This window comes from Vicia villosa, unplaced genomic scaffold, assembly GCF_029867415.1.
Source record: "Vicia villosa cultivar HV-30 ecotype Madison, WI unplaced genomic scaffold, Vvil1.0 ctg.000449F_1_1, whole genome shotgun sequence".
In the NCBI taxonomy this organism is placed as follows: Eukaryota; Viridiplantae; Streptophyta; class Magnoliopsida; order Fabales; family Fabaceae; genus Vicia; species Vicia villosa.
In genome coordinates, this window is record NW_026705213.1 from 944,994 (window position 1) to 1,017,082 (window position 72,089).

The 72,089-nt window shown below is 37.5% G+C and overlaps 2 protein-coding genes across 5 annotated transcripts; one reads left to right on the forward strand and one right to left on the reverse strand.

Annotated features, from left to right (window-relative positions):
* The first annotated feature begins 21,219 nt into the window (after positions 1–21,219).
* On the forward strand, positions 21,220–25,024 carry LOC131628372 (uncharacterized). Of its 4 annotated transcripts, none has more exons than XM_058899206.1 (3): positions 21,220–21,350; positions 21,448–21,524; positions 22,652–25,024. In XM_058899206.1, the coding sequence occupies exons 1-3, from the start codon at positions 21,275–21,277 to the stop codon at positions 22,889–22,891; spliced, it is 393 nt and encodes a 130-aa protein (XP_058755189.1). In that variant the 5' UTR covers positions 21,220–21,274; the 3' UTR covers positions 22,892–25,024. The 4 variants fall into 4 exon arrangements, with proteins under 4 accessions (XP_058755189.1, XP_058755188.1, XP_058755187.1 ...); XM_058899205.1 differs by having other exon boundaries at positions 21,448–21,551; positions 22,652–25,015; XM_058899204.1 differs by having other exon boundaries at positions 22,373–24,860.
* An 805-nt stretch (positions 25,025–25,829) lies between these two features.
* LOC131628386 (uncharacterized) lies at positions 25,830–26,459 on the reverse strand. Its single transcript, XM_058899218.1, has one exon. The coding sequence runs from the start codon at positions 26,457–26,459 to the stop codon at positions 25,830–25,832; it is 630 nt and encodes a 209-aa protein (XP_058755201.1).
* Positions 26,460–72,089: the final 45,630 nt, after the last annotated feature.

Consider the following 72,089-nt stretch of genomic DNA (forward strand, 5'->3'; position numbering starts at 1 on the left):
GCGTCGCTACTAGTCCAACAGATAGCAACACCTCTTCTAGGATGGTCTCCTATGCCCGTTCCTAGTGACCTTAAGTCATCACTTCCATGACCGGAAGCAACGACTTGGGTGAAGGATAGAAAAACACTTAGAAAGGGGGGGTTTGAATAAGTGTGACTTTAAAAACTTGTAAGATAAAAACAATGAACACAATTATTTTTATCCTGGTTCGTTGTTAACGAAACTACTCCAGTCCATCCTTTAGAGTGATTTACCTCAACTGAGGATTTAATCCACTAATCCAACTGATTACAATGGTTTTCCACTTAGATAACTTCTAAGTCTTCTAAAGTATACAAATCACAACTTGATCACACTAGGAATTCTCCACTTAGAAAACTTCTAAGTATTCTAGAGTCTACTGATCACAACTTGATCACTCTAGGAACCTTTTACAAACAATGTAAAATAATGTTTACAAGAGTAAGACTGCTTCTAATAAAGCTATAATCACAACAATGATATTTCACTTAAGTTCTAAGCTTAACACTCACTAAATATTACAAGAGTTCGTGAGATTTGATTTTGACAGCGTTTTAGTATAATGCGCAAGTATTCTCTTTGCTGCTTCTGATCAGAACTTTTATATATATTCGTTGAGAGAAGATGACTGTTGGGTTGCATTTAATGCTTTGCGTGAATAGTACAACGCTGCATTTAATGTTTCACACTTTTGTCAACTACCTCGAGCCATGCTTTTGCTGCTTTTACTGACTTTGCCTTTTGTAGCTTATAACGTTCCTTTGTCAGTCAGAGATTAGACTTAATAGCCTGTCATCTTGTATTTGCTTACGGACTCAGATTTGTAGATAACAACGTTTGAATTTCAGAGTTAACAGCTTGGTGTAGAGCATCTTCTTGTCTTCTGACTTTGAAGAGCTTGAGCGTGATACCATTCAGAACTTCAGTGCTTCTGCTTCTGACTTCATGTTCTTCTGATGCTTCATAGTTCATGTTCTGATTCTGCTTGACCATCTTCTAATGTCTTGCCAGAGCATGTTCTGATGTAGCCATCCAGAACCTTCTGAGTCAGTGCTTCTGAGCGCTGCTTTATGCATACTTTTTATATATTTCCTGAAATGGAAAATGAAAAGGATTAGAGTACCACATTGTCTTATACAAAATTCATATATAATGTTATCATCAAAACATATAATATTGATCAGAACAAATCTTGTTCTAACACTGGGGGGCTCCTGTTCTGGCCTAGCCCAATTGTTCCAATTGGCCCAATCCACTCTTTGGCACAAACCAGCTCAATAAGCGTTGGCCTAACTCACAGAGCCGATAGGAAAGACATCTCCCCCTTTGACCGAGCACGATTAAGGATTAGCCGAGCACGCCGGGATTCTGTCTCTAGCAACGGCTAGTATCCCGTGCACGACTAGTCAAGACGAAATCAACGGTCTCCTATATTTTGGGCCGAAAATTATACCCAGGCCCACGAATATAGGAGATCCAATCCACCTCAAAGAGAACACAATAAATAACCCTCTACCTCTAGAGGGCAAGGTAATCTAAACTTTGCCTAAAATCTCATACTTTTCTGTTGTACCTTATTGTTCTCTTACTTACTTTGGCATTGGAGTGCCTTGCAGGTACAAACCCCTTTTTCTCAACCATCATCGAAGATCAAGCCTACCGTTGCTGGCCATCTATTCTGCTCAACGCGAACAATAGGCTTATCAGATGTGCATTTTTTGTTGTAAATTTCTGAATCCATAATAAAGTTTATAGGTCACTTTAGTATTGTTTCATAAGGTAACGACCCTTGGTGAAACAATTCTTTTTCCAAAAGTTACAATGCTTGGCCTACTGCAACATTTACCAAGAGTTGCATATTTTCATTCCGCCACACTTCATGTAGTGTTGCCTATTTCTACTTCAAACTACAAACTGCCTACTGCAACACTTCACAAAGTGTTGCCTATTTTCATATATTCAAAATACAAACTTCACATAGATATTTTCTTGTTATTTTAGAAGATACCCATGGTGTTTAAATATTAATAATTTTCAAGAAACATTTGGTCGGCATCATAGTTGTGGTGTATATTTATCATTGTATCATTAAATATCTGAATGCAAAGAAAGATAACAATCATTGATTCATAAAAATGGGTAGAGATTCAAGTGGGATATCACCTACCAAGACTTCCAATGGAGTTTCAAGTCATGACATGTTATTTATAAATGAAGAGTTATAATATAAGAAATTTCTTTTCCCTTCTGTATCGATAAACCTTGGCACATTGACATTGCCAACTATTTGATTAGTGAATTTGTTGCCCCTGAATATAATTCTCAACAAAAGAAAATGAGTAATGCTATTCATACACCAAAATCCTACAACAATACTTACATCCAACACTATTCACCGTATTTATATGGTGAATAGTGTTTTTTTAAATAAAATAATATTTTTTTGAACAGTGAACACGAACATGCACGTGAATAGTAAACAGTGACAAAGTTGGTTAATGAAATATAAAAAATTGGTTAATGAAGTGATCAAGTTGTTTAATAAACGTCAAAATGTTAAAAACAATTTAGTAAAACAAAGTTGGTTAATGAAAAGTGAAAGGTTGGTTAATAAAGTATTGAAGTTAGTTAATAAACGCTCAGATGTTCAAAATAATTTTTAGTAGTAAAATGAAGTTGGTTAATGAAGTGTAAAATGTTGGTTAATGATGTTATAAAGTTGGTTAATAAACACTCAGATATTTATAATAACTTGTAGCAATAAAACAAAGTTGGTTAATAAAATGTAAACAGTTAGTTAACGAAGTTATAAAATTGATTAATGACACAATTTTATGTCAGTATATCTTATTTAAAATAAATTAAAAAAATTATTTATTATTATAAAAAACATTATCCACCGTATAAATACGGTGAATAATGTTTGGTGTAAATATTGATGTAGAATTTTGGTGTATGAATATCATTACTCATTAAAAAAAAAGTTCCCAACAATTACTAAGAAAATATGTAGAAGAGACACATTTCTACTCTTCATCTTATGGAAGACACTTAGGTGGAACAAGAACTATTTATGAGAATTTTCAATTACATTATATCTTGGATATCATTTGAAAGATGATCACTTGTTTATTGAAAACTTGTGATTGATGACAATGGGATGAAAATCTTTAAACGACATAAGAAATTCCCATAACAAACTGTAGGAACCTGCCCTAAAAATAAAGGTTTTAAAGTCGCCACCTATTCTTCCAGGGCGAATAGGAAACCCTACGCAGTTAAGAGATTCGGGTAAGATTATTATAATCAGGTCAAGGGAAGGTGTGAGGCACCCATAACCCTTTCCTAAGGGTTGCATTGTAAAGTAAAGGTTTATGGCAAAATCATTGAGGTTAATAGCTAAAGGAGTGAAGAGGGCGAAAAGTGAGATTTTGAATTAATTGAAATTTTAGGGAAGGGGACTCGCCTTGTTGCCAAGTGCCTACGTATCTCCTTAGGAAGAATCAGAGTCAACGTAGTTCGGGGAAGGGTTGTACGCCTTAGAATTGATTATGAAATTGTTTGAAGGCATTTTGAATTACCTATCGTAGTTTTAGAAATTTGTAATTCGAAGATGAAAAGAGTGTTTTAATTATAGCGTACAACCCTAGTTTGATATGTTTCCGTCAGGTGCGATGATCAATAGATTTGATCACTATAGTTAGCGGATTTGATAAAAGATTGCTGGCCATTCTGATCAATAGATTCGATCGTCACGAACAACAAATAAAGTGTATTTTAGTTTCTTCAAATAATTAAATTATTGGTTTCATCATTATATCTCATAATCAATAGGTTTGATTATTACAAGATAACGAAATGCATTACTATATTTTATTACTTTATTCCTCGCCAATGCGATCATTAGATATGATCGGATCGAAGAGAAAATTAATCAAGAGTCCATTGAATTAGAATTAATATTAACAAATCAATTAATTAGTTTTATTAGATTTATTTCTCCCCGATGCGCCCATTAGATATAGTCGAATCTAGGAGAAAATTAAGAAAATCAATTAAACAATTAATTAGAAATAAAATAAATTAATTAGTTTTGTTTTTATTATTCATGGGGGGTGTGTTTTTCAATTAAATAGTAAAAACTGGGAGTGTGATTAGCACATTGGCCAGCCCAATTTATTTGAATCTGTGTGATTTAGTGTGTGCGCGCTTGTGGTGTTATAGTGGGGCATCAAGATGCTGATCGTTTGATTTTATGGTATAATGACTATAGGGTTGTGATTCAAGGTTGACCAAGAGATACAATGGGGAATACACACCGAATCATGTTCGCATGTGAGACCATGTGGCCATCAGGAGGCCACATGGCGTAGATCCAACGGCCATGGAAAGGAGTAAATCACGCATCTCAGACAAGTCACTCCCATTTTTCCGTTTTCATTTTCTCTCTACCCTCGTTTCTCTCTCTACTCTCTCCATGCTTATGAACACAAACCCAGGAAACTACCTTCACCGGCCACCATCGACCACCGCATAAATCCCAGGTTACCGGTTGATATTCAACCAAAACCTTCAAACATTCAATGCATTCAACCCAGAAACACACATGAACATGAACCCTAACCCCATACGTATGAACCCTAACCCTATCAAACCCAGATTCAAACAATAAACCCCCAAATCTAACACGCAAATCAAAGATTCAAACCAAAAACAACACACAAACATGCAATCACAAGAACTCTAAGCTAAGTGATGAATCCGGTTACCTTTTGTCTTGTATTCTGGAACGTGTATGCTCCCTCCTCTGACCCCTCTCCTTCTCTGTGCGTTTTTTACAGGTATCGAAGATGAAGACGAAGATGAACTCGCTCGGTGTTCGTGGCCGAAGTCTCAGCTTCTCCAGAAAAAATCCCAAAAGCCCCCCTTCTAATTTTCTTCTTTTTCTTTTATAACCTAGGGTTCGGTTCTGTTTAGGGAATATTAGATTCAATTAGGTTATTAGTTATTAGATGAATCTTAGACTTGATTTGCTTTAGGTTTTAATGTGATTTCGATTTTGTTGTAATTGATTTTATTTGTTTGTAATATTGTTTTGATTCAATAAAAATTGTTTGATTTTATTTACGAATTGATTTAAGATTCAGTTTTGTTTTGCTGAAGATTCGATTCAATGGGCCTGGGTTGAAGAAGCTTGTTTAGGGTTTGTGTTGTTGGGGAGCTGCGCAGCTAGGGTTTTCTGCGTGAGGTGGAAGATGAATGAACAGGACCCGGGTCGGTCCTGACCCGGTCCACTCCCTAACCCTGTTTGGCCCAAGATCCTGATACCCATCAGTCCTATAACTGGTCCGTTACCCATTTAGCACATTAACCTTACTTAATTAATTAATAAAATTAATAATAAACCTAATTAACAATAATATTCAAAATAATAATAGTTCTAATAGTACTTATTGGCACCAATTAATAATTATATTAGTACTAATACTAAAAATGATAATAATAATTAACAATAATACTTATTTAATATTAATTATCATAATACTAATATTAATATTAATAGTAAGAATTGATAATACTAAACACTAATAACTAATAGTTAGTAACAATGAAATTAATAATAATAATATCATTTGGTAAAAATGAAAAATGATAATAAAAATGATTAAATGATGAGAATAAAAAAAACCCTTAGAGGGAAATAGATGGGCCCTAAATATTTGGGCCTACGTATTTGCTAATTACACATCTTTATTTAATTAAAGATGATATAAGAGGTCACGTTTAACAATAGATATGTTAAACCCCATAGCACTTAATTTCAACATCTTTAATAAATAAAAAGAGGTGAATCGTACCGGGTAAATTTTGGGGTATGACAGCTGCCCCTATTTAATTACCTTGGATTGAATGGCGTGAGAGTATGCAGGTCTCACGCTTTTCGGATCGAAGAGTTATTAAATAATGGAAGACCCCTAAATTTACTTTGTGCTCGAGTGTGAGAGAAGAGAATTGTCCTGTTAAAGCCTGAGACTTAGATAGCTAGGACTTGCAGTTAGTTGTGTAACCAACTTGCTATAGTGCTAGCAAGCTTTCGCAGTTTGTGAAACCTCCACTTACTATAGTTCTAGTAAGTTCTCGTAGTTTGTGTAACCCAAAAGGATCAATTGCTATAGTTCTAGCAAGCTCACCTGCACTAATAGGATCACTCGTCATAGTTCTGACAAGCTAACATGCACCAATAAGAGTTACTTGCCCTGGTTCGGACAAATTTACCTGCACCAATAGGATCACTTGCCCTGGTTCGGACAAGTTTACCTGCACTAATAGGAATCACTTGCCTTGGTTCGGACAAGTTTACCTGCACCAGTAGGAGTCACTTTCCCTAGTTCGGACAAGTTTACCTGCACCAATAGGAGTCGCTTGCCCTAGTTCGGACAAGTTTACCTGCACCAATAGGAGTCACTTGCTCTGGTTCGGGCAAATTTACCTGTATAGAAGATTGTTTTGTAAATGCGTATGCATCATGCGTATGCGTATGACCCCGTTGTTTGTATAATGTTGATGTATGAAGTTTACACATGTACATGTTGCGTGTATGCAAATGAGTATGTGTGTATAATAACTCCTAACGTCTTATCTCCTTATCACCCATTGACTTTGTTTAACCCCTTTTGAAATGTTCGCGAATCCTAGTTCGGATTGTATTTGAATGATCCATTGATAGTATCCTTTTTAAAAGAGTTGTGGTAAATCAGAATGAATCGCAGCGTAAGGCGTGTACTGCCCTCCAGAGATTTTGTAGTTTTATCCTATTGCTTTTGTATTGAAAGTTTGTAAGTCTCCCATATTAAATCCAAGTTAAGGTTTATGAAAATAATTTATCCTTTGCAAATGGCATTGAAATGACGAGAAAGCATAGTATGAAAGAAAAGAAAACTTTTATTGATATTTCCTTGAATTGGCGAATGTACAAAAATGCGAGAAAAGGAAATGACAAATAGAAATGATATTAATACTGTCGTTGCTCCTTTGTTATCGAGGGCCCCAGTAATCCTTTGACCTTAGAAGTAGATGATTGCACGACTCCTTATCCTTCGTAATTTGCCTTCGGCTTATAGCCTGTAATCCTGCCTTTGCTAGGCATAATACTTCTTGACCGCATTAGAATTGATTGGGTGCGGTAACTGATCCCCATCCATTGTAGTAAGAACCAGTGCTCCTCCTGAGAGTACCGTTTTTACAACGTATGGGCCTTCGTAGTTAGGTGTCCACTTTCCACGGGCGTCAAGTCGAGGTAGTAGAATTTTCTTGAGGACGACATCACCTTCTTTGTAAGTTTGAGGACGGACCTTTTTATCGAATGCCCTTTTCATCCTTTTCTGATAGAGTTGCCCGTGACACAAAGCTGTCAGTCGCTTTTCTTCAACGAGATTAAGCTGATCAAAACGAGTTTTTACCCATTCCGATTCTTCTAACTTTGTGTCAGCCAGGACTCTTAATGAAGGAATCTCCACTTCTATAGGGAGGACTGCTTCCATACCGTAAACCAAAGAGAATGGTGTTGCTCCTGTGGACGTGCGTACCGAGGTTCTGTAACCGTGTAGGGTAAAGGGAATAATTTCATGCCAATCCTTGTATGTTTTCACCATCTTTTGTATTATCTTTTTGATGTTCTTATTCGCAGCTTCGACGGTGCCATTCATCTTGGGCCTGTATGGTGAAGAATTGTGGTGTTCAATCTTGAACTCCTCGCACAGCTCCCTCATCATGTTGTTTTTTAGATTCGACCCATTGTCAGTGATAATCCTGTTCGGAACCCCATACTGGCATATGATGTTATGCTTAATAAACCGGGTGACCACTTGTCTTGTCACGTTGGTGTAAGAAGCTGCTTCAACCCATTTGGTGAAGTAATCTATGGCCACCAATATGAATTGGTGTCCGTTAGAGGCTTTCGGTTCGATCATCCCTATCATGTCAATCCCCCACATTGCAAATGGCCATGGTGAACTCAGTATGTTCAACGGATTCGGTGGCATACGTATTTTGTCGGCGTAGATTTGGCACTTGTGACATGTCCTTGCGTATTGGAAACAGTCAGCCTCCATTGTCAACCAGTAATACCCTGCTCGTAGTATTTTTCTCGTTATCGAATGTCCATTTGCATGGGTTCTGAAAGTTCCTTCGTGTACTTCTTTGATGATCTCCTTAGCCTCATTTTTGCCCACACACCTTAATAGCACCGAGTCATAATTCCGTTTGTATAGGATATTCTCGCTCAAGAAGAATTTGGCTGCCAACCTCCTTAGTTTCTTTTTGTCAATCGTAGAGGCATTCTCTGGGTATTCTTGTTTCTCCTAGTACCTTTTGATATCGTGGTACCATGGTTTGTCGTCAGACGGCTCCTCGATTGTGAGACAATAGGCATGCTCATCAAAGTGTCTAACCGTTATCCGTGGTTCGTGGTTTGGCCAAGTCACTTTGAACATAGAGGAAAGTGTTGCTAGTGCATCAGCCATTTGATTTTCTTCCCTTGGGATATGAATGAAAGTGATTGTCTCAAACTCAGCCATTAGTTCCAGTACGAGGTCCCGATATGGGATAAGCTTTGCATCCCAAGTATCCCATTCTTTATTGACTTGGTGGATTACTAGTGCTGAATCTCCATACACCTCAAGTAGTTTAATCCTCAGATCGATCGCAGCTTCTTACCCCAATATACATGCTTCGTATTCTACAATGTTGTTGGTACAGTCAAAGCATAGTCTCGCCATGAAAGGTAAGTGACGGTTGTCAGGAGATGTCAAGACTGCCCCTATACCATGTCCTAGTGCATTTGAGGCACCATCAAACATAAGTGTCCATATTGCCCCTGGTTCAGGTCCTTCGTCGGGTCCTGGTATTTCGTAGTCCCTTACCACCATAATATCCTCATCAGGAAAGTCAAACTTCATAGATTGGTATTCTTCGAGGGGTTGGTGAACAAGATGTTCTTCCAGTACACTCCCTTTTATCGCCTTTTGAGTGACGAATTGTATGTCGTATTCTGACAGTAACATTTGCCACCTTACGATTCTACCTGTGAGAGCCTGCTTTTCGAACACATATTTCAAAGGATCCATCCTCGATATCAACCATGTGGAATGGTTCAGCATATATTGCCGTAGACGTTTGGAGGCCCATGCTAGGGCATAACATGTCTTTTCCAATGGCGAATAACGGGATTTACTATCCGTGAATTTCTTGCTAAGATAGTAAATAGCGCGTTCCTTCCTGCCTGTTTCGTCCTGTTGCCCTAGTACGCATCCCATAGACCTCTCGAGGACTGTGAGGTACATGATTAGTGGCTTTCCTGGTACGGGAGGTATGAGTATTGGTGGTTCTTGTAAGTAGTTCTTTATAGTTTCGAAGGCTACTTGACAATCGTCATTCCACCTGATTGGCTGATCTTTCCTCAGCAGCTTGAATATAGGTTCACACGTGGCCGTTAATTGTGAGATAAACCTTGAGATGTAATTCAACCGACCCAAGAATCCACGAACCTCTTTTTCTGTCCTCGGAACAGGCATTTCTTGTACAGCCTTCACCTTGTCGGGATCTACCTCTATGCCTCGCTGGCTCACAATGAATCCCAATAGTTTTCCTAACCTTACACAAAATGTACATTTGTTTGGGTTTAACCTTAGCTTGAACTTCAAGCGTTCGAACAATTTTTGCAGGTGTGTAATATGCTCTTCTTTCGTATCGGACTTAGCAATCATATCATTCACGTATACTTCGACCTCCTTGTGAATCATGTCATGGAATAGTGTGACCATGGCTCTTTGATATGTTGCCCCTGCATTTCGCAATCCAAAAGGCATCACCTTGTAGCAGAAAGTAACCTAGGATGTCATGAAGGTTGTATTCTCCATGTCTTCGGGAGCCATTTTGATTTGATTATACCCGGAGAACCCATCCATGAAGGAGAACACCGAAGCTTGCGCCGTATTGTCTACCAGTACATCTATATGGGGTAGAGGGAAGTCGTCTTTTGGACTTGCTTTGTGTAGGTCCTCCACGCACATGCGTACCTTCCCGTCTTTCTTAGGAACTAGCACTATGTTGGCAATCCATGGCGGATAATCAACTACGGCAAGAAACCCTGCGTCGAATTGTTTGAGTACCTCCTCTCGGAATTTTTTATCCATGTTCGGTCGAACCCTTCTGCGCTTATGTCTGACCGGTGCACACCCTTCTTTGAGCGGTAATCTATGCACGACGATATCCGTATCCAACCCCGGCATGTCACGGTATGACCAAGCAAATATTTCTGCATACTCGTGGCGGAGCTTGATTAGCGTTGCTTTTACTTCCTCGTTCAGTGTTTCCCCAATTTTGATTTCCTTGGGTTCTTTGTCTGTACCCAAATTTATGATTTCAATGGCCTCCTGAGGAGGGAGCATGCTTTTGGATTCCTTGTCCATTAACCTTGACAACTCTTCTGGAAGTTCATCGTTTTCCTCATCCCCTTCCTCAGACTGATTAGCGAGAGCCTCGAGTTTATATTGAGTTTCAGCAGTATTATTATCGATAGTGTTAGAAGGTGATCTGCACATGTTTTATGTTTTGTTTTTAGTATGCAGATATGGATGTGCTTTTTTTTTATGCAAGAAATTTATTTGTCATTTTAGAAAGAAATAAATGCAAGAAGAGACAATGTTTTTAATACCAAATGCAAACGACAATTTTATTAATAAACCTTAACTTTGAAAGTAAATGGGGCCCTTACAAACCAACTCTATGCTTCGGGCGAGGCATGAGCGTTATTGTTTTTATTGAAAGAGAAATAAAGCAACAACAGCAAATTACTTCGAAATGAAAATTATCTCCGGTATCTCCGGGCTTGTCTAGTTTTGGAGCTGCTCCCCTGATCTGACCCTTCGGATGAAGTTGTACGTTCCCTCGTTAGAGTCCATGCTGGATATCATGGCCACATGTTCATACCCGCCTGTCACGAAAGTCTCCATAATCGGGGGGAATTGTTGTTCCTCCTTCACAGTGCTTGTGATCTTTGACGGTTGATATCCCAGCCCTAAGCGATCCTTCTTCTCTAGGATTTCTGGTACTTTTCCCCCGCCTTCCACATTCAAGTCTTGTAGATCTCTCCACGATGTTACCGCCCTTCGTATCTTTTCCACAGGTAGTGTAACAGCAGTTGCAATCTCTAGCGCTTGGAATGCAGTCTCTAGTGCCCCTTCTCCAACTTCGATGTATTTGTATGAATCCAGGTTGCTGACAAATATATCCTCTTCTCCATTGATGGTCACTATACAATTCTCATCCATAATATTTATCTTCTAATGGAGGCTGGAGGTGACTTCCCCCGTTGCGTGAATCCAAGGACGCCCCAGCAGGCAAGTGTAAGCTGGTTCAATTTCCATTACTTGGAAATTGATGTAGAAGGTGTGAGGACCGACTACAACAGGGAGGTCTACTTCTCCAAACACCGGACTTTGTGATCCATCGAAAGCTTTGACCACCAGACGGCTTGGTCTAACCATAAGACCTTCCAAAGCTATTTTATTGAGAGTAGCTTTGGGCATCACATTTAGTGAAGAACCTGTATCAATCAGAACCCTAGATAGATGAGCTTTCCCACATTGTATGGAGATATATAAGGCTTTGTTGTGCGCCTTTCCTTGTGGAGGTAACTCGTGATCGCTGAACCCAAGATATGCCCCAGCAGTGAGATTAGCCACCATCCCATCGAACTGATTGACAGTGATGTCTTTAGTTACATGGGTGGCATTCAGAATCTTCATCAAGGCGTCTCGATGCCTCTCGGAGTGCACCAATAGGGATAGGAGTGATATTTTGGATGGTGTCTTGATTAAAGTTAGAAACTCCTCAGCATCCTTATTAGTAGCTTCTTTATCCTTAGGGTCAGCCTCATTACTTGGTCCCACAGCAACTTGATCACTAGTTTGTGTCAAGTTTCCATTTGGCTTTGGTTGCACCTGTGCAGTTTTGAATATGCGACCACTACGAGTTATGCCCCCAGGCCCAACAATGCTTGACACAGCAGTATTGGTACCAGGATTGTACTCCCAGGACACTGCTTTCATTTTGTCCAAAGGATATGGAGCTCTGATCGGGATGATCCTAGTGTGCTCTTGTGTAGGTATCCGCAATGGTGATTTAGAACAGGGGATGATTAATGGCTTCCTTGCTCCTTGACTGGGTATCATCAATGGCTCATTCCTATCCACCATAGCCACGTATTCCTCCTCAGAATGTTCCTTCAGTTGAATCAACCCTTGATCCACGAGCCTCTGCAAAGTGTCTTTAAAAGCTTCGTTGTGTTCTAAGATGAACCCCTTTATAAGTAGATACCTCTTAAGTGCATCTATGGGGGAGCTTCTTTGTTGAACCAACTCTTGCTTAGTAACGAACTCAATTGCATTGACTGCGCCATCATGGTGAGGCATAGGATTTATTTTCACATTAGGTTTGTCAAAGGAAATTGCCCCTGACTCTATCAGATCCTGAACTATATGTTTGAAAGGCCAACATTTCTCCAATGTGTGTCCGGGAGAATTAGCATGGTATTTGCACCTTTCGTTGGCGTTGTATTTGGGTGTAACATTGCCTGGAGGTGGAGGTGCCAATGGTTTGATTTCTACCAAGGACTCGCTTATCAAATACCTCAGTATCTCGCTTTTGGAAGTAGGCAAAGGATCAAATCTTCTTTGAGGGCCTTGGAACCTGTTTTGTTGTGGTGGAAATGACATAGGAGGTCTAGATTCTTGATGCACCACTGCATTGGTCACCCCTTCCTTCTTTTTCGCAAAAATTAGGGTGGGCCTTTTTGAGTGATAAGAACCAGATGATGCTCCTTGTATCTTTCCGCTCTTGATCCCATTTTCGATCCTTTCACCAATAACCACCAGATATGAGAATCCTGAGGATACACTTCCGACCATTTAGTCCTTTCAAGGTGCCCATGAACATGTCTACCAGCTCTTTTTCCATCAAGGGTGGTTGGACGCGAGAAGCCATTTCTCTCCACCTTTGGGCATACTCCTTGAATGATTCATCCTTCTTCTGCGACAGATTTTGTAGTTGCATCCGGTTGGGTTCCATATCAAGATTGTACTTGTATTGCTTCAAGAATATGTTAGCAAGGTCATTCCAGCTTTGGATATAGGATTTCTCCAATTGCATGTACCAGTCAACAGACGCTCCGCTTAAACTATCTTGGAAGAAGTGTATCATCAGCTTTTGATCATGGGCATAAGCAGCCATTTTCCGGACATACATGCGCAAGTGGTTCCTTGGGCATGTGAGTCCTTTGTACTTCTCAAAGTTGGGAACCTTGAATTTGTATGGAATAGTCAGATCTGGGACTAAACTCATTTCGAAGGTATCCACATCGAAGACATCATATCCTTCTACAACCTTTAGCCTTTCCTCTAGTGCCTTGATTTGTCCGCTATCCTTAGAATCCTCCCCGGAGTTAGGGGAAGTCAGCTTGTGTTGAGGCGCTTGGTTTGTGTCATCCGTGTCCCCATACTGTAACTCCAAGTAGTCATCATCCTTAAGAGGATTATTGACAGGGATCCGAACTGTGCGGGATACCCCCTCTTTCTGTGTAGTAGGGATAAATCCTTCCTGAGAAGCCTCTCCTTCCTCATGGGTTTTGATGACCCTCTTAGAGGAGCGGGCATTAGCTTTGTGAGGGTCACTACCCCGAACATACCCCAGCAACGGGTTACCATCATCCGGTATTTCCTCATATTGATCCTGAACTTCCTTAGCCTTCTCCTGTTTATCCATGAGATCCTTCATAAAACTCAGCATTTGAGTCATCCCTCCCTTGATTTCTTCCACAGTGCCTTTCAACTGAGTCACTTCTTCGCGAAGGGCGGCTTGATTCTGCTCTATGTTCTATTGCTTTCTTCTTTTGAGACCTTGTCTGGTACGGCGGTATGGTTGCAATGGCGTGACTGGAGATAAAGACAGTTTTCCTTCTTTTAATGTCTTGAAAAAAAAATAAATATGGTATGCATGCTATGAATGTTATGTTTATGATATGTTCATGTCTTATCCACATTATCATTATAATATATATATATATATATATATATATATATATATATATATATATATATATATATATTTCTTTTCTTCTTTTTTTTTAGTAAAAACCTTTTTATTATTTTTTTTTTAAATAATCCTTTTTTGGTGAATAATTACGAGAAAAATGAATAATGCGGAAGTAAACATGCTTTATTAATTCAAAGTACTTGAAAGAAAATACAACTTGACTTGTTCATATTGCAAAAGGAAATAACCAACAAAAAATAAACTTCCAAATTTAAAGTTAAAAACTATAAATGCCTAAGAATGCCTCTTAATATCCGCCTTGAACTTGTCCACCATATCTCTACAAAGCTCCATAAATTCCTTCACTACCTCGGGAAGAATGATGGGAGATGATTCCGTTCTTTCCAAACTCTTCGGAATATCTTGGATTAAGTCGTTGCACAAGAAGACTAGCTTGTCATAATTATCACGACATTGTTCATAATCCTTAAGCATTTTAGGAACCATGCTCACATGCTCACTTGCCGTAGAGACAATTGTGTATTGCCTTCTCCAATAATCCTTTTCATCCCTTGTCTCTTCGAATAGCTCTCTTTGTTTTACAAATACTTGCCTAAGTGCGGCCAAAGCTATAAGTGCTCTATTGTGCTCATCGGTGCGCTGTAAAAGTGCTTCTTCCATGGTCAATCTCCTTGTGCACTCATCTTGTCCAGAATTGCGTACTTCTTGAAGGTCATACTTGAGATTCCTTATTTCCACCTCTTAATCCTTAGTGCTATCAGTTAATTCAAAGACTACAGCTTCTAGATTTTTCTCGGATTCCTCTTTGTCACGGGAGGCCTTTTCATAACGCCTTCTCCACCTTGCAATTTCCACGCCCGCTTGTTCTAACCTTTCATTATATGCAATTAGATCGAAGTTAGCACGTAGGACTCCTTCAGTTGCACACTTTCTTTTACTCCTTTGTCTATCATTCTCTTCCTTTGCGGCTTAAAGCTCTTGGTTTTTCTCTTTAAGGTCGAAGCGTAGTTGGCTCTTTTCGTTGGAAAGTCGATGTATGTCAAGTTCTAATTTTTCCTTTTCCTTTCAGGACGCCTCTAGGGCAGCCTTGATTCCTTCTATCTCTTTGATGGATAGAGAAGCAAGATTAGGAGAATCGGGCTTGTATGCGGGATCCACAACAAAGGGAAGTAAAATCTTTCCAACTCTTTCTTGAACCCATCTAGTGTAAGGTTCCTTAGCAATGACATTCTTCGGCCCAAAGTTCTTTGTTTGAACATGCTTCCAAGCTTGAATTATTTTCTTTAATGTCCTAGGATCACCTTTTCCATTGTCATGCAAAATCAATTCCTCCACTTGTTGTTTGGAAGGATCACAATCCATAGAATGACCCAATTGGCGCAATGCTAACACGGGGTTATAATTAATACAACCTAAAGTTTCCATTAAAGGCACATTGTTGAATTCTCCATATTTGTAAATAATTCTATCGGAGTTTAATTTCCTTGCAAACCAGAAGATAGAATCCGCTTTGAGAGCCCTTAGTTTCTGAGACCATTCATGCCTAGTCAAATCTTTGATCAAATAACTAGCTTTGTAAATATGAGAAGTCAACCAAGAATACAATAAATGAACACAACAAAATAGCATTCCCCTTTTCTTTTCATATCGATCATGGATGGTATAATAAATATTAGCAAGAATAGTAGGAGTTGGATCCTCATCTGAAACCCTGAAGGATGTAAAAACATGAATCGCGGCATGATCAACATACTCCGCCTTCTTAGGCAATAAAATAACACCACAAATTAAGAGAGCCAGAAAATGTCCATAAATGTCCCATTGTTTCTTTTCAGCATAAGACATAGCTTGAGATTCTAAATAAGTTCTCCTAATCCCATGTACATTACCATCAGTCTTGTAATTAGATTCTAAATCCGCAACGGGCACTTCTAAGGCTTTGGCCAAATCAGAAATTTCAACCTTCTTTCCAGCACCTGTATAAAATTCCTTTTTAGTCCTTGAAAACCCTAGCATAGTATCCATCTCTTCCAAGGTAGGAGCCAACTGAAAATCCTGAAATGTGAAACACCTAAGCGGAGGATCATAGAACTGGACCAAAGCGGTGATAGCTTCCTCTTGAACCTTAACCTTGAGCAAATCCAGAATGTCATCATAGCGACCCACAAACCTGTTCAAAGCATTTGATGGCATTTTATCCCTGATTATCCTTAGCTTCTTGATACCAGGCACTCAGACAGTGAGGTGGACGATAGGATTCTTAGCATTCATTTTCCTGAATATTCACCAAAAGAATTATTTTTTATTATCCTTTTTTTTATCATTTTTTTTACCTGTGGATAAGACATGATAAAAATATGCATATGATGTATGATGCATGCAAATAATTATACACATAAAAAACACAAAATATAATAATAATAATAATAAACAAACATATATTTACCACATAATCACATAAGCCCTAGGTTCATAGGTTCGACGTAACAGCTCAGGGAGCCTACCCTTCCCATGGGTATGTTCTAGAAGGTCTCATGGGGTCGTTCATAGCCACCGAGACTTTTTGTCTCTTTCGATTTTAGAACAGCTCATTTATCCATGAGGTTCGAATTTTAGGGGTAGGTTCCTAGAGAGATCACCTAAATACCAAGTCCAGCCCTCAACAAGGTCAAGCCTAGTATCAGACCTTTCCGGATATTTAACCCACTCTCAGTGGAATTATAATAAGACTCGTAGGCGATGTAGTTCCCCTGTGGTCTTAAATATAATTCCCACGCTTAGGTTTAACAACAGTTTCATATATCCCTGCAGTGCAAATAATATAAAAATTAAACATTTAATGCAAATATGACAATTAAACATTTAACGCAAATAAAAAATAAATGAATAAAACAAAATTAAATATTTACAACAAACAAACCACAAACCCTAAACCAAACCCTAAAATGGAAAATTAGCCAAACCCTAAAAATTCGCCAAAAACCTAAACAGTTTACAAAAAACCTAAACCCTCCCAAGACTTAGGAGCATAATAATTAACCAAAAGTGTATCCCCAACAGAGTCGCCAACTGTAGCAACCTACCCTAAAAATAAAGGTTTTAAATTCGCCACCTATTATTCCACGGAGAATAGGAAACCCTACTCAGTTAAGAGATTCGGATAAGATTATTATAATCAGGTCAAGGGAAGGTGTGAGGCACCCTTAACCCTTTCCTAAGGGTAGTATTGTAAAGTAAAGGTTTATGGCAAAATCATTGAGGTTAATAGCTAAAGGAGTGAAGAGGGCGAAAAGTGAGATTTTGAATGAATTGAAATTTTAGGGAAGGGGACTCGCCTTGTTGCCAAGTGCCTACGTATCTCCTTAGGGAGAATCAGAGTCAACGTAGTTCGGGGAAGGGTTGTACGCCTTAGAATTGATTATGAAATTGTTTGAAGGCATTTGAATTACCTATCGTAGTTTTAGAAATTTGTAATTTGAAGATGAAAGGAGTGTTTTAATTATAGCGTACAACCCTAGTTTGATATGTTTCCCTCAGGTGCGATGATCAATAGATTTGATCACTATAGTTAACGGATTAGATAAAAGATTGCTGGCCATTCTAATCGATAGATTCGATCGTCACAAACAACAAATAAAGTGTATTTTAGTTTCTTAAAATAATTAAATTATTGGTTTCATCATTATCTCTCATAATAAATAGGTTTGATTATTACATGATAACGAATTGCATTACTATATTTTATTGCTTTATTCCTCGCCAATGCGATCATTAGATATGATCGGATCGAAGAGAAAATTAATCAAGAATCCATTGAATTAGAATTAATATTAACAAATAAATTAATTAGTTTTATTAGATTTATTTCTCTCCAATGCGCCCATTAGATATAATCGGGTCGAGGACAAAATTAAGAAAATCAATTAAACAATTAATTAGAAATAAAATAAATTAATTAGTTTTGTTTTTAATATTCATGGGGGGTGTGTTTTTCCATTATATAGTAAAAACTGGGAGTGTGATTAGCACATGGGCCAACCCAATTTATTTGAATCTGTGTGATTTAGTGTGTGCACGCTTGTGGTGTTATAGTGGGGCATCAAGATGCTTATCGTTTGATTTTATGGTATAATGACTATAGGGTTGTGATTCAAAGTTGACCAAGAGATACAATGGGGAATACACGCCGAATCATGTTCGCATGTGAGACCATGTGGCCATCAGGAGGCCACATGGCGTAGATCTAACGGCCATGGAATGGAGTAAATCACGCATCTCAGACAAGTCACTCCCATTTTTCCGTTTTCATTCTCTCTCTACCCTCGCTTCTCTCTCTACTCTCTCCACGCTTATGAACACAAACCCAGGAAACTACCTTCACCGGCCACCATTGACCACCGCATAAACCCCAGGTTTCCGGTTGATATTCAACCAAAACCTTCAAACTTTCAATGCATTCAACCCAGAAACCCACAAGAACATGAAACCTAACCCCATACGTATGAACCCTAACCCTATCAAACCCAGATTCATACAATAAACCCCTAAATCTAACACGCAAATCAACGATTCAAACCAAAAACAACACACAAACATGCAATCACAAGAACCCTAAGCTAAGTGATGAATCCGGTTACCTTTTGTCCTGTATTCTGGAACGTATATGCTCCCTCCTCTGATCCCTCTCCTTTGTGCGTTTTTTGCAGGTATCGAAGATGAAGACGAAGATGAACTCGCTCGGTGTTCGTAGCCGAAGTCTCAGCGTCTCCAGAAAAAATCCCAAAAGTCCCCCTTCTAATTTTCTTCTTTTTCTTTTATAACCTAGGGTTCGGTTCTTTTTAGGGAATATTAGATTCAATTAGGTTATTAGTTATTAGATGAATCTTAGATTTGATTTGCTTTAGGTTTTTATTTTATTTCGATTTTGTTGTAATTGATTTTATTCGTTTGTAATATTGTTTTGATTCAATAAAAATTGTTTGATTTTATTTACGAATTGATTTAAGATTCAGTTTTGTTTTGTTGAAGATTCGATTCAATGGGCCTGGGTTGAAGAAGCTTGTTTAGGGTTTGTGTTGTTGGGGAGCTGCGCAGCTAGGGTTTTCTCCGTGAGGTGGAAGATGAATGAACAGGAGCTGGGTCGGTCCTGACCCGGTCCACTCCCTAACCCTATTTGGCCCAAGATCCTGATACCCATAAGTCCAATAATTGGTCTGTTACCCATTTAGCCCATTAACCTTACTTAATTAATTAATAAAATTAATAATAATCCTAATTAACAATAATATTCAAAATAATAATAGTTCTAATAGTACTTATTGGCACCAATTAATAATTGTATTAATACTAATACTAAAAATGATAATAATAATTAACAATAATACTTATTTAATATTAATAATCCTAATACTAATATTAATATTAATAGTAAGAATTGATAATACTAAACACTAATAACTAATAGTTAGTAACAATGAAATTAATAATAATAATATCATTTGGTAAAAATGAAAAATGATAATAAAAATGATTAAATGATGAGAATAAAAAAAAACCCTTAGAGTGAAATAGATGGGCCCTAAATATTTGGGCCTACGCATTCGCTAATTACACATCTTTATTTAATTAAAAATGATATAAGAGGTCACGTTTAGCCCTTAATTTCAACATCTTTAATAAATAAATAGAGGTGAATCGCATCAGGTAAATTTTGGAGTATGACACAAACATTTTAAAAATTAAATTATTTGATGTTTCGAGTATAGAATTGAATTCATGAGACCTTTTCACATTCATACATGTCTTCACTAACGTTATTTTATGAAAAGACTTTTCATTTACCCATTCAGTTGCAAAACAAATCCTTTTGTACCATTAAAAAATTGAATTTTAATATGTAAGCTTTGGGCAAAGGCAACACTTTTGGATAAAGGCATGGATTAAGAAATATGATTAAGGGTTTTTTTTATAAAAATAGCGATTGACTCGTAAGTTAGCTGATAACTTATAGTTTATGATTGATGGTTGTAACTGATGACATATAGTTTATAGCGGATGGTTGATACTGATAGATTATAAGTTAGTTGAAGTGTTTGATAAAATTAACGGTTCAATTAATTTAAAATGTAAATAGATATTTAATATATAATTATTTTATTTTAAATTAAAATAAATTATAAGGACTAAAAATGGATATATATTAAAATAATAAAGATAAAAAAGGAAGAAAAAATAATAAGCTAGAAGACAAAAGTTAAAACGTTATTTAAAATAGCGTCTGTAAAATAAGCTATAAATTAATAAAATAAACTGATAAAAAAATTTTTACCAAACGTATCTAAATTATGATATAAGCTTATAAGACATAAGACATAAGCTATAAACTCGAAAATATGTATTATCAAAGTAACTATTTTTAAAATTTCCTTTGCATAAAAAATTAGTGAGAGGGAATAAAAATTAGAAATTACTCTAGAGTTACAATTAATTAAAATGTCAAACATAAGTTTTTATTTTAAAATTATATATATAATATAAATTGGAGGATAATTGAAAAGAAAGTGAAAATAATTTGTAAAATTATATGATTATGAACTAAAGATGCCCCCTATATGTGAATCGTTAGCTACTCATTGATATGCTGCGAGTAAAATCTGAATTCAACTTCCATACTGACAGAGAGACAAGTCGTGGGTAATTTTTTTTGAGTAAATTTTTTGTTTTCCTTTAAGTGTTTGACAAATAAATATATAAATAAAATATTTATCCTATAATTCAGGAAAATAACTCAAAAGATTAGCTTAGGAATAACTTCTCATATAATTTTAGTCGTTCAACATGCGTTTCCACTAATTAATATATACAATACTACTAACCTATATAGTAGCTATACCTTATGAGATGTCCCATGAAGCCATCAAAACCACACACTTCACTAATTTGTAGATATGTTTATCAAAAATATTATCCATATTTTTTATTTTACCTATTGATTTCATGAAAGGTTATAAACTAATTTGTTTTTTTAGTATGTTAAAGGGATAAACACTATATTTTTTATTTTGCCTATTGATGTAAGTAGAGGACTGACATTATAAATTATAAAACGATAGAGCAATTTGTTACTTGTGTAAAGGAATAAATGGCCCTAGTTCCTAAATTTGTTTCAGTTATGATTATATTTATTTTTATATTTTTCGTTGCATCGAATATTGAAGGTAAGTGATTTTTTATTCTTAATAAAGTTAATTCTTTAATTCGTACATTATATTGTATCATATATTATTTAAGTTGTTTTATTTATTTTTTTTACAGCGAAAAGATATACATGTATCCAAGATTCTGATTGTTCAGTTCTTTTTTGTTCCAAATCTGGCAAATCATATAAAGCGGTTTGTATTAATAAACGATGTGTACGTGTACGTGTTAAAATCTTAAAAGATTAAGATTGTTATACCCTGAAATATTTCCTAAGTTGTCATTTAATATTTGTTTTTCCATAATAACTTGAATATTTTGATTTTTCTTGTTTCCTAGTAATAAAATAAAATAAGATAGAAAATAATATCAATTAGGTTGTGTTATTTACTTCTAGATGTCTGCATATAGTACCTTTACTAATAAAAATAAAGATTACTCTGTGTTTTATAATAGATGTTTTTTTATTTGTTTTAAATTATTTATTCTTTTAAAATTTCAATATGCGAAATTTTATTTTTTTATTAATTTATTCTTATTTATTATTTTTTAATTATGAAACTACTTTACTATATATATAGGGGACGACTCAAGTGAGAACACTTGGTTATTATGAGAAATGAGAACAATGAATCACGACCATTAAATTTGATTTTAATGGACTGGATTGGTTTCTCTTTCTAAGATCCTTAATATTTAATGGACTGGATTTTAGAAAGAGAAACCAATCCAGTCCATTAAAATCAAATTTAATGGTCGTGATTCATTGTTCTCATTTCTCATAATAACCAAATGTTCTCACTTGAGTCGTCCCTATATATATATATATATATATATATATATATATATATATATATATATATATATATATATATATATATATATATATATATATATATATATCAAAAGTATCTATTAAAGAGAATAGACACTTTGGCTGGAAATCCTGATGGAACAGCACCAGTTACGTTCTCTTTTGGCTGGTTTCTGTTTGGTTTTGGAGACCCGCGACTAAATTTGCTGGATTTTGGATGAGGTTTAGGGTTACACAACTAAATCCAGTTACGACCTTCTCGTTAATACGCGGAGGGATGGATCATTTGAACCTTTGAGAGAAAAAGTTTTTGCAAAAGTGTGGAAATTGAATATTCCGTTTAGAATCAAGGTGTTCGGTTGTAGATGTTTTTGGAACCGTTTAGTAACTAAGGACAATTTGATTCGGAGAGGTGTATCAATAGTATCCAACTCTTTTTGCGTTCACTGTTGTACGGAGGATGAATCTTTAATTCATCTCTTCTTCAAATGTTTTGTTGCTAAGCAGGTTTGGGGCGTAATAGCCAATTGGTGTGAAATGAAAATTCTTAATAATGATTATGGTTGGAAAAACTTATTGTTTTGGTGTGGTCTCTTTAAGGGGGAGAAAGTAAAGAAATGGAATGAAAGTATTATGTGGATGGCGGTGTGTTGGGGTCTATGGAGGTCGAGGAATGAGATTCTGTTTGAAGAAGGAATTCTCTGTGTATTAGATTTAGTTTGGAACATCAAGTTAGCTTTGAAATGATCTTGGATAGGTGATATTACTTCTACCAAAAGTAGCTTTTACGATTTCTATAAAGTTCCGGTGGATCTTTTAGTCTAAGCCTCGGTTGTTTTGTAATTTGTTCTTTTATCGAGTTTGTAATTTGGTTTTGAGTACACCGAGTGCTCCGTTCAATCTAATCCTTGCTTATAAAAAAAGAGAATAGTTGGTGCAAATAAATTTAATCATAAATATATAAATAAAATCAATAAAAACTGAAGATATGCATATAATAGCACAAGATGTGATTGCAATAGATTAGGAATCTGTGTGATTTGGTTTTGGTGCAATATGCCCCCCTCAAGATGAAGGTACCATCAATGACCATCTTGCTCTTAAGTTCTTGAAATCATGGTATTTGTGAATGGCTTTATGAGTAGGTTGGAAATTTGATCCTTTGTGGACACATGACTGACTCAAAGTTTTTCGGCCTAAACTTCTTCTCGAACAACATGATACTCCATGGATATATGTTTCATTCTTTAATGTAAAAGTGGATTAGAAAAAAACTAGGTGGCTCCGACATTATCACGTAAAAGTTTAGGTGTTTGAGATATCATAATGTGTAAATCTAAAATAAAGTTGGTGAACCATATGATTTTAGTGGTAGTTGATAAGTGCCAAATTGTAGTTATTTTTTTTTAATAAGCAATTGATTGAAAAGCTCGCACTAGGGGTGCAACCCTTACAAAAACACAAGGCACTATAGATTGCATGTGTCGGATAAAGGAAGTTTAAACGATTCATAATAGGTTGGTCTAAACTTAGTATATCCACAATACATCCATCTCCAAGAAAGAAAGACAATGTTAGAACAAATAACATCAAAATAAAACACCTCCCCCTTAAAGATAATGGCATTCCTCATAAGCCAAAGACTTCAAATAGTAGCTACCCAAACGAAATTGATCAAGATTCTACGCTTGCTACACTTCACCTTGTCTTGAATAACGTCGAAACATAGCATCTCCTCTTCATTAATATCCTCCGAAATACCGAGCCAATTAAAAACGTGTTTCCAAATTGCTTTCACCTCTTGACAATTGAAAAAAAGGTGGGAAGATGATTCAAGAAAAGAACCACACATCACACAATCCGGACAAGAAACATTAGCAACACCTCTTTTCAACAATTGATCTCTAGTAGGAAGTCGATCAATAAAGAATCTCCAAGCAAAGACCTTGATCTTAGGCGGAAGTTTAAGATCCCACATCACTTTCAACGAATTAATCAAATGAAAATCCCATGAAATTAATTTGGCACTATCAATCGCGTAAGTAATGCTCGCTGGGGCTGGCTGGGGCTGGCTGCTGCCGCGGCTGTAGGAGATGTGCCGTGAGCAGATCCGGCTGAGAAGAGGTCGGCAAAATCCCACCTAAATGATCCTTTGGTCCACTCTAAAACATCTGCCACCGTATAATGCTTCATGTTTGATAAATCAAACAAGTCCGGAAATTCCATGCAAAGACGTTGTTCTCCCAACCACCTATTATGCCAAAAAAGAACATCCTTTCACTTCTTGCAACAACATTTGAAACACCCGGAAAAACCGTTATCATTAATGTCGTCCAACAAATTATTCTTACACATATCTCTCCACCAAATGGAATCATCGCTTTTATGAAATACGCCCCCATTATCTTGAATTCTAATTTTAGGACATAAGTACCTCACCTTAATAAATCTATTCCAAATAGCTTTATTATCATGAAGGATTCTCCAATTCCATTTCAAGAGAAGAGCTTTATTCATCTCTCTAACATCTCTAACCCCCAAACCACCCTTCGCCTTTGGCCTACACACCACCTCCCACTTTACCCAATGAATACACCTTTTATCAAACTTACCACTCCATAAAAACTCACTTTGAATTTTCCTAATTGCATTGGCAATTTTTCTGGGAACCTTGAAAAAGGAGAGTGTAAAAATAGGAATTGAATTCAAAACCGAATTGATAAGCGTAACTCTACCTCCCATTGAAATGTTTCTTCCATTCCACGAAGAAAGACGCCTCTTTATATTATTGACCACTTCCAACCACACTTTCTTCCTTCTTGGATTATCCCCCACCATAATTCCAAGAAATTTGAAAGGAGTCACTCCTTTCTTGCAAGAAAGAAATGTCATGGCGGCATTCATGTACCACTCTCCTACATTCACTCCTATAATATTGCTTTTGGCAAAATTAATCCTCAACTCGGAAACCAATTCAAACCCTCTCAAAATCACCTTCATATTCCAAATGTTATCGCAAGACGCTTCGCCTAGAAGAATAGTGTCATCCGCGAAATGAAGAATGTCCACACTATCGTTCTCCCCATACATGAAGGGCTTGAAGTTCCCCACCTCTACCGACTTCTTCACTAAAGCGGTCAAACTTTCCATGGCAAGAACAAAGAGAAAGGGAGACAACGGATCTCCTTGTCTTAAACCTTTTTGCACCTTAAACTCTTTAGTTGCACTTCCATTGACCAAGACGGATATGTGGTTGTTAAAAATATAAGCATCCATCCACCGCATCCACCTAACACCAAACCCCATCCGCAACATTGTTTCTCTAAGATATTGCCAAGAAACGGAGTCATACGCCTTTTCAAAGTCCACCTTAAGCAAGAGACAACTTCTTTTCTTCCTTCTCGACCAATCGATAATTTCATTGACCAAAAGAACACCATCCATCATGTTTCTACCCGGGAAAAAAGCGGTTTGGTTGGTAGACACTAATTTCCCAATGACCTCCTTCAATCTATCCGCTAGAATTTTCGCAAGAATTTTGTAAATGCTACCCACCAAACAAATGGGTCGAAATTCGCCTAAAGATTGTGGATTGTTGGATTTTGGAATCAAATCAAGGAAAGAGGAGGTGATAGATTTCACAAGAGAACCTTTAAGATAAAAGTCATTGCACATCTTCAAGACATCAACCCGAATCACTACCGAAAACCTCTTGAAAAAAATCTAAAGAGTAACCATCCGGCCCGGCGCTTTTGTTGCCATCACACGACCAAATAGCCTCCTTAATTTCCAACTCCATGAACGGACGCTCGATACTCAACCCCTCCGAATCATGGAGCTTCTTCAAATCCAATCCACTAATGATCGGCCTCCCCTCCTCCGATTCCTCGAAAAAAGACTTGAAGTGGTTGAAAGTGAAATCTTTGACCTCATTAACATCTTCAAGCACACCTCTACTAGACAAAAGAGAGCACAAAGAATTCCACCTTCTTCTCTCTTTAAGAGAATTATGAAAATACCTCGTGTTGCAATCACCTTCGGCAAGCCACAATTGTCTCGACTTTAAGCGAAGAAAACCTTCTTTTTTATAAAGATTGTCCCAAAACACAATGGCCGCCTTAGATCTTTTTGCCACTTCCTCCTCCAGAACATTACCTGCAAAATGAGCAAACTTGTTATCTAAAAAGTGCATCTCTTTTCCCGCCTCCTCTATGTTAAGATCGATCCACCCAAACACCTCCTTATTCCACAAAGAAATTTTGAGTTTGAGAGCCTTCAATTTTTCAACAAGACAAAAGTCCCCTCTACCCTTCATCTCCAAAGAATTCCACTCCTTCTCCACAAAAGTATAAAAGTCCTTGTGGCTAAACTAAAGATTATTGAATCTAAAAGGTTTAGGACCCCAATTCCTCTTGTTGTCTCGAATCCAAATGGGAGCGTGATCCGACACATCTCTTTCTCCTATAGTTTGGCCTTCGACCTTCCAATCATCAATAAAGGATGAAGATAAAAGAAATCTATCCAATCTACTCATCGCACTACCACACTTATTTGACCAAGTGAACTTCCCTCCTATCGTGGGTGGATCCACCAACTCCATCTCTTTAATGAAATCTTTAAAATCGTCCATCTCCCTTTTATAATTCTTCTTCGAAATTCCAACTCTCTCCTCCGAAGATGTGACAATATTGAAATCCCCTCCTATACACCAAGAGCCAACAATACTCCTCCTCTTCAAGTCCACTATCTTCCTCCAAGAGTTCATTCTAACATTATGATCACAAGAAGCATAAATGTTGATAAAATAGATTCTTTTGTTATCCTTTTCCACACAAACGCCTAAGAATCCCTCTCCGCGAAAACTATAAATAAGATTGAAGAAATCTTTCCTCCATATAATGAGAATACCTCCCGAAGCCCCTTCGGCCTCTAAATGAGACCACTCCACCCACTCATCTCCCCACAACTCCTTAACATATTGATGTTGTACATTCCTCAACTTAGTTTCTTGTAAAAAAGCTAAATCAACCCTTCCTCTCTGAATATTGAAGCCAATTCTCTTCCTCTTCACCCTCTTGCCACCTCCTCTAATATTTAGAGAAAAATAATCATTTCAACCCATTGTTAGTCTCCTTCAAAACCTCATTCCCTTTGTGACCACGTAATTCCATCTCCTCCAATTTTTTAATTGGGTTGCAAAATTCCGAAGAGTTTGAAATTCCCAACATGTTCATAGATTTCCACAGCCCCTCAAACGATGCTCCTAATCCCCTTTTGATCACTCTAGCATTGTAGTTCCTCACATCCGAATGCGTAAGAGAGTTGTTCGAAAACGATTGCTCCTCAAAATTGTCTCCCTTGACAGTCTTGTGATCAAATTCGGTTTGCAAAGGAAACAACAATTCTGGAGGATAAGTGAAATTATCCACCCTATCACCCAAGTTAAAAATCTCCCTCATGTGCTTTCTCACCTTCTTGGAATTTTTCAGTTTAAAACACTGGTCATCAAAAGACAATACCTCACCCACGCCTTTATCCCTTCCTACGTGCATGGAAATACCTTCTTCCAAAAAAACAGTGTCCTTCTCCAAGATATCAGGTCCCACCAATGTAAAGGGATTTGTTTTTAAAAAAATCTGCGCTAGAAGACAAAACCGCGCCAGTGCCTTTTTTATTAGAAAAGCCAACTCTGCCTAAGTCCATATTAAGAAGCCGGGCCTCCCCCAAATTTTCGTTGGGCCCAAAACAAATGGGTCCCTCAGTGCCCAATTCCATAAAGCTAGGATTGTTGACTCTCTCCTCATCCATACCCTGCTTCGCCGTTTCAAAACCATCAGAGCTGTCCCTCCCAGAAAAAGCAACGTTCCCGGTACACTCCACCCTAGACAGACTATCACTTGAAATGCTATCTGAGCCACCCTGTGCTTCCTTCACTGACAGAGAAAAACACTCTTTGTAGCCTGAAACCTTAACACCCTCACCATGATTCCTTCCTCCCTACTCCTCTGTTTTAGGCTTTGCTGCTCCTCTGACACGTCTCTAGGAACTCATGCCTTTATCACCTACCCACGCGCTGTCTGCGACCTCCTCCTCTTCCTCCACCGATTCTCTCTCTGCCGTTGATTCCGATTCAACCGATTCCTCCGAAGAAAACACCGAATCGGACCAAGCGTCCTCCAAACCACCCACCCTCACCATCGCATCCTCCTTCACAAGGACATTGTACCACTCACCATCCACAGAGACAACAATCTTCCTGTTAATCCTATCAATCTGGTTAGTGAACACTATCACGTTTGTGACGTCCATCCGGATCTGGTTATCTTCAAGCCCGTCGTCATTAGCCACCACCCCAACATCGGAAAGAAGGATCTCACAAAATCTTCTGTTCCTCACAAAGCAAGGTATACCATAAATAGACACCCACACAGATCTAAAACATTCTATGTCCTTCTTTGTCCACTTCCTAACCTCCTTAAACCAGCGATCTTTCCAATCCGCTGCATCCCTTAGTAACAGCTATAAATCCCCCACCGCTTTCTCTTCCAACAAGCACAGGTTTGGGCCTAGAGGTGTTGCCACTACAGAGAAGATGCCCTCCTCCAACAAGCTCTTGCTCACACCATATTCCATCCTAGGTGCTTTCGATATACCCACCATTGCATTTCGAAAACGGTCTATTTCTTCCGCTTTAGAACTGTAAAAGAAAGTTTTGTTGGTTACCTCTATATTGCTGACTTCCCCTGATTTGCTTTTATTCAAAAAGTTCTTCTTCGAAACATCCCCTTGGTTAGAATTAAATCTAGACGGATCACTATGTTTCAACGACTCCGCGTAGGTAAAAGATTGCTTCCTAAGAACATTGTTGATTCCACCCCCATTTCCCCAATCTAACTTCTTTTCACGAAACCGGTCGGTCCAGGCCTAACAGATATCTGGGGAACTGCTTTGTAATTTCCTCTCTGATCTTTCCTTTTAAACCTAGATACATTGGCCTTCAGCTTCCTCCCATCGAGCCAAAGATTATCTAGTTTAACCTCCAACAATCTGACATCTTCAACCTTGGCAAACCTCACGAAACCGTACTTCTCGCCTCTCCAATCTTTCTTTGGTGGTATAACAATCTCATCCACCACACCAAGGTTTTTAAACTCGAAAAAAAAGATCTTTGGCTCCCCATTTTTGTTCAAAGTCCGTAATGAAAAAAGAAGTGATAGCACGTCTGTCACCTTCCATGGGACTCTTAAAGATATCCCATTTGTTGCTAGCAAAAACATTTCTCCCCTTCCTGTTTACCTTAATCCAGTCATTACCAGAAGCGTTCATTTATTTGGCCATGGAAACAAACCTCAGGGAAGCAAACTAGACCTTTACCCAGCTTCTCTCTCTAACTTTCTCTCTCTTGCGGCACTTATCTTCTCTTTTTTCTCAATTTATACGCGTTTTAGTGTATATTACATAAATACGTATACTTTGTGATTAATTGAGTTTTTGATTCATTTATGTACCGTTTGATAGTTTCTATTCGTTTTGTAGGTATTGATGCGTGTTTGGAGCATGAGCAATAAAGTGTCAAAGACACCGCTTCAAAAGTACGATTTTGAGCAATTCGTCAACGAATAAGGCTAAAAACATATGATAAAAGTCATCAATTTTGTTGATATTTAGTCGTTGTTAGATAGGAAATTGAATAAGCTTCCCAACACTTCAAACCTGACGCAAATCGGAGTTACGGTTCTCAAGTTATGGCCAAAACAATGTGAAAATTCTGCAGGTCGCTACTGGTGTCATTCGTCTGGCGAGTCTTGATGGGCATAAATGCGTTAAAATGGGAAAAATACACATTTTTAGGTTATGGTTTGTTTCCAACTCCACCAACCTTCATTTTTTTGGTAAATTGAGGCATAGAAACAACAATGGAGCTTGCATATGGATGATCCGGAGTAGATTGCTCATCAATTGGCGTTGATAAACCGGGAGATTTGTGGTTCATTTCTCTTCTTCTTTGTGTATTATTCATTTGTTGGGTTTGTATGTATATTTACTTTGAACTCATGTATATTTGTCACCCATGGCGTTAGATTTAAGTTGCTTTACAAATCTTTGTCGATGGTTGTCTTAGATTTTTTGCTCTGTGCTCGGGGTTTGAGTTGTTATAGACATATACTGCTCGAATCCTTATCTTAAATGATTATCTGTTACTTTCTAGATTCTAGACATAGATTTATAGCTAACAATCTTTATGGGTGTCGAAGCTTAATGCTTCCGTGTTAGTTGTGTCAGTTGAGAGATCGTCAATGCAAATGATATGGATGTCTGCTGAGTTGTTGAGGTTGGATGAGAGATTGTCGCCGAGATGATGTAGTATTTATCTCTACTTTGGGTTAGAAATGACTTAGAGTGTGAGCGATGTTGGATGACATTGAGTAGTATTGTAGGTTTAGTATAACTGGTCGATAAGTTTAAGTTTATGAGAAGTAGATTATATGCATGCTTGATAAGTCTCTTCTCTCTGAAGAATGAATTATTTTTGTGTTAATATTTACTTTTCCATTTTTATGCTTTAAAAAATTCAATCCAAACTCATAACTTTGGAAACTGTTAAACGAGAGTTCAATGCACTAGTCCCTGTGGAGACGATAATTTCCTGGATAAATATTACCACTAAAATATATAATGTACACAGACGTGGACGTGCGATCATCGGAATTGCCAGCCCAATTAGCATCATTGTAGGCGAGAAGTTGAAAGGAATGTGGTTTCTTAAACATGATACCAAAATTAATGGTGGATTTGATGTACCTATGTGACCTTTTAAGGTACTTGACGTGGAGGGTGGTAAGTTTGTGCATATATTGATAGAGTTTGTTGACATCAAATGAGACATGAGGTTTAAGTATTGCAAAGCACTTATGACTTTTATGTATTGAGTGCAATCAATGGCAGGGTTGCCATCATGTAGTGTGAGCATAAAAGTGGAATAAGGATGATGGTTTAGCATAAACCATGTCAAAATTTTCCAAAATGTCACATATACACTTGTGTTGTGAAAGGAGGAATATTTCAGCAACTCTATGGATTAACTCAACCCCTAGAAATTAGTGAGGGGGACACATATTTTTGAGAGAGAATTGTTGAGACAAGGGGTTGATAAATTGAGTGAAAAACTTTGTTTCATTACAAGTGAGTAGAATATAATCAACCATCAACATAGAATAAGAAATTAGAAATGGTTGTACCTTTGTAATATATGAACAATGGTTGATCATTCTTACTCATATGAAACCCATTAGTATGAATGAATGATTTGAGAACATAATGCCATGGTCCCGGTGCTTGATGTAAAGCATAGATGGCTTTATGAAGTTTACAAACATGATGGGATTGTTAAGCATCTTTCAAATTGGGTGGCTAAGCCATGCAAACATACTCCTCTAGAATGCCTTGGAGGAAATAATTGTTAACATCTAGTTGATTCATAATCCACTGATATCCAAGGGCAATTGTGAGAATGATTTTAATTATTTGTGGCTGAATAACAAGTTCGAATGCCTCTTTAAAATATATTCTTCGACATTTTGTGTATCCTTTTGCAGCTAGGCGGGCTTTGTATCTAGAGATAGTTCATTCTGGATTCCTTTTGATGCGAAACAACCATTTACATTCATCAATGTTGTTGTTATTGATGATGATGTGATGATGATGATGATGAGGATGATGAGGAAGACTTAGAATTTGTCAACAAATTTGATGTTTGACAGATTAAAACGAAAAAAATACGTTAAAACTAAAATTTTGTAAATAGGACTTTACCACTCGATTTTTGTTAAAACCAATGCCAACTGAGGCTTCCCTGTATGATTCAACAGATTTGAATGCTTAAACTTTACATAAATCCTCGACAGAAAAATAACTTTATCTTCACCATTTTCCAACACATACCTCTCTATACTATAATGACAAGAACTATCTCAAGAACGCATAATGAGTGCTCTCAAAGACTCTTCTAAATCCTCCACAACCGAAACAGGAAAAAAATATTTGAAACACAACCACAAGACAAAGAATCTACCTTTATTCAATAGGACCATGCATCCCAAAGAACTCATTTACAATCCCGTTAAAATTGGAAGAAAAAGGTTCAAACTTACCGGAAACCCAAATATATATATACATATATATATATATATATGCTAGACTTAAGAGATGTATCCTTGAATAATGAAAAATATCTTGTTACCATGAGTGAAGATTCATGGCTATGGCATAGACGTTTGACACACATCAACTTTGATCTACTTAATAATATAGTTGCAAAAGATTTAGTAATTGGTCTACCAAAAATAAAAACTTCAAAAGATCACCTATGAGATGCATGTCAAAAGGGAAAACAAACAAGAGTCTCGTTTAAATCTAAAAATGTTGTTTCAACATCGATACCCCTTGATCTCCTTCACATGGATTTATTTAGATCATCACGGACCAAAATAATAGGTGGAAATTATTATGGTTTTATAATTGTAGACGATTACTCAAGATTTTATTGGACTATCCGAAGTGATCATGGAGGTGAGTTTGATATGGGCCAAAATCATGAAAAATAGTTTTCTGCATTAAAATCCATTGCATGTTCCGTTACATGCACCTTTTAAGGCCAGCATATGTAAATCAATATTGAAGCTTGTAGTCTATGTCAAAGCTTGGCCGACACATAAGCCTTTCAGACACGTACATACTGTAACTTCAATTTTATGTGCTAGCACATATGACCTTCAGTTTGACACATAAAACTCAATAACAAAACATGTAGCCTCTATTTCATTTAGGCTGACACATAAAATTAATTATTTAAGTATGTTCCGACAAATAAGACACATAGGTCAGCACATGTACATGCATAAATAAGGTTGTAGCTCCTTTTTTGTTTTAACCGACACATAGACTCCTTTAGACTGACACATGCTGTTATTTTTAATACTATGTGTCGGCACATACAATCTATAGGTTGACACATATTGTTTATTAGGTCATTTTCTTTAATTTCTTTTAATTCTGAATTTCCTCCTTTTTCCACCAAGCTTCCACAACTATAAATACATCATTCATGCATCATTCCAACTTGATGAAACTATAAAAATTTACTACAATTGCTATTCACCTTCAACCTCCAACCTATGCATACACACTGACAAATCACACATAATCCTCTTTTGTCGGGGTGCCATCTAGACGAGGTTTGATAACGTCCAATTAGGCTTTTGTGTAGCCGAGAATATTGGGTTGAGAATTGTACAGGGGTTTCATGCGGAAAAACCTCGGATTTGCCCTCCAAGATCTTTGGTAAATTTGGGGGGGGGGGGGGGGTTTCGTTCAAGTCTTTCAAGAAAGGATTGCGGCTAAGTGAAAATCCTTTGGAGATAAATAACGCAAAGGAAGTAGTGAGATAATGGCGAATCAAATCCAAAGGTCTTGTGTTATAATAGGTGCAATTGATCGTGTACAAAATATTTAGAGATAAAGAACACAAAGGAGTAGAAATAGTCAAATAATCATTTGGTAGCTATTGTGTCCTATCTTGTTCAAGATCAAAAGAAGAGAAGGGGTTGAATAAAAATCAAATGGTTGTGTTTTTAGGGTTTCTCTTGGAACACTTCTCTTGTAATCAATGTTTTTCATATTAAGAAATTTTCCTAATTCCAAATTGGAATTGGGGGCAGGCGTAACCACACGCGAGGATGAAGTGGGGAACTGCCTAAACAAATCCCCGTGTCGATCTCTCTCTTATCTCTTTACTTGCTTTATTTTTCATTAAGCAATTTGTCAAATATCATTGCTTAAACGATAGACTCGTAAGAATTTTCTATGAATATTTTTGTTTTAAAGTGGTAGTTGATTAGCTTATAATCACTTTTTATTATAAGTGTTTTTTCATATCAAGACATCACAAAGGAAAATTCTGAAATTTCGTTCGCACACAAAGTGTTTGATAAATTGTATAGCTCCATATTTTTGCTTGTTATCATTGGAAATAGCTTTGTTAGGAAATTAATTTAAACGAATAATATTGTGATACTTGATTCAAGTTAATAAATTCGTTGTATTATGTTGTTCATTCCATAAGGCCCTTGCATATCTGAGTTCGAATAACTAGACTCGTATAGACGACTTAATGATCTATAATAAAACCTTCGACTCTTACTCTTTTCTATTAACTTTCAAACCCAAATTTTATTTGTATTTTTTGGCTTGGTGATCTATTCACCCCCTCTCTAGATAAGTTGTCACCGTCTAACAACTCCCTCCGTTCAAGGTGCTTTTTGCTCCATGCCTGGACTTCATTGAAGAATTTATTCGTGTCTTCATGTTTTGGTCTTTTGATCAATTCATGGATAAGTACATCCCTTCTGTTGATTATGCCATCCAAGTAACGATGCTTCAATTCCCACTGATCACTATTATCAACCCCTTCAGACTGAGCTTCCATTGGAGCTTTCCCCTTGTCTTCAATATGCGTTTTGAGCTTCTTAATATTTTCCGAGGCCTTGTTCAACTGAACCTGGAGTCCAAGGAGTTGAAAATGCATCCTTTTCTTATGAGCATACTCTTCTTTGATATTTTCATCTTTATCTTTGAGTTGTTACTTCAAATCTTCAATCTGAGCCTTATACTTGTCTTCCATTTTCTTTTAGGAGGCTAAAAGATTCTCCTCTTCTTAGTGATTTTGTTGCATCTTCCTTTCAGCCATATCATTGATAAAATCATTCCTCAAACCAACACTAGTCCTTAGTCTCTTCTTAGATTCCACATATATAACCCTATTTTGCTTCTCAAGCAGCTCATCTTTTAATTTGACCTTGTGAGTTTCGCACGCTCGCGAAAAATGAACAGAGTCGCCACCAATATATTTATCCCATAAGGGAAAGGAATATCAGGAAACCTAACAAGGGAAGGAACAAGGTCTCGCGACCAGAGAATCTAGGTACGGGAGTCGGTTACGCGAGGGGAAGGTATTAGCACCCCTCGCGCCCAACGTACTCGATGGTATCCACTTATGTTTGTTTCTATCTAAAGGGTGTGTACTATGTCTATGTCTATATGTGAATGCATGCAAAAGAAATACGGGGAAAAGAAGGAATATTTACAAATGTGCTCGTTCAAGCCCCGCGACTTGATGCCTACGTATCCTTTTCAGGAATCAGAGCGCCGTAGTTCGGCTCACATGTTTCTGTTTGTTTTTGTGTTTTTTAGTTGGGCGGAGTTAACGCTCGCGCTCTTGCATAAGGGATCGACCTAGGATGCAATAGAGCGGAGATAACGATGCCCTTAAGAAAGGAGAGAAGAGAGGGTTTGAGTGTTTCGAGGAAATCCCTAAAGCAAGGGAAACTCGAGTTACTCTTTGGTTTGTGTTTTTTAGGAGTGGGAACTTACGCTCGAATGGTTCCCTAAAGCAAGGGAGATCCAAGCACTCGAACGTTCCCTAAAGCAAGGGATGTTCAAGCTTCCATTCCCTTTTTTAAGAATTTTCACTTTGATTATTAGTGTTTTAAGTATTTTCTTTGTATTTTTTAAAGGGATTTTATTTGAGTATTTTTAGATGTTTTATGTTGAAAAGAAAAAGAAACTAGCCTAAGTATGAAGGGAATTTCTACCTAATGTTATCATGGTTTCTACCTAAGGTTAGGAATAGAAGAACATGGAAATTAAAGCAAAAAGTGGAGTATTGAAAATAGCATAAAAGCATGAAAAAGAACAAGTCAAAATATAGCACAAAAGTGAATTAAAAGTACTATTATTTTTATTGATTTTTATGAAAGAAATGAGTTCAAAAGATTAATGTCAAAATTAACCTAAAATCTACTTATTTTTATGAGTTTTATGTGGGAAATTTTATCAATTAATGACTAAAAGAAACTACAAATTAAACTCAAAAAGGAAATCTAAAATCTATCAAGTTTTATGTGAGTCAGGGGGGTGCAAACTGAATTAGAGGGTGTGCCAGCAATTCATGTACGGGCCAAGGATCCTTTTTTTTATCACGATTTCAGCAAGAAAAACAAGCAACATGGGCCAGGGGTGTAGATTGAAATTAGGGGCATGCTCAGTAATCTGGGCGCTGGCCCAACAGGAAGGCCCAGCAATTGTTTGTTTTCAGATTTTTGTAAAAAAAAGAAATAAAAGAAATAACTAAAAAGTAAAATTAGGGTTTTCTATGTCTTGTGGCGAATCAACTCCCTTCGCTGAACTCTCAATTTCTTTCTTCCCTCAAAACGGCCAAAAAACGGCGGTGGAGGAGACTTCATCTTCTCCGACCAAATCGAGTCCTCCGGCCACCGCAAACCGTACGCCTTCGTCTCCTCCCTCTGAGTTACGCTCCAATCCCCATCCCTCATGATTCGTTCCTAATCAACCTAAACTCAAACGAACCACTAAGAACCCTAACCTTCACCGCCACAAATTGAATGGCGATATTAACGGATCTTAACTCAGAGCGATAGGGTTTCTATTCTACTCGAAGTCCTCTACATATCGGTATCAAGAACCAAGCAAATGATGCGCCGGAGCAGTCGATCAGAGAACTTACCGGTGACGACGATTCTGAGACGCTCACGTGGAGAAGAAAATACCAGAGGCTCTTCAGGTAATGCCTTGCTCCTTTAATGCTTCACGAATCTTCCTCTTCTACACTTCGATTTTCTTCTTCTACTTCATTTTTTTTTGAATTTCTGAATTTCTGAGTCGTGTGAGCGGAGAGATGAAGGTGAGGGGCTTAGCACAAGCTTGTTTAGGTTCTAATGGTGAACATCAAAAGCTTTCTGAAAGTGTGCGTATGGTGAGGTGAGGGCGATGAAGATGAATCTGTGTAACTGAAAATGGTGATGGAGAGATGAAAATGGCGTGAGGGAATGTGACAGAGTGATGGTGATTGAGAGAAGAATGAAGAGTGGAAGGTGGATGAATGGTGTGAATTGGAGAGTGATGAAGAGTGAAAGGTGAGTGTGATGAATGAGGCGTGTAGAGTTGAATTGTGGAGGGAGGTAGTTTATATAGATTGAGGTTCTGAGATTCAGTTAGAGAGTGAGGATTGAGAGCCATTGGATTGGAGGTAGTTTGTTAGTGATTTGGAGGGTGAGGATTGAAGTTTCTTTTTGAGTTAGTTTTGATTCTGTTAAGTTAGTTAAGTGGTTAGGGTGGTGGTTAGGAATCTGTTATGAATCGGTTAGGTTTGTAACTGAATTTGTAACCAGGTTGTTAGTTTCTGTTATAGAGGTTTGGAGGTAGTTACTGATAATTTGAAATTGAAAGGTGGGGGAAAAAAGTTAGTTATGATGTTGTTTTTTTTTTGTGAAGTTAGTTATTGGAAAAATTTTGTTAAGGAATAGGCGAAGAGGTTAGAATGTTAGTGACTGATAATTGTCGAGTTAGCCGTAATGTCAATAGCTAATTTTTGTGTATGAGTGGGAGGGATTCTCTATGTATTGTATGTAGGCTGTTTAGTATGTTGAATGCAGAGAATTGGAATCTTTTTCTGAACCGGTTTACTCGGTCTTTTAATGCAGGGTGGATTGGATTTCATGTATGTTTGCTTGATGGATGTATGGTATGTATATTGATGAGTATTTTTGTGAGGTCTGATTGTTGAAAAAGGTTAGATTTTTATAGGTTAGAGATGGTTGGTTATACTTCTGTTAGAGCTGTTAGGAAAGTTAGTTATGAGGATTTATTAGTAAAAATGGATGTAGTTTTGTTTTCTGTTTCCCGATATTCCTCCTGCCAATTTCTGCTAGAATTCAATTGGTGAGTTTTTCTATGCTGCTGGTTCGGACATGTTATTGCTAATTGCAAGGTTTGGTGGTTGCCGACTTTTTCGGTTTGAAGTTGCAGCTGGTTTTTTATTGGATTTTTGTGTCGGTAGGTGAGCTTGTTATTGTTTGAACTTTGAAACTGGATTTGTATGCTGCAGGTTAGTGGTTTAGGCTATGTGAAATGAGCTTTTATTGACGGGTTTGGAACTGGATTGGTTAACGCGGCTTGATGTTGCAGGTCTGCTTTAAATGTCAAGTGACGGATTGAACTGAGCACATGGTTATGTTTGACTCTTGAGGTGAGTTTCTGAATTTTTCTTCTTGACGGGTGTTTTGAATAGGCTTCCTTGGCTGTTATACGAACCTATAATGCTGTAAGTGTTTCTTTTTATATAGGTTTTAATTTGAATGTGGTACAGGGGCTGATCTGGTTTAATGAAGCATGGAGTGCACAGAGTTTAAAGCTTGAAGACAAAGAGCTTGGAAATTAGGAGGTGAAGTTTTTGTTAGGCTGTTAGGGACTGTTTTTGAACTGAGTATTTTGGACTTCTAGTTTGAAATTGGTTTGGTTAATGGTTCTGTATGGACTGATTTGTGAGCTTGAATGATTAGGAATGTGTAGGTTTTGGCATGACTTGAAAGCAACACATGGTGCACCATGGAAATAGTATGAAGCTGTACGAAGAAGTCTTTAGAGATTTTAAAGATAACAAGCCTTAGAAAAGTTAGTTGTGTCTTTTTTCAACGGTCAACAGTTGACCCTTTTGTGTAGCCTTTCAATTCTGACCTTTTTGTAATGGGCTTTGTATAGATGGGCTTTGTGCATATTGGTTGGACTCTTGTAATGAAAGAGAACCTTTGGACATTCATTTTGTAATCTTATAAATTTTCTCTCATGAAGAACTTTGAGTCCAATGAGTCTTTGAATTTATCTCTTGACTTTGTGGGCATCTCAACAACGTTCCTTCCGATTTTACCTCTAGATCTCAATGACATGAAGAATGAATGAAACTTGGATAATACTTGAATGAGCTTGAATTGAATGTCGAACTTCAAGTAATAAAGCTTTTGCAAATATTCCAAATTCCTTCCACTTTATCTTCCAATCTTGTATGCTTGAGAACTTTGATTAATTTGACAAATGTAAACACAAATTCGACTTTAAAGTGTTCATGAATCCAAATTCGACTTCACTTCTCAGAGAAACATTGACTTCAATTCAATCTTCTAATCCATATCAAACTTGTATGACACGCACCAAGTAACTGAAAGAATAGAACTTAAATTCCATCTCCAATTAATGGGCCTCAATGAGCACATACCCAAAACTTCTAATTCCTTTATTTGAGAGGTAACTTCATGACTTTATTTATTTGAGAAAGAATCAAAGTATTAATTCCAAGCAAATTTATTTGAATCCTTGATGAACCACCTAAATATTTGATCTCTTGAGAAGCCCTGAGTTCAATGAAGTTCGTGACGACCAAATACCTTGTACTGACACCCAAGTGGAACTCAGCTTGCTTTATAACCTTTGATCACATGCTTTTAGATATTAATGATGTATGAGTTATGTTAATGCCCTAATGGAGGTATGCAGATGAAATGGGAAGTATAAGCCAGTTAAAATAAGGGGGTAGGACAAATTTGGGGTATGACAGTTGCCCCTATTTAATCGTCTTAAACCTGAAGGTGAGATTGGCGCTAGCCTTTCGAACATTCTAGGTAGAAGAAGATTAAATATTAAAGTACCAGAAATTTGTCCTAAAGAGAAGATGGTGTAAGTGTTATCCTTATTTTTTGTTTTTGTTATCTGCTGGGGAAAGAGATTTTTTTTTTCTGGTGGAAGAATTTACAATGAGTAATGGATTTGAATGGTGGTAGCTTGTAACGTGGTAACGGTGCCAATACAAGGTTTTCCAAAAGGATGGTTGCATGAAACAATGACTGAAAAGATAAGATCTCGTGCGATCTACGACTCAACATCGGGAGAATATCTCGTACGATCTTCAGGACTGGAAGGAAAAAAGATCTCGTGCGACCTATGACTCAACATCGACTCGACAACAGGAGAGGATCTCGTACGATCTATGACTCGACGTCGGGGTGAGAATAACGAACTCACGACCCACAAGAATTGAAAGAAAGGATAAACATCAACACTGGGGTTGGAGGACATCAACGCTGAGGTTGGAGCATATCAACACTGAGGTTGGGGGACATCAACACTGAGGTTGTGAAAGGAAAGGCGTCGACACTGAGGTCGAGGACATCAACACTGAGGTTGGACAAGAAAAGATAAACACCAACACTGAGGTTGTGAATGACGATTGGCATCGACACAGAAGTCAGTGAAGGAATGATAGGTATCAACACTGAGGTTGGACAAGAAAAGGATAGACATCAATACTGAGGTTGTGAATAACGATCGGCATCGACACAGAAGTCAGTGAAGGAATGATAGACATCAACATTGAGGTTGGACAAGAAAAGGATAGACATCAATACTGAGGTTGTGAATAACGATCGGCATCGACACAGAAGTCAGTGAAGGAATGATAGACATCAACATTGAGGTTGGACAAGAAAAGGATAGACATCAACACTGAGGTTGGAAAAGAAAGGTATCGACACTGAGGTCGAGGGAAGAAAGAATTAATATCAACACTGAGGTTGGGGATTGGGAATTAGTTTTGAAATGGTTTGCCAGGACGGAAGGTAAAGGATACACAACACAGGGGTTGGATCTAAAAGTTTTCCCGTACGAGGGGAAGGGACCACGGAGACTAGTGACGACTAGACTCGATCAAAAGACATAATCACGAAGATGTTGATGCTTGCGAAGCATAAGAACTACATTAATCCCTCAGGCCAAAGGTGGGGTATAACTCTTCAAGAGTGGCAATCATTCGAATTACCACACACCAAGTATGGTTATTCAAACGATTGAAAAATGAGATGGGTTGAATGCCCACCCTCATTCGCACTCTAATTTGCACGCAGCACACGGGAAATAACCTCGGAGACAACGATTTTGACGAAGAAAGACAGGAGAGAGAAGATAAGATTTCTTTTGGGGATTGAGAATACCAGGTATTGGCACCATGGTTTGAGGAAGTTTGTGGTGTAGTAGCAGATATCAGTCGAGGTTTGTGAGGACAACTTTTTATGTGGGTAAGTATTGTTATCTTGATTGGGTGTTGATCTGTATTATCTAGCTTATACTTTGATGCATGTTTGAATTTTTCTATGGCGTAATGATCCGTTTTGACGGATATGCTACGCTTTTGAGGATGCAATGCTATATGCAATGGGTTCTATATGCAAAAGTGCCAAATAAAGGTGTTAGTGAGATAGAGAAGCATGATCATTGGGGTCCGTTGCTTGTTGTCTTGAGATGCCAATATGAATCGGTGTTGGAAACCCTACAGTACCAAAGACTATTGGCAACTGCCTTGAGGGTTGGAATGTAGCTTTGTTGGGGAGGAAGTGACTTCATTTGACTTTCCCTACATCTTGAATTGCTTGGGGATGGTGAATTTGAGGAGATTCCCTCGATTCACCATGTTGAGGATGAGAAATTCAGACAAGGAGACCAGGTTGGGGGAGTGGAACAAGTCCCATGAGAAATAAACTCATGTGCTTGGGGAGAAACCAAAGTTTCAGGAGAAATAAACTCCTATGATCGGGGAGAGCAATACAACTCAGAAGATTGTGCCCCAAGATTCGTGGACTATGAAGGATTTTGCCCCAAAGGATCCTTGGAGAGATTTGTCAAATCTCGACGTAACTGCCCTAGATTGGTTGAACTCAAGAGAGATTCCTCGACTTGATTGCCCCAGATTGATCAAAGCTTGAATGGATGCCTCAGTTGACAGAGTCTTCACACAACTTGCCCCTTGGAGTAATCAACCTTTGAAGTGAATGGCTCATAGAATCAATCAACTCTTTCTGCAGTTGTTCATTGTTTGATCTTCCTTGATGTCAAGTCTTTATTCACAAGTAAAAGATGATTGTTTTGAAGACGATAATCTTAATGCAATGCTTATGCTAGCTTCGAGATCAAAGTTTTTGAAACAAAGTTGTGACATTCAGTGTTTGAATTGTTTGTCATATCGATATCAACATAAATGGTAAGCAAACATCTAGGAGTCAGTTTTACACAATCTTGCTTTTGAAATAACCCTGCTTCAATTAGGTCTTTTAAGGGTTGTAACGTGGCCTGGTTCACGGTTTTAGAAAGAAAGGATTTAAGGCTCAAAGTCTAACCTAACCCACCCATTCTTCGTGATGTTCTCCAGTCCTAAATTCAACTTAACCTGATACGAGCGTTCATCCCTCAAGAGGAATTTGAAATGATTGAGGAATCAGTGAAGTCTTCTTGGACATGGTAGTCACTCACTTTCTTTTTGGTGTCTGATCACACGACTTTGTTCTTATAATCCTCGTTTTTCGCTTCTACTTTTTTGTTTTTCCTTTTTTGTTTCCCTAACTTTTGCCTGGACAAATTCTTTTGAATTTTATTTTGGAGTCCAGCGGGATGCCCTAATTTTTGCCTAAGTCACTTATTTTCAAGTTGTTGACTTAGCGGGCTCTCTCTTCTTTTTTTTTTTCAATCCTTTCTTTTTTGAATAAGTCGTGTGATCCTGAATCTCTGACTTGTGGGAGTGATTGTGACTGCCTCATTCTTTGATTGGTGAGGGATTACCATTGTAGTATTGACTTTCCTCAATCTTTTTGAAAGATAACCATTGTTGTATCCTTGGATGCATACTCCTGATGAATTCTGAATGCTCGATCAGATTAATTGAATGCTACCCTGCCCCTGGGTTAAATGTGAGGGTTTTTTTTGTATAGAAAAGAAACTCCAACTTCAAGGCTCAAAGGGGTTAACGAAGGTCTATCTCCCTTATATCTCCAGTGTTTGGGGATTTGAAACAATGCCTGTACATCCTCAGCGGGGTTTTATTCAAAAGCACACAATTTTAGATTTTGCGTTTTTATTTTTTCATCATTCTCCTTTTGATATTTTTGCTTAATCCAGAGTTTGATATCGATAGACAGAAAGATATGAGTGAGCACGAATGGATTGATTCGAAACTAGCATATGCAATGCATTTTTATTTTCATTAAAAAAACAAACAAGTTTTACATGGAAGAAACATTTAACAAAACAAGGAAAATTACAAATGAAATGCAAAAATGAATTGATGATTGCCATAGTTGAGGAGGCTTGACTCCGTCTGGACTTGTTGATCTTGAATACTTTTTGCAGTTCTTTCCAAATACTTCAGATTACTTCAAAAGAAAACTCCAACGAAGTCACCCAAGAGTTGTAAACTTTTGCCTTACTTTAGGGATTCGAGCAATGCGAGTGATGCAATGCTCAAGATAAGAGTACGTCTTGCTTATCCCTCGTGCGGGAGCCCCTTGAACCTTTCAATTTATGTGAAGACCATTTGGAGTGAATGATATCGCTTTGGAGTCGATGAGATCTTGGACTTTGTGTTTCAAAATATTACAATCCTCAGTTGAATGTCCAGATGTCCCAGAATGGTATTCACATTTTGCATTTAAGTCATATCCTTGAGGAATCGGTGTTGGAGGGGGCTTAGACTCCCTTAGTTGGACCAAGGATTCATTGAGTAGATGAGAGAGCAGTTGACTATAAGTCATAGGAATCGGGTCAATCTTTCTTGGTGGTCTCCTCGGCCTTCGTGGACCTTGTTGTTGGTAATTTTGGTGATAGTTAAGAACATGAACCTGAGGATAAGCAGGGAGTCCCTCTTCTCCATTCTCTGGGGTTGCATTTGTTTCACTTTTCTCTTTTTCTGTGAATTCAGAAGCATTGGCCATATCTTGGATTTTACCCATCTTTAAAGCGTTTTCAATTCGTTCTCCTACGACAACCAAACTTGAGAATTCGGAGGAAGCACATCCAATCATCATGTTCAGATAAGGATCCTTCAGAGTATTCATGAACATGTCTACAAGCTCTCGTTCCAAAAGAGGAGGTTGGACTCTGGAAGCTAATTCTCTCCATCTTTGTGCATACTCTTTGAAAGACTCATCAACCTTCTGAGTTAAACTTTGGAGTTGTAGTCTAGTAGGAGCCATGTCACTGTTGTATTTGTAATGCTTGAGAAAAGCCTCTGCTAATTCATCCCATGTGCGGACATGGGTTCGTTCAAGTCGTGTATACCATTCAAGGGATGCCCCACTGAGGCTATCCTGAAAGAAGTGCATTAGAAGTTTGTCATTTTCCGCATACGGAGCCATCTTGTTGCAGAATGCCTTGATGTGGCTTATCGGGCAAGTAATACCCTTGTATTTCTCAAAATTAAGGACTTTGAACTTAGCAGGAATCTTGATATCAGGCACTAGGCACAAATCAACAGCATTTAAACCAGAAGAGCCTCGACCCTCTAAAGCCTTCAATCTTTCTTCCAAGAGATGAAATTTCCTCTCATTTTCCTCAATTGGGAACTTGAAAGCTTCGAGTTCAGAATCGTTCTCATGATGTGAATCCTCCTTATTTGGAACTTCCACGGGCACAGGTTTTGATCCTCTATTAGCAACAGTAGTCGGAGTACTATTAGCCAATTTAGCAACACTTTGTCTAAGCTCTTCTTGCCCTTGAACAACAACATGGAGAGTCTCCAAGAGTTGGGTAATCCTCTCCCCCATGATATCCAAGTCCTTACGAAGTTCAGCCTGATTCTGTTCAAGATGGTCCATGATTCTCTTCTGATTAATCCTTGTATGATACAGATGTAGGGAAGTCAAAGGCGTTGATGAAGCAGAAATCTGGATTGAAAGGGACCCCAATTAGCTTCTGATGCGGAACCATGAAATGTATGATGATATGAATGCAATGTTTCATTTCCGAGGAATCCTAAAGTTCTTTCACACACTTTTTGTTTTGTTCTTTTTTTTTTTTTGAAATCAAAGCTTTCTTTTTTTATAGAATATCTTTTCTTTTCTTTTTTCCTTCTTTTCTATTTCCTTTTTCTTTTCATTTCTTTTTTGGAGATAGACTTTAGAATTCCTCACAAATGAAGTGGATAAAACGATGATGTTATGCAATGCAAGCATGGGATCAAGGTCCATATGATCTGAGTAACCACCACACAATCCTCTGAATAGCTGATGTGAAGCTTCTGTACAGGCCAAGTGTCACAGGATCAAAGGTTCGACGCCTTTTTGAATACCGGAATATCAAGCACCATGAGAACAGACCAAATAAAGGTCCGACCTCAAATATGAAGAGCCAAAGGTATGTAGGAGTCAAGGTTTCCTGTCCCACCCCAATCTCACGGGTATGTAGTCTAGACACGGACAGGTGGTCCCTAATGGTCACTAGGGTCTACAGTTCCCATGGGGTACAAAGTGTTTGAGGCAGCAAGGGTGCCAGACACAGTGTTCCATGAAAGAACCTCGCCCAGTTGTGGTACCCCATGTTGAACTCGATCGTAGCAAGGGCCACGGGAGTCAACATGAGCATCCACGCTAATCCTATGTGTCACTGGCCTGGGTAGTGGGCCTTTTACCTCACACAAAACCCCCCGCCTGCAAAACAGAACAGAAAACCCCAAGGAACACAGAATATAATCCATATGCATGATATGCAAACAGAAATAAACATGATATGCAGGCAAAGAATAAGCATGCAAACATATATACAAGGTATAGACATAAAACAAGTAAACACCCAGTAAATAAACAAACAAACGCAGGCTAGGATCGACTCGCTAAGAATGGACCCGCAATAGGTCTAGCAACATCCCCAGCAGAGTCGCCAGCTGTCGCACGCTCGCGAAAAATGAACAGAGTCGCCACCAATATATTTATCCCATAAGGGAAAGGAATATCAGGAAACCTAACAAGGGAAGGAACAAGGTCTCGCGACCAGAGAATCTAGGTACGGGAGTCGGTTACGCGAGGGGAAGGTATTAGCACCCCTCGCGCCCATCGTACTCGATGGTATCCACTTATGTTTGTTTCTATCTAAAGGGTGTGTACTATGTCTATGTCTATATGTGAATGCATGCAAAAGAAATACGGGGAAAAGAAGGAATATTTACAAATGTGCTCGTTCAAGCCCCGCGACTTGATGCCTACGTATCCTTTTCAGGAATCAGAGCGCCGTAGTTCGGCTCACATGTTTCTGTTTGTTTTTGTGTTTTTTAGTTGGGCGGAGTTAACGCTCGCGCTCTTGCATAAGGGATCGACCTAGGATGCACTAGAGCGGAGATAACGATGCCCTTAAGAAAGGAGAGAAGAGAGGGTTTGAGTGTTTCGAGGAAATCCCTAAAGCAAGGGAAACTCGAGTTACTCTTTGGTTTGTGTTTTTTAGGAGTGGGAACTTACGCTCGAATGGTTCCCTAAAGCAAGGGAGATCCAAGCACTCGAACGTTCCCTAAAGCAAGGGATGTTCAAGCTTCCATTCCCTTTTTTAAGAATTTTCACTTTGATTATTAGTGTTTTAAGTATTTTCTTTGTATTTTTTAAAGGGATTTTATTTGAGTATTTTTAGATGTTTTATGTTGAAAAGAAAAAGAAACTAGCCTAAGTATGAAGAGAATTTCTACCTAATGTTATCATGGTTTCTACCTAAGGTTAGGAATAGAAGAACATGGAAATTAAAGCAAAAAGTGGAGTATTGAAAATAGCATAAAAGCATGAAAAAGAACAAGTCAAAATATAGCACAAAAGTGAATTAAAAGTACTATTATTTTTATTGATTTTTATGAAAGAAATGAGTTCAAAAGATTAATGTCAAAATTAACCTAAAATCTACTTATTTTTATGAGTTTTATGTGGGAAATTTTATCAATTAATGACTAAAAGAAACTACAAATTAAACTCAAAAAGGAAATCTAAAATCTATCAAGTTTTATGTGAGTCAGGGGGGTGCAAACTGAATTAGAGGGTGTGCCAGCAATTCATGTACGGGCCAAGGATCCTTTTTTTTTATCACGATTTCAGCAAGAAAAACAAGCAACATGGGCCAGGGGTGTAGATTGAAATTAGGGGCATGCTCAGTAATCTGGGCGCTGGCCCAACAGGAAGGCCCAGCAATTGTTTGTTTTCAGATTTTTGTAAAAAAAAGAAATAAAAGAAATAACTAAAAAGTAAAATTAGGGTTTTCTATGTCTTGTGGCGAATCAACTCCCTTCGCTGAACTCTCAATTTCTTTCTTCCCTCAAAACGGCCAAAAAACGGCGGTGGAGGAGACTTCATCTTCTCCGACCAAATCGAGTCCTCCGGCCACCGCAAACCGTACGCCTTCGTCTCCTCCCTCTGAGTTACGCTCCAATCCCCATCCCTCATGATTCGTTCCTAATCAACCTAAACTCAAACGAACCACTAAGAACCCTAACCTTCACCGCCACAAATTGAATGGCGATATTAACGGATCGTAACTCAGAGCGATAGGGTTTCTATTCTACTCGAAGTCCTCTACATATCGGTATCAAGAACCAAGCAAATGATGCGCCGGAGCAGTCGATCAGAGAACTTACCGGTGACGACGATTCTGAGACGCTCACGTGGAGAAGAAAATACCAGAGGCTCTTCAGGTAATGCCTTGCTCCTTTAATGCTTCACGAATCTTCCTCTTCTACACTTCGATTTTCTTCTTCTTCTACTTCATTTTTTTTTTGAATTTCTGAATTTCTGAGTCGTGTGAGCGGAGAGATGAAGGTGAGGGGCTTAGCACAAGCTTGTTTAGGTTCTAATGGTGAACATCAAAAGCTTTCTGAAAGTGTGCGTATGGTGAGGTGAGGGCGATGAAGATGAATCTGTGTAACTGAAAATGGTGATGGAGAGATGAAAATGGCGTGAGGGAATGTGACAGAGTGATGGTGATTGAGAGAAGAATGAAGAGTGGAAGGTGGATGAATGGTGTGAATTGGAGAGTGATGAAGAGTGAAAGGTGAGTGTGATGAATGAGGCGAGTAGAGTTGAATTGTGGAGGGAGGTAGTTTATATAGATTGAGGTTCTGAGATTTAGTTAGAGAGTGAGGATTGAGAGCCATTGGATTGGAGGTAGTTTGTTAGTGATTTGGAGGGTGAGGATTGAAGTTTCTTTTTGAGTTAGTTTTGATTCTGTTAAGTTAGTTAAGTGGTTAGGGTGGTGGTTAGGAATCTGTTATGAATCGGTTAGGTTTGTAACTGAATTTGTAACCAGGTTGTTAGTTTCTGTTATAGAGGTTTGGAGGTAGTTACTGATAATTTGAAATTGAAAGGTGGGGGAAAAAAGTTAGTTATGATGTTGTTTTTTTTTTGTGAAGTTAGTTATTGGAAAAATTTTGTTAAGGAATAGGCGAAGAGGTTAGAATGTTAGTGACTGATAATTGTCGAGTTAGCCGTAATGTCAATAGCTAATTTTTGTGTATGAGTGGGAGGGATTCTCTATGTATTGTATGTAGGCTGTTTAGTATGTTGAATGCAGAGAATTGGAATCTTTTTCTGAACCGGTTTACTCGGTCTTTTAATGCAGGGTGGATTGGATTTCATGTATGTTTGCTTGATGGATGTATGGTATGTATATTGATGAGTATTTTTGTGAGGTCTGATTGTTGAAAAAGGTTAGATTTTTATAGGTTAGAGATGGTTGGTTATACTTCTGTTAGAGCTGTTAGGAAAGTTAGTTATGAGGATTTATTAGTAAAAATGGATGTAGTTTTGTTTTCTGTTTCCCGATATTCCTCCTGCCAATTTCTGCTAGAATTCAATTGGTGAGTTTTTCTATGCTGCTGGTTCGGACATGTTGTTGCTAATTGCAAGGTTTGGTGGTGGCCGACTTTTTCGGTTTGAAGTTGCAGCTGGTTTTTTATTGGATTTTTGTGTCGGTAGGTGAGCTTGTTATTGTTTGAACTTTGAAACTGGATTTATATGCTGCAGGTTAGTGGTTTAGGCTATGTGAAATGAGCTTTTATTGACGGGTTTGGAACTGGATTGGTTAACGCGGCTTGATGTTGCAGGTCTGCTTTAAATGTCAAGTGACGGATTGAACTGAGCACATGGTTATGTTTGACTCTTGAGGTGAGTTTCTGAATTTTTCTTCTTGACGGGTGTTTTGAATAGGCTTCCTTGGCTGTTATACGAACCTATAATGCTGTAAGTGTTTTTTTTATATAGGTTTTAATTTGAATGTGGTACAGGGGCTGATCTGGTTTAATGAAGCATGGAGTGCACAGAGTTTAAAGCTTGAAGACAAAGAGCTTGGAAATTAGGAGGTGAAGTTTTTGTTAGGCTGTTAGGGACTGTTTTTGAACTGAGTATTTTGGACTTCTAGTTTGAAATTGGTTTGGTTAATGGTTCTGTATGGACTGATTTGTGAGCTTGAATGATTAGGAATGTGTAGGTTTTGGCATGACTTGAAAGCAACACATGGTGCACCATGGAAACAGTATGAAGCTGTACGAAGAAGTCTTTAGAGATTTTAAAGATAACAAGCCTTAGAAAAGTTAGTTGTGTCTTTTTTCAACGGTCAACAGTTGACCCTTTTGTGTAGCCTTTCAATTCTGACCTTTTTGTAATGGGCTTTGTATAGATGGGCTTTGTGCATATTGGTTGGACTCTTGTAATGAAAGAGAACCTTTGGACATTCATTTTGTAATCTTATAAATTTTCTCTCATGAAGAACTTTGAGTCCAATGAGTCTTTGAATTTATCTCTTGACTTTGTGGGCATCTCAACAACGTTCCTTCCGATTTTACCTCTAGATCTCAATGACATGAAGAATGAATGAAACTTGGATAATACTTGAATGAGCTTGAATTGAATGTCGAACTTCAAGTAATAAAGCTTTTGCAAATATTCCAAATTCCTTCCACTTTATCTTCCAATCTTGTATGCTTGAGAACTTTGATTAATTTGACAAATATAAACACAAATTCGACTTTAAAGTGTTCATGAATCCAAATTCGACTTCACTTCTCAGAGAAACATTGACTTCAATTCAATCTTCTAATCCATATCAAACTTGTATGACACGCACCAAGTAACTGAAAGAATAGAACTTAAATTCCATCTCCAATTAATGGGCCTCAATGAGCACATACCCAAAACTTCTAATTCCTTTATTTGAGAGGCAACTTCATGACTTTATTTATCTGAGAAAGAATCAAAGTATTAATTCCAAGAAAATTTATTTGAATCCTTGATGAACCACCTAAATATTTGATCTCTTGAGAAGCCCTGAGTTCAATGAAGTTCGTGACGACCAAATACCTTGTACTGACACCCAAGTGGAACTCAGCTTGCTTTATAACCTTTGATCACATGCTTTTAGATATTAATGATGCATGAGTTATGTTAATGCCCTAATGGAGGTATGCAGATGAAATGGGAAGTATAAGCCAGTTAAAATAAGGGGGTAGGACAAATTTGGGGTATGACAGTGAGCCAACTCAATCTTATCATGCAAGGGTCCATGAAGCTTTATACTCAACTATTCATTTTCTGCATGCAACTCTCGATTCATGGTTTTGACTTTGTTTAAGTACTCCATAGACACAGAAGTTGGTTGATCACGAGACTGTGGATACAACAGAGCTTCCACAGGAAAAGGTAAACCAGAGGTTTCAACCCTCTTCTTTACCCACTTAATATATGGTGGATAAGCCTCACAATATTTCTTCCAAATATGTGTCTTTCCCCTCCAATGGATATCACGCCAAGCTCTAATAGCTCTCTTCATCAATTGAGATCCTTCAGTCACATGGTAAAACAATGATTGTTTCACATCTTTGTCATTTGGTTGGTCCTTCAAGGCATACCCTAACTGTCTATAAGAAAGGAGATTATAGTTGATGCCACTTATCACCCCCATAAGAGGCACATTGGGAAATTATCTATAGCTATAAATGACTTCAATACAATCAACCTCAAATCATACCAAACAATACTCGTAGAAGTGAGGCCCATCACTCTTTCTGACCACTTTAAGGAATCTTTGGTATTGTCATACCCCAAAATTTGCCCGATCAAATCTATGTCTGTTAATCCATCAAGGTTCAAAATTAAGAGTCATGGGGTTTGACATTTCTATTGTCAAACCCGCTCTCTTATAAATCAGGTTGAGTTAAAACAAGGGCGTAATTAACAGGTGTTTAGGACCCAAACGCTGGGCCCAATTATTACAAGGGTTTTTATCATTTTTGGGGGTATTCTGGGTTTTACTAACATTTGTTTCGATTATTATTTTTTTATCATGACTAACTATTAGTATTTAGCATTATTAATTTTTATTATTAATGTTAGTATTAATAGGATTAATTAGATTTATTATTGTAGTTAGGTTTTAGTAATTATATGTATTAGGATTATTTTTAGGATCTTATTAGAATTAGTATTATTATTTAGGATTAATATTGATTAGTGTTATTAATTAATTTTAATAGAATTATCATTTTAATGTTATTATCATTTTATTATTACTATTGGTATTTATCAAAAAATGTTATGTTAATATTTTAATGTTATTATCATTTTATTATTACTATTAATTATTATCATTATTAGGATACTAAAATAATAAAAAAAGGAAAAAAAACCAAATTGGCCAAATTGTAGAAGTCTGTGTTCACGTTCATGGGAAAAAAAAGGACCCTATTTGCAAGCTTTCCAATATCAGACCAAATCTCTCACAATTATAAACTTGCTCATACAAAGGAAACTATCAAATCTTCCCAAAAATAGGACAATCACATTGATAGACTAGAATTTTGTTAACCTAAAACTAATGTCATATATAAGGATTTGCAGGTACAGAGAAAAAAGGGGGGGATTGGCCGCAAAAAGAGCCCTGTGCAGAGCAAAAAAAAATCGTGGGAGCAGTGAAGATGGTGGAAGAGGTTTGAGGCGTATTCAAGTAGTTTTGAAGACCAAGAACGCATCCCCGACCTTCCCTGGACCGAATAGGATTGTCCCTAACGTTCAAAGCATCCAGAATCACCTTCAAAAAACGCCCTCGGTTTGCAATTTCCAAATTTTTTCGATTGCATTGATTGGTACATTATAAATTAATTTTGAGGATATATGTGTGTTTATATGGATGTGTATATCGTTTCAGTATGGTTTAATTGTTGGTTTGGTGCAGAAACCGTAGTTCACCATTGTTAGGTCTTGAAGCTCCATATTTGGGGTCTTTTAGTTACAAGTAAAATTAGCACAAACCGATAGTACCATTGGATTCGGAAGGCAATTTCTAGTCAATCCACGTCCTTGTAATTCATTTATTTGCTGTGCTTGTGTGGATTCAGATTTACAGGGAAAACAACGTTACTGTTCGCTAACAGCGGAGACGGAGAAGAAGAAGCGCGCAAGTTTGTTAATTCAAATGGTCGATTTTATTTTCGTATATTATATTTGGTAACTGTTGCAATATCAGCGAATAGCGAATGCTTAAGTGGAGAAGCCATGCGTCATAAGGTCTTGGTATGTTAGGGAGGGGGTTCGATCCTCACTCCCTACATTATTTTGTGGAATTTCTTTGGTTCTTCCTATTTGCAGATCCTGCGCGACGAGGATACAATCGTTGGATCTCCAGCAAACAGGATCCATCGCTCTACAGCGTGAGGTTCCACCATGAACACTCAAGAGCCGACAGCACAGGATTGCAACCCAGGTGTTATTATATATTTTTATTTATTTTTTCTTTTTTTGTTATTTAATTGTTTAAATTAGAAATTAATTATTTATATTTAATCTAATTAAATTAATAATATAATTAAATTAGTATTAGGCTAGTAATTAGGATTTAGAAGTATTTCCTCGATTTATTTTGGTTGTCCAATTTAATTTATTTAATCAGGTTTAAACCACTATTAAATCACAAAACCCTAGAGGTCGATCATTGCATTAGGGTTTTGCCAATCCTACTGCCCATTTGGCAAAAAAACATTAATTCGATTAATTCTTGATTAATATAACTTTCTCCTCGATCCGACTATATCTATTAGTCGCATTGGCGAGAAATAAATTTCATCTAATTAATTTATTCGTCAATATTAATTTGACTAATTTCTGACTAATTCTCTCCTCGACCCGACTAAATCTATTAGTCGCAATGACGAGAGATAAAATAATAAAACGTAAATAATTGAATTTGTTGTCATGTAATAACCAAATCTATTGGTTATGAGAGGCAACGATAAAACCCATAATTTGATTACAAAAGTTAAAATACATTTTATTTGCTGCTCGTGACGATCGAATCTATCGGTAACCAGCAATACATTACTTAATCCGTTAACTATAATGATCAAATCTATTGATCATCGCACCTAGCGGTAACATATCCAATCAGGGTTGTACGCCAAAACATTTAAAACACACTAAACCACGAAACTACAGATTTTCATCTCTTCAATACTGCGATTTTCAAATCTACGATAAGGTAATTCAAAACACCTTCGAACTTCGCATTTCAAAAATTACGATAGGCCATTCAAAAAGCCTTCAAACCATTCAAATCAAATTCAAAGGCGTACAACCCTGTGCCCGAACTACGTTGACTCTGATTCTCCCTAAGGAGATACGTAGGCACTTGGATAACCAAGGCGAGTCCCCTTCCTCAAAACCTCAATTCAGTTCAAATCTCACTTTTTGCCCTATTCACTTCCTTAGCTATTAAATCTGAATATTTTAGCCATAAGCCTTTACCTTAGATGCAAACCTTAGGAAAGGATTGAGGGTGCCTAACACATTCCCTCGACCTGATTATAATAATCTTACCCCAATCTCTTAACTGCGTAAGGTTTCCTATTCGCCTTGGTAGAATAGGTTGCGACTCTAAAAAACCTTTAATTTTAGGGCAGGTTGCTACAGCTGGCGACTCTGCTGGGGATAACTATAATGGTGAATTATTAGGCTCCTAAGGCTTGAAAGGGTTTAGGTTTTTGGCAAACGGTTTAGGTTTTTGGCGAAATTTTTAGGGTTTCAGATTAGGGTTTATGGTTTATTGTAAATATTTAAAATTCTATTTATTTATTATTTATTTATTTGCCATTACATTTATTTACCGTAATTCATTTATTTACTGCAATTCAATTAAGTATTTATTTATTTGAATATGTGTTATTTCATTGCTTTTCGTGGGATATATAAATTGTTGTTAAACCTAAGCGTGGGAGTTATATTTAAGACCAGAGGGGAATTACATCGCCTACGAGTCTTATTATAATTCCACTCAGAGTGGGTTGAACATCCGGAAATGTCTGATACGAAGCTTGACTTTGTTGAGGGCAGGACTTGGTGTTTAGCTGATCTCTCTGGGAACCTACCCCTAAAACTCGAACCTCATGGATAAAATGAGTTGTTCTAAAATCCAAAGAGACAAAAAGTCTCGGCGGCTACGAACGACCCCATGAGACCTTCTAGAACATACCAATGCGAAGGGTAGGCACCCTAAGCCGTTACGTCGGACCTATGAACCTAGGGCTTATGTGCTTATGTGCAATTTATATACTGCGAATGTCTTGCGTTTTAATTTTTGCAGGTATTCCTAGGTGTTCCCTGGCCTGCAGGGACTCTATTTCGAAGACCATGTCCTTCCCACGAAGGGCATCTACATTTATGCACGTTGATTGGCCTCCCGATTGCCATGAGACCTAGTGACTGTCATGAACGGTCACTTCGCGCCTGCATCTACGAACTCCCTAGCCTGTAGGGAGTTTCCTTTTATATCTTTGTATTTTTTACATCTACGTGTCCTTCCCATGAAGGACATCTTCGTTTACGCACGTCGATTGGCCTCTCGATGGCCATGAGATCTAGTGACTGTCTAGAACGGTCACCCCGTGCTTTCATCTACGTATTCCCTAGCCTGTAGGGATTCTTTTTCTAAAACCGCATCCTTCGCACAAAGGACATCTTCGTTAGCATACGTCGATTGGCCTCTCGATGGCCATGAGATCCAGTGACTGTCTTGAACGGTCACCCCGTGCTTACTCCTACGTACTCCCTAGCCTATAGGGATTTTCTTTTTTCGTCCATGTGTTTTTACAACGACACGTCCTTCCACTGAAAGACACCATCATTAAAGCACGTCGATTGGCCTCTCGATGGCCATGAGATCTAGTGACTGTCTTGAACGGTCACTCCGTGCTTATTCCCGCGCACCCTCTAACTTGTAGGGTTTTGGATTTCCATTCATACATCTCTCATCCCTAGCCTTTAGGGATTTCTCTTCATCCGATATTGTCCTTAGATAGGTTGTGTTCCGCATATATAACCTTCCCACGAGGGACAACCTCATTGGTACACGTAGAACGGCCTCTCGATGGCCATGAGATTTGGTGACTGTCTTGAACAGTCACCAGCCGCTACCTTCTGCATACTCCCTAATCTAAGGGATTTCCATTGGCGTGTCATAACATCTACCTTGCATATTTCGCTAGGGTCTAATGTCATCCCAAAATCCGCATAGACTATCCCTAGGTTATATCAGTCGCATGTGTGTATCGCATTGCATACAAGGAGTTATGATACACAATAAAAAAGGAGTCTTTTGCATACGCACGCATTTGCATTTTCATGCATTCATACATTTTCCTTTGCATTTCTATCTTCGCCCGCATCCACACTTACCGTGCTAGCCGATTTCCTGAAACTCATGGAGAAAAATCAAAGGATCATAAACTATGGAGAAAGGAAGATAAATTATTGGGGATGAGCTTGGTCATACAAATGGAAAAAGGAATGCCTTTCACCATGCTAGATGCATGTCCACGCCTTGTCGTAACAGGATTTTAAATACAACAAAGGTTATTGTCGAGCAAGGATTAGTTCAACAAAAGAGTTCCCTCATAGATACACTCAAGGGGTATCTAGTTATAAAGGGGTTCATCTTAGAACGTAACAAAACTTACAAGGACGCTCTATGATAACTTGGGGGGCAAGGGTCATACCAACTGGGGTAATACCCTGAACAAAGATACGATCGAGGGAAGGCGACATGTGCTAACCCCACACCAAGGAAAAAAGAGTCATAGGTGTTCTTTGTAAATTTACAAATGCTGAAGGTTGCAAATGGTGTGATACTATCCTTAGAAAAAGAAAAAGAGGTTCAGTCAAAGGAAACTCATGAAGTTCCGATACGACAAAAACCCACCGCTAACGATTTATTCCCAACAGGTTTGACATGTCCAAGGAGAACTCGAGGTTACCCTTCACTTCTACAAGTTCATCAACTAAGGAGTAAAACAAGGTCAATGGATATACAAAGGAGATTGTCCCTAGGATCAATAGGTGTTTATCATGCTCAGAATTTCAACCCCTACGATCGCTAAGTGTTACTCAAGATAAAAAGTTGTACCTTCGGATTAGCAATTCTAATGGGATGACCATGCAGGTTTTGGAGTCAATTCATTTTGCTCACTATTACAACTTTCCAGGTTTTAGGATTATTAACAAACTTAAGGGAGAATGACGAATACAAATAACTAAGTCTCGCTAAACGTATGCTTTCAAGGTAAGACCGAGCCGAGGATGTACAGGCATTGTTTCAATTCCCAAACAGTGGAGATATAAGGATGTTAATCCCTCGTTACCCCCTCGAGCCAGGAGTTCGAGCTTGTTTCTACTTTTAAAAAAAAAACCTTGATTTTAACCGGGGGCAGGGTAGATTTCAATTAATTCAATGGCGTATTTTGGTTGTCAAGAGAATCAGTCAATCCAAGCAAAGTTCAAGCATCAGGATCAAGCAAAGCAAAGGTTCGAGCATATCTTCTTCCTTGCGTTCATCCAAGATTGAGGAAGCAATGGAGATAACATTCACAACATCTTCTTCCTCAACACATCATTCAAGATCGAGGAGGTATCAAAGTCGGAGCATACAAATCAAAATCAACATGGCAGTCACAATATTCATAATCCAAGGATCAAAAAGAGCATTCAAAAAAAGGAAGAAAGCGCCCGCTAAGTCAAAATGAAAATTCCATGAAAGAAAATAAAATGACTTAGGCAAAATTTAGGGCATCCCGATGGATCAAATTCAAAGGAATTGGTTCATGCAAAAATAAGGGATACAAAAAACAAAGGATAAATATAAAGGATAATCTTGTGACTGCTAAATCATCAAAGCTTCCCATCAATGCTTGATCTCTACAACATTTTTCATCGGTGATTGGATCTTCACTAATGCTTCTGCTCAACATCAAAACTGAATCGATTCTCTTGCAAACAAAGCACATTCATTGGATTAGGAGAATTTTTAGGATTTGGAGAACATCAAGGAGAAAGGGGTGGGTTAAATAAATTTTGAGCCTTATAATCCATTGTTTCTTAAAACTGTGAATCAGGCCAAGTTACAACCTTTAAAAGTCCTAATTGAGGCAAGGTTAACTATGAAAGCATGTTAAAGCAGGATTTTGTTATGCTGGCTCCTAAAGTTTGTTAAAACTGTTCCTAACCACTGCGCTTCTTCAAGCATTCATTTCTAATCATCCAGTCCTGATTCATAACGGACTTCGATTTCAAAACTTGCATACACATCGCATTGGAGGTACTTCTCAAAGGGTACAACGTCATCTACGAACGTACACTTAGCATCAAGAAGATCTCGAAATTGGTTAATCAAAGGAGACCATTTCTGATAAGGACTCTGGAATGGGGGAACCACATCTAGGGGGTTCTCCTAAACAGGGGCAAAATTTCAAGGATCACAGGGGCATGCAATCAAACATCCTATTTACTAGGAGCATTCTTCCTAAAGTCCAATCGACTCGGGTCACATCTCGAAGCAATCAGGGACATGTCAAACATGGGAAGAATTCAAATTCAAAGGATAGAACACTGTGGATAACCTTCCATATCCTGGAGACAAGGGCATACCCTGCAATACAAACGCTGAGGCATATGAATCACATTCGTATGACAAGGTTATTTCGTGAAGCACTTCCTTCATAACTTGGAGATCAAAGGCATCCTTTTCCACTAAATATTGGGGCATTGGATATCAAATCTATAAAGTAAACAATTCAAAAGGTTAAAGGTGTGGAGAACCTCAAAAAGGTTAAAGGTGGAGAACCCCGAAAAGGTGAAAGGTACGAATTGCAAAAGGTGAAAGACATGGAGAACTTCGAAAATTCAAAAGCGTGGAGTAATTCAAAGGGCCAAACCGGGGCAAGGCGAACAACAAAAGGAAAAGGCGTTCTCACACTTTACAACCTCAAACCAATATTTCTCCTAACTACGATCTTCAAAGTTCAAAAAACAGGTATTAGGGAATCACGCTAGCATCCAACAACCTTACAACTTTAACAAGCTATATACGCTTTCGGTTACCAACAACCTAGAATTGGAGCATCATGCAAATATACATAAGTCATGCATTACATACATTGGTTAATACACTACAACATCCGAGTCATCATTCTGGTACTAAACCATATTATCCACCTGCTTCCCGGTAACCTTACCGATGACAGTAACCTTACTGTTGGTTTATTTCCAATCACCTGATTGATGCTTCCGGTAACCTTACCGATGACAGTAACCTTACTGTTGGTTTATTTCCAATCACCTGATTGATGCTTTCCGGTAACCTTACCGATGCCAGTAACCTTACTGATGATAGCAACCTTACCGATGCCAGTGACCTTACTGAGATATTCTTCCCAATCGCCTGATTGATGCTTTCCGGTAACCTTACCGATGCCAGTAACCTTACTGATGATGGCAACCTTACGGATGATAGCAACCTTACGGAGATACTCACCCGATCACCTGATTGATGTATCCCGGTAACCTTACCGATGATAGCAACCTTGTTGTTCATTTCACTCATAAATAAACTATGCATATGCATAAGCATAAGCATTGCGCAAACATTACCAAGTCGGCATAAGCATAGCCGTGGTGTAGGTACAAATATGGTTTAAACAGATTCAATAAGGAGATAAAATCTTGGGATTGACGTCAGCATCAACATACGTACATACGGATTAGCATATGCATATCATCTAGTGCATTCGCATACTACAAGAAGCCCAGTTTCCGACCCTCGAGTCGTGAGTTTCCAACCCTCGCGTTGTGATAGGTACGCTTGTCAGAACCATGGCAGGCAATTCCTTTATTACAGGTAAATTTGCTAGAACTATAGCAAATGATCTCTTCTTATGCAGGTACGCTTGTCAGAACCATGGCAAGTAATTCTTGTGGTGCAGGTAAACTTGTCCGAACAAGGGCAAGTGACTCCAAATGGTGCAGGTGAAACTTGTCCGAACAAGGGCAAGTGACTCCAAATGGTGCAGGTGAAATTTGTCCGAGCCAGGGCAAATGATCCAAATGGTGCAGGTGAAATTTGTCCGAACCAGGGCAAATGCTCCAAATGGTGCAGGTGAAATTTGTCCGAACCGGGGCAAATGATCCAAATGGTGTAGGTGAAATTTGTCCGAGCCAGGGCAAATGATCCAAATGGTGTAGGTGAAATTTGTCCGAACCAGGGCAAATGATCCAAATGGTGTAGGTGAAATTTGTCCGAACCAGGGCAAATGATCCAAATGGTGTAGGTGAAATTTGTCCGAACCAGGGCAAATGATCAAAATGGTGTAGGTGAAATTTGTCCGAACCAGGGCAAATGATCCAAATGGTGTAGGTGAAATTTGTCCGAGCCAGGGCAAATGATCCAAATGGTGCAGGTGAAATTTGTGTGAACAAGGGCAGATGATCCAAATGGTGCAGGTGAGCTTGTCAGGACTATGACAAGTAATCCTATTGGTGCAGGAGAACTTGCTAGAGCTATAGCAAGTGATCCTTTTGGGGTTCACAAAATTACGGAAACTTACTAGAACTATAGTAAGTGGGGTTCACAAACTACGAAAGCTTGCTAGCGCTATAGCAAGTTAACTATCCACACAACAAAACTGCGAGTCGTCGCTATTGATAATTACGTTTACCCATCACGTTAGTCCCTCGGCAGTGATCAAAGGGTTTACGAAAGGTTCTTCAATAGGGTTTATCACGTTAGTCCCTCGGCAGTGATCTTCTTCAAGACTACAAAGGGTTTCACAAAGGGGTTTTACAAAAGGTTCTTCAATGGGGTTTATCACGTTAGTCCCTCGGCAGTGATCTTCTTCAAGACTACAAAGGGTTTCACAAAGGGGTTTTACAAAAGGTTCTTCAATGGGGTTTATCACGTTAGTGTCGCGGGCGAAAAATCGTTGTCTTTTTTCGGGATGAGACACCTGATGCCTTCTTTGGGCTCGAGTGCTCAAAAAATGATTTTTCTTTTGTACCGACCAAACTTTTTATTGTTTCCAAAGGAGGAAAAGGAAAAAAGCTGCAATAACCTAAAAGTGGGGGGAGAGATCTTTGGGTAAGAGGGTTGGTTATACGAAGGGAAGGTATTAGCACCCAACGTATCTATAGTACTCTATAGGTTTCTTTGCTTTGTTTTTTCATTCCATGTTATTGAGAGGTTCTTGTGAGAAAGAGGTGGGACCTAAAGTGTTTGTTTGATTATGCTCGCAAAGATCAACGCGATCTTCTGCATACATATCCCTTAGAGGGAATCAGAGCATCTGTAGCTCGGGGTCTACGGGTGCTAAGGTTTGAATGGTTTGAGGGAGAAGTTTTGCTCGCCAAGGATACGACCTTGTGCCTACGTATTCTCAAAGGGATGTTGAGAAAGTCAGAGCAATCGTAGTTCCCACTTATGCTAGTGGGAGCAAAGGAAAAGAGACAAATGTCATCTAAATGTTCGATGTATCTAATCTATATCATCACACACATCTGTTTGATTTTTGTTTGAAAATCTTTTCATTATAAGCCCTGGGCCATGCCACTTATGGTGCTTAGAATGATAAAGATGCTTTTTAGCCAGCCTTGTGGCAAAAACTTTCAATGAAGTCAGCCTTGTGACAAAAAGTTTTGATTAATCAGCCAGCCTTGTGGCAAAAGTTTCAATGAAGTCAGCCTTGTGACAAAAACTTTGATTAATCAGCCAGTATGGTGGCAAAAAGGTTTGATTGATTAGCCAGCCTTGTGGCAAAAAAGTTTGATTGATTGATTGATTGATTGTTTGATTGTTTGATTGTTTGTGATGATATAGATGAGATACTCCTATCATAGAGATGATAAATGTCTAATCTCCTAGGGTATTTGTTTTGGATTATGGGGATGCTTATAAGAAGCCCGTGGGTCCTTGTACGAAGCCCAAGAGGAGGCTATCCGAGGGTCCTTGCATTGTAAGCCCAAGAGGAGGCTATGGGAGGGACAATCCAGGGTCCTTGCATTGTAAGCCCAAGAGGAGGCTATGGGAGGGTCACTCGTTTGTACAAAGCCCAAGGGGAGGCATGGTATAGTTGGTTTGAGCTCTTAGAGCGATTTCACCGGGAAACCATACTCTATGTCCTAACCTAAACTAGTGAGATTCTTTGCACGAAGCCCAATAGGAGGCTATGGGGAACCTAGTGTTGTACTAAGTTGAACAAGCACACATATCACACATATGAACAAACATGAACAAGTATGAACAGGTACATGAACAAATATGAACAGTTATATATAAGCACATATATATGACAAGGTATGTGTATATAATGGAGTTTATGAAGGAAATATACCTGTAAGCATGATCCATTTGTATACACAGGGGCTCGGGACTCATACTCGGGGAGAGGTCCACTTGAGTTTATTCAAAGCTATGTAAACAGGTATTTACAAAGGGCTTGGGACTTATACCTACATGGAGGCCCATGGTATATTTTTGGGAAGATTTAAAGAAAAACCTTCATTTTTGGTTTGTTACTCAAAGTTTAGAAAAACAGATTGAGATATGTACAAAAATGTATGTGTACAATGAAATACCTAATTTCATGTACAGGAATGGGTATGTACAAAAGGGGCTTGGGACTTATACCTACATGGAGGCCCGTGGTATTTTTGGAAAGTTTTGTTTCTTTGAAGTTTTATTGTTTTTAAAATGATTTGAAAACTGTTTTGAAAAGATTTTGTTAAGAAGTTTTATTGTTTTGAAAACTGTACAAAAAGAAAAGAAATGGGACTTACACTCTCTAATATTCGAGAGGACCCACTGTTTTGAAAAACAATGAGTTGCATGATTTGAAAGTGAATTGATTACTGTTGTGAAAACAGTTGATTGAGTTTTAGGCTTACCTCGAAGAATGAGAAAATTGGATTTCTGAGTTTGAGGTGTTACCGTGATCTTCAAGTGATGTGCTTGGAATAAATTAGGATCTTAACAGATATTAAGAATCCACACCAGCAGAAAAGAAACGTCGAATAAGCTCACAGCTTTCAGCAATTCCATGATCATCCAGTAATTGTTTATGGACTCCTACAGCAAATGGAAGACCAAACAAAACAGACAAATCCAAAAGACAACGGAGAAATAATCTCGAAGTCTCGGATGAAGTTAGAAAATTCCAGTAATGTGCAACAGTAATCAAATCAAAATTTAAATGATTAACTACACAAAATAATATGAAAATATCAAATTCAAACTAAATTAATTCTAAAAGAAGATATTTTTTGTAGTTTTTTCATGAAAAGAGAAAATAATTAGAAACATATACATCTAATATATTTTTTTGTTGTTTTAATTAGGATTAGAAAAGAAAAATAAAATCCTATATTAAAATTAAAATACTTAATCTCATGAAAATATTTATAGAAAAAATTAAAGGAGAGTTAGTTAAAAAAACTAATTGAATGGGCCAAGGAGTTTTAAACTGAAAAAGGAGGTGCAGGCCCAAGACTGAATTAAAAGGATGAAACAAAATGAACCGGACCGGGTCGGGTCAGTATGACCCGGATCCGCTAGCTCTTATCACATGGGTTGGGTTTTATGAAAACCCTAAATTAACACAAGAGGGACCACGCCTCTTTCCATTTCTCTTACTCGTTTTACACGAGTTTTTTGTTCTTCCTGAAAAAAGAAACGATGAACAACAAGCTCATCTTCTCCCTCGGCTTTTTCTGGGTTTCAACAATTCCATGGAGGAAAAACAAAACCAGAGGTAACTCTCTCATCTCATTCTCAATTTCGTTTACAGTGAAGAACTAGTAACAATAGCTTATGGTCTTTTGCTCAGTGAACAACAACAACAGCGGCTTTCTCTCAATTGCTCTCTGTTGAACAACAACAATAAACCGAAGTCTTCTCTTTCGATCTTAGCTCGCGGCGGCCATGGAAAAGAACAACATAATATATTACTCGAATTCGCAAACAGATGTACACCGGTATGTTTTTCGTTAACTCAGCTCTCAATCAAATTAGGAACATGAATTTATTTGGTTAGACCCCAAACTTATCACCACTGTTGTTCATATTCAGACTCAAACACGCACAAGAACCAGAAACTAGCAAACGTAACAATTCTGTGCGGTTACTGTTTTACAGAAAAATAAAGTTCACAGAAATATTGTTGAGAATAAGCAGCGAGGAATCAGTTTACCTGCGGCGAGGAGGATTTCGCCGGTTTTAATTGCTAAGGTATGTTGTTTTTGATTGCTCTGCTTCTGGAAAACCTATTGCAAACTGTTGTTTCTGAATTTTTGTCCAAGTCAGAACACTTACTTTGTGAATTGTTGTTGTGTGGATGTGATTCTGAACCGTGATTTTGTTGTTGTTGTCTCTGCGTTTTTTCACTTGCAGTTGCAGCAACAATAACTGCCTTCAATTTTTTTCCAGTGGCCTAATTTCTTTCATGAACAAAGGTAGAGACCCACATGCTTTCTCTATTTTTTCTGGAAATTTTGTTTTAACAGAGAAATAGCAACAACAATATTGAGAGTAAGAGTGAAATTAACTTACCTACGGCGAGGAGGTGTTCGCCGGTTTATTATTGAGGTACGCCTTGAATTCTTTATTGTTACTAACAATTTCCCTAACAACTTTGCTTGTTGTTGTAGGCTTTTGATGAAGGTGATGCCATAACACCTCTTTGGATATTAGGGAGACTTGAAGATTGACTTCAAGTTGGAACTCTCCACCAAGGTATGAAGAATTTCTTCTTCACTCTCTTCAAACCATGGAACTTTGTAACTAGGAATTCTCACTTCTCAAGTGGTTTTCTTTGGTTTGAAGAATTGCTTCTTCTTGCCAAGAAACTTGAAAACTATGAGAGAAAAGAGAGAAATGAGAAAGCTAGTAGTATAGTAGCTTTGGTGTGATTTGCAATGAAGAGAACACTTCTATTTATAGGAAAAGCTTAGGATGTGTTTGGCAATTTGGTGAACTTGATTGGCAATTTTCAATCATTGAAAGAATAAGAATAAGAATATATTCCTCATCATTGCAAGAATAAGAATAAGAATAAGAATATATTCCTTATGTCATTATCCTTGTGACAAATAAGCCATGTGGGTAAATTTTTATGTCATTTTATGATTTCTCTAAGTTGTAGAATTTTATGACATAAAAATCTCTCTTTGACATTCTTTGACTTTTGCTAATTTCACCCCTCTTATGTTTCTTTTTCATGTTGCATGAGAACTTTGAAGAAAGCATGAAGAAGCTTGAATTTGAAGAATGAAGAATTCAAGAAAGCATTGCATTTTCTTTTATTCTTTGTAATCCAAATTTATTCCACTTTAAAATTGTATGAACTTGTATTCTTGAAAGTGAATAGAATTTGAAAGTTGTAATATCTTTGAACCTTGAATTAGACTTGAAATAATGTAATCTTGAATTTGGACAAAGTCTCTATTGTAACTCATTTGAAATTTGGAACTTGTTCATGTAAAGAAACTCCACTTGTAATGTTTGAATTTCTCTTAGAATCCTTGAATGGAAAATGTATGAAACATGAATATTTCTTGAATGAATTTGAATGCAATTTCTATGTCTAGAATCAATTCTTGAATTCCTTTGAATGATTCTTTGAAGAATGTTCTTGCACCAATGGACTTTTAATTTTTGAATTTATGGTTTTAGAACCATACTTGAAGCAATTCTTTCAACAAATTGACTAAAAGATATTTCTTGCAATTTTCATGAATTGTTTCAAACTTGTATCATCTTTCAAATAATCCATAAGAAACAATTTTCTTTACCATGACGAATCCATAGGCCAAAATCTTGAAATAGATTCCAATCAAAACTCTTGAATCACACAAATGGATATGGCACACTTTATTTGAAGATGATTGAAACCTTTGATTGACTTCCTGGGGATTTTTAGGGTTTCCCAAATGTGATCCCTGATTTCAGTCCCTGATAGTTCAAAAATCCTAATCTGATGATCTGAGATTTCACTGTTGATCAATCCTTGTGTAGGAGATGTCTTGAGCCAATGGATTAGGTCAAAATGATGTACTTGAGGTCTTGAGGTCATGTCCCAAGTCATTAGGTCAAATCCTGAGCAAAAGTCAGGAGTATGCTATCTTTAGTCAAAACCCTGATCTGGTTGATTCAGTGCCTTTGAGCTTGTTGAAATGAATCTCTGAGGACCAAATGTTGATTGTTGATGAAGATGATTCATCTGAAATGAAGGGAGAACAAAACCCTAATTGATTGTTACTTGTACTGATGAGTGATTTCTTGTTTAAATCCTGCTGAGCACAAGTAGCAAACACAAGCTATGCAATTTGTTAGAGATGCAAATGATGCATATGCAGATGATATGAGGTGGTATCTTAGGTCAAAAATTGGGGTATGACAGTTAGTCCCTCGGCAGTGATCTACTTCAAAAAATGAAAACAAAGGGGTTTTACAAAGGGTTTCTCAATAGGGTTTATCACGTTAGTCCCTCGGCAGTGATCTCCTCCAAAAACTTCATCAATAACAATCAAAGGTTTCCTTTTTCTTTTCCAAAGTTACTAACATACTTCAACTAACATAACTAACAATCATGCATCATTCAACTAACGTACCTCATTCATACATAATGCATAGACATACATTGCTCTCATTTATTTTGAGAAAGCTCACCGCATCATACATTACATGCATCATAAAATTGCATAAAATTCAGGGGCAGCTGTCATACCCCAAAATTTGCCCGATCAAATCTACGTCTGTTAATCCATCAAGGTTCAAAATTAAGAGTCATGGGGTTTGACATTTCTATTGTCAAACCCGCTCTCTTATAAATCAGGTTGAGTTAAAACAAGGGCGTAATTAACAGATGTTTAGGACCCAAACGCTGGGCCCAATTATTACAAGGGTTTAATCATTTTTGGGGGTATTCTGGGTTTTACTAACATTTGTTTCGATTATTTTTTTTTTTATCATGACTAACTATTAGTATTTAGAATTATTAATTATTATTATTAATGTTAGTATTAATAGGATTAATTAGATTTATTATTGTAGTTAGGTTTTAGTAATTATATGTATTAGGATTATTTTTAGGATCTTATTAGAATTAGTATTATTAAATTAGGATTAATATTGATTAATGTTATTAATTAATTTTAATAGAATTATCATATTAATGTTATTATCATTTTATTATTACTATTGGTATTTATCAAAAAATGTTATGTTAATATTTTAATGTTATTATCATTTTATTATTACTATTAATTATTATCATTATTAGGCTACTAAAATAAAATAAAAAGGAAAAAAAACCAAATTGGCCAAATTGTAGAAGTCTGTGTTCACGTTCATGGGAAAAAAAGGACCCTATTTGCAAGCTTTCCAATATCAGACCAAATCTCTCACAATTATAAACTTGTTCATACAAAGAAATCTATCAAATCTTCCCAAAAATAGGACAATCACATTGATAGACTAGAATTTTGTTAACCTAAAACTAATTCCATATATAAGGATTTGCAGGTACAGAGAAAAAAGGGGGGGATTGGCCGCAAAAAGAGCCCTGTGCAGAGCAAAAAAAAATCGTGTGAGCAGTGAAGATGACAGAAGAGGTTTGAGGCGTATTCAAGCAGTTTTGAAGATCAAGAACGCATCCCCGACCTTCCCTGGACCGAATAGGATTGTCCCTAACATTCAAAGCATCCAGAATCACCTTCAAAAAACGCCCTCGGTTTGCAATTTCCAAATTTTTTCGATTGCATTGATTGGTACATTATAAATTGATTTTGAGGATATATATGTGTTTATATGGATGTGTAGATCGTTTCAGTATGGTTTAATTGTTGGTTTAGTGCAGAAACCGTAGTTCACCATTGTTAGGTCTTGAAGCTCCATATTTGGGGTCTTTTAGTTACAAGTAAAATTGGCACAAACCGATAGTACACTGGATTCGGAAGGCAATTGCTGTGCTTGTGTGGATTCGGATTTACAGGGAAAATAACGTTACTGTTCGCTAACAGCGGAGACGGAGAAGAAGAAGCGCGCAGGTTTGTTAATTCAAATGGTCGATTTTATTTTCGTATATTATATTTCATAAATGTTGCAATATCAGCGAATAACGAATGCTTCAGTGGAGAAGCCATGCGTCATAATGTCTTGGTATGTTAGGGAGGGGGTTCGATCCTCACTCGCTACATTATTTTGTGGAATTTCTTTGGTTCTTCCTATTTGCAGATCCTGCGCGACGATCCTATACGATCCTGCCATGCATCCTTTTATCACAATCGTTGGATCTCCAGCAAACAGGATCCATTCCTCTACAGCGTGAGGTTCCACCATGAACACTCAAGAGCCGACAGCACAGGATTGCAACCTAGGTGTTATTATATATTTTTATTTCTTTTTTCTTTTTTTGTTATTTAATTGTTTAGATTAGAAATTAATTATTTATATTTAATCTAATTAAATTAATAATATAATTAAATTAGTATTAGGCTAGTAATTAGGATTGGCCTCTCGATGGTCATAACATGTACCTTGCATATTTCGCTAGGGTCTAATGTCATCCCAAAATCCGCATAGACTATCCCTAGGTTATATCAGTCGCATGTGTGTATCGCATTGCATACAAGGAGTTATGATACACAATAAAAAAGGAGTCTTTTGCATACGCACGCATTTGCATTTTCATGCATTCATACATTTACCTTTGCATTTCTATCTTCGCCCGCATCCACACTTACCGTGCTAGCCGATTTCCTGAAACTCATGGAGAAAAATCAAAGGATCATAAACTATGGAGAAAGGAAGATAAATTATTGGGGATGAGCTTGGTCATACAAATGGAAAAAGGAATGCCTTTCACCATGCTAGATGCATGTCCACGCCTTGTCGTAACAGGATTATAAATACAACAAAGGTTATCGTCGAGCAAGGATTAGTTCAACAAAAGAGTTCCCTCATAGATACACTCAAGGGGTATCTAGTTATAAAGGGGTTCATCTTAGAACGTAACAAAACTTACAAGGATGCTCTACGATAACTTGGGGGGCAAGGGTCAGTCCAACTGGGGTAATATCCTAAACAAAGATACGATCGAGGGAACGCGACATGTGTTAACCCCACACCAAGGAAAAAAGAGTCATAGGTGTTCTTTGTCAATTTACAAATGCTGAAGGTTGCAAACGGTGTGATACTATCCTATACGATCCTGCCATGCATCCTTGTATCACAATCGTTGGATCTCCAGCAAACAGGATCCATCGCTCTACAACGTGAGGTTCCACCATGAACACTCAAGAGCCGACAGCACAGGATTGCAACCTAGGTGTTATTATATATTTTTATTTCTTTTTTCTTTTTTTGTTATTTAATTGTTTAGATTAGAAATTAATTATTTATATTTAATCTAATTAAATTAATAATATAATTAAATTAGTATTAGGCTAGTAATTAGGATTTAGAAGTATTTCCTCGATTTATTTTGGTTGTCCAATTTAATTTATTTAATCAGGTTTAAACCACTATTAAATCACAAAACCCTAGAGGTCGATCATTGCATTAGGGTTTTCCCAATCCTACTGCCCATTTGGCAAAAAAACATTAATTCGATTAATTCTTGATTAATATAACTTTCTCCTTGATCCGACTATATCTATTAGTCGCATTGGCGAGAAATAAATTTCATCTAATTAATTTATTCGTCAATATTAATTTGAGTAATTTCTGACTAATTCTCTCCTCTACCCGACTAAATCTATTAGTCGCAATAACGAGAGATAAAATAATAAAACGTAAATAATTGAATTCGTTGTCATGTAATAACCAAATCTATTGGTTATGAGAGGCCACGATAAAACCCATAATTTGATTACAAAATTTAAAATACATTTTATTTGCTGCTCGTGACGATCGAATCTATCGGTCAGAGTAACCAGCAATACATTAATTAATTCGTTAACTATAATGATCAAATCTATTGATCATCGCACCTAACGGTAACATATCCAATTAGGGTTGTACGCCAAAACATTTAAAACACACTAAACCACGAAACTACAGATTTTCATCTCTTCAGTACTACGATTTTCAAATCTACGATAAGGTAATTCAAAACACCTTCGAACTTCGCATTTCAAAAACTACGATAGTCCATTCAAAAAGCCTTCAAACCATTCAAATCAAATTCAAAGGCGTACAACCTTGTGCCCGAACTACGTTGACTCTGATTCTCCCTAAGGAGATACGTAGGCACTTGGATAACCAAGGCGAGTCCCCTTCCTCAAAACCTCAATTCAGTTCAAATCTCACTTTTCGCCCTATTCACTTCCTTAGCTATTAAATCTGAATATTTTAGCCATAAGCCTTTACCTTAGATGCAAACCTTAGGAAAGGGTTGAGGGTGCCTAACACCTTCCCTCGACCTGATTATAATAATCTTACCCCTATCTCTTAACTGCGTAAGGTTTCCTATTCGCCTTGGTAGAATAGGTGGCGACTCTAAAAAACCTTTAATTTTAGGGCAGGTTGCTACAGGTATCTACAAAAGCACCATCATGAGGAAGATGACTCCTGAATCAGTTGTATAGAAATGGAACACAACAATAGACTAGACCGCCCTTATTTCAATTCCTTGAGTGAACATAGTGATGCAATAGACTAGACCGCCCTTATTTCAATTCCTTGAGTGAACATAGTGATACAAATCTCTAAGGAGAGTTGGTATAGGATTCCTTAGCATGAAAAAATGAACATTATTCATATATATGAAATTCATATTGGGAAAGAGTACAAATCCATATAAACAAAGAGCTAGGATGCCATTGTATGCCTTCTAATCACTAGAATTAGTAAAGGCATCAGCTTTTTCCCTTAAGAAGCTCAAATGAAAACCAGAATGACCTCCCTTAGTCTTAAGGTTGCCTTCCACAATAAATTTTCTCAAATAAAGAGATGCAACAATATACGGAGATTCAGGAACTTTGAAAAGGAACTTGGTTCTTGTTAGGAATATCCAGGATGACAGAGTATTCCTCTAGAGTATGAGTAAGCTGGTAATAAGGAAAAGTAAGACACCTCAGGGGAGGGTTATAAAACTGCAGTAATGAGTGAATGACACCTTTCTAATAGTGTGTGAAGGGTGAACAAAGAAATCCCAGGATCTTCCCAAATTCTTTCTTGAAAGCAATCATGTTATCTAGGGTAGATCTTTCAACAAGCTCAAGAAAAGAACCCATCGTAGGCATTGGAAACTTGTAGTCGATGGTGGTGTTCTTGCTAGTGTTCATCTTTAAGGAAAGCTTAATAACAAGATTCAACGACAAGATCCCTAAAAATAAAATAACATGTATGTTACAACAATGTCACGATGTAATGAATTCATAGCATGGGATCGAAGTTTCCACATATTCTGAATAATTGTTGTACTGATCTCGTCACAAGATTTGAACATACCAAGTTCAAAGGTTCAAACTCTTTTTTTGAACATAAGAAGACCAGGTAGGATAAAAGTCAAGGTTTCCTGTCCTCCCCTCTCACAAGTGTGTTCTAGTCTAGAAAAGGGGTTCCTAATGGTCATCATAGTCGTGAGTCCTTAATGAAAACACTATGTCTAGTGCATAATCATGCAAGACAGAAGCATTCCCAAGAGAACCTCGTATGGATTATGTTCCTCATGCCAACTCGTACGTATTAAGAGCTACGCAATTCGAAATGACTATCCACTCTAATCCTATGTGTATCATCTGGCTTGGGTAGTGGGCCTTTTACCTCAAAAACATCCCACCCAACAACACAACAGCACAACAGATATCCAGAATAATATGAACAATTCAAACATAATGCAATGCATACAAGAGAATGAAACCACTAGAGATTAAAGAATGAACACCGTAAGAAAAGAAACAAACAAGAGCTAAGACTGACTTTCTTAGGTAATCCCCAGCGGATTCGTCAGTTGTCGCTATGCGAAAAATCACAAAGTTGCCATTTAACTTTATTTATCCAAACAGGGAAAAGCAAATATTAGGAAAACCTCAAAAAGGGAAAGGAGATGGTCTTGCAACCAAACTCGGGTCCGGGAGTCGATTACGCAAGGGGGGGGGGTATTAGCACCTCTCACGTCCGTTGTAATTAACGGAATCCACTCTTGTTGTTCTAATCAAATGGCATGTATATCTAAATCTTACTTGCTAAGGGAATGCATGCATGAATTATTAAGGAAAAAAAGGTTTTTTAATTAGTGCGCTTTCTAGGGTTTCCTGAATCATTTGTCTACGTACCCTCAATGTGAAACAAAAAAATCAGAGCACCGTAGTTCTTCTAAAAAATGTTTATTTTGTTTGTTGTATGTCCTTTTTGAAAATGTTTTCAAAAGAAAAGAGTCCAAAGGCAAAAGGAGTTTGAATTTGTTAAGTGTTTTTGGTAGGAAATACCCCTAATGGTCCTCCAAAGTCCATGTATTTGAGTACTTATCCTTTAACTTTGAAAGTGTTTAAGTATTTTTAGTGTTTTTTGGATTTGATGAAGAAAGGAAGTTATAGTCTTACAAGAATGCAATGCAAAAAGAAAGAAACAAAAATCTAAAGGGAACTTGGTCCTATTTGTTATCAAGCAAGATGGACTTAAGATTGAGATATCAAGCGAATCTCTATCCTAAAGTTTGTGAGAACAAGATTTAGTTCTCCAATACGTCTATGAGTTTTGATGATAACAAATGTGTATGAACAATTTTGTTATACTAACGTTAGTTATTTTGAGTACTTAACAAACAGGTTTGATTCTGATGAGAAGGCGTGGCCAAAACATCAGAAGCCATCAGGTTATATTTCCCCGCTTCAAGGTTCTGTTGAATAGTAGCAACAACTTCAAAAGTAGAAGCATCTGAAGTAATCACTCTGAT

Excerpts from the sequence above, each read along its gene's own strand:
- LOC131628386 (XM_058899218.1), bottom strand. The coding sequence starts at position 26,459 with ATGAAGGGTAGAGGGGACTTTTGTCTTGTTGAAAAATTGAAGGCTCTC.
- LOC131628372 (XM_058899203.1), top strand. The coding sequence starts at position 21,275 with ATGGCCCTAGTTCCTAAATTTGTTTCAGTTATGATTATATTTATTTTT. Across the intron at positions 21,351-21,447 it reads CGTTGCATCGAATATTGAAG|CGAAAAGATATACATGTATC; the intron begins GTAAGTGATTTT and ends TTTTTTTTACAG. Across the intron at positions 21,552-22,372 it reads TTAATAAACGATGTGTACGT|GGTTACACAACTAAATCCAG; the intron begins GTACGTGTTAAA and ends GATGAGGTTTAG.